At 37.3% G+C, this 72089-nt stretch overlaps 1 long non-coding RNA gene across 1 annotated transcript; it reads left to right on the top strand.

Annotated features, from left to right (window-relative positions):
* Positions 1 to 12241: 12241 nt before the first annotated feature.
* On the top strand, positions 12242 to 28367 carry LOC134527265 (uncharacterized). Its single transcript, XR_010074138.1, has 3 exons — positions 12242 to 12719; positions 13832 to 13937; positions 27880 to 28367. It is a non-coding gene; the product is annotated as an uncharacterized LOC134527265 (long non-coding RNA).
* The last annotated feature ends 43722 nt before the right edge of the window (positions 28368 to 72089 follow it).

The raw sequence follows: 72089 nt of genomic DNA, 5'->3' as shown, positions 1-72089 counted from the left end.
GTAACAATCGGTGCACGGCAGACAATCCACTATGTCCTGATCATTTTTCAGGTTGGCAGGTAAGTATTCGAATACCCACTTTATTTAATTGGCTGCATACACCAGCAAAAATTCTTTAGGTATGTAGGGCAGTTATTCTGTCTTATCAAGTTCAGTAAGCATACCACACCTTCCAAATGCTCAAATGGCGCACATTGTTTTTTCATGACTTATTTTTTGCATTAGATTAGTCCGACACATCCATGGAACTGCAGGAACTTGTGCTGTCCTCGTCGTCCTCATCACTGGAGACACCCCAGCTCGGCTTATCGACAGCTACGAACATTCATCCCAAGGAATAACATTCATCAGTGAGCATAACTTTACAAGTCTTGCAATGTCTTTTTAAGCTCTCTCTTAGAGCAAAATACCCGTCACACCGATCAAAACTTAACATTTTATATAGTTGGTTTTTTACATGATCATTCTTTCTCAAAGTAAAACCCCTGTCACAATAACTACACCAGTGACCTTTTCATGACGTCAATAGCACCGATCCAGAATCCATATTAGTTTCTACGACAAATGTCAGAAGCAACCTGAAAGTTCAAACGCAAATACTAAACTTAAATAGAACATTTGAATAAACTATCAGTTAATTCCGAAATTTAAATAATACATGGTTAAGTAGTTCCGCTTCTCACCAACATATTTTGCAACATTCTGATTTAAAGTACTAAATCATTAATTTCTAATGAAGTAAACCTTATACAAAGTACATAATATTAGTTAAGCAAATATAAATGTTACCCACAAATGACTACAAATGTAGTCAATTCGGCAGCAAATATAACCAATTTTCTCCATCTGTCTACAAATGTAACCCTGTAGCCTATGTATTACGATCTGCAACCCACTTCGTTTCAGAGTATGATGGGTGTATTCATACTATTTATAAAGCTATGTTATTATGTAGCATGCATTATGTATACCTGGTGTTCGCAAGAGAAGTAAGGATTCGATAGGTCTCAAGGGAAAGAAAATCAAATTTGTGTTGTCCACGTAACCAGCTACCATTTCTTATACGTAACAAAATAGTGAATTTTAATCAAGTGTCATCGTTATTATCATTTTTTTAAACTAACCGATATTCTCAGCACATAACCAGTCACATGTAGAAATAATCTGACTATGGTGGATTATTACCTTATAATTCACTGAAAAATGCTATGTGAGAATCAATTTTATTTCTAAATAAGGTCACATTGGCCAGTTCTAAGAGTAAACATTATGGAGGATGTATACTTGGTGTTTACAAGAGAAGTAAGGATTCGATAGGTCTCAAGAGAAAATCATCAAATTCTTGTCAGGTAAAAAAGCAGAAGCACACGAAAAAAATTTCTGACAGTAAAGTTGAAGCAAACGTAGAAATTCATCGAAATTTTAAGTGAAAAAATAGGTGCACTCAGAGAAAACCATCAGGCAGAAGATGTCGTTTATAAACTTCATAAATTATCAATTTTTTAAAAAAAAAATTCCTATTAAATCCTGAGAGTTCTAGCACAAGTCAGATTGTGAACTCTTTGCTTAATCAAGGGAACCACACATAACTTAGAAAGTCACAACTTAGAACTGTCATAACTTAGAAAACTTAGAAAAATTCACGTAACTTAGAAACACACAACTTAGAACGATCATAACTTAGAAACACACAACTTAGAAACACGCAATGCAGAACCACACAACTTAGAAACGTCGTAACGTAGAAAGTCACAACTTAGAACTATCACAAGTTAGAAACACACAACTTAGAACTGTCATAACTTAGAAACACGTAGTTTAGAAACACGCAACGCAGAACCACACAACTTAGAAACGTCGTAACGTAGAAAGTCACAACTTATAACTATCACAATTTAGAAACACACATCTTAGAACTGTCATAACTTAGAAACATGCAACGCAGAACCACACAACTTAGAAACGTCGTAACGTAGAAAGTCATAACTTAGAACTATCACAAGTTAGAAACACACAACTTAGAACTGTCATAACTTAGAAACACGTAACGTAGAAACATGCAATGCAGAACCACACAATTTATAAACGTCATAATGTAGAAAGTCACAACTTAGAACTATCACAAGTTAGAAACACACAACTTAGAACTGCCATAACTTAGAAACACGTAACTTAGAAACATGCAACGCAGAACCACACAACTTAGAAACGTCATGAGCAGAAACATTAATGTTCAGACGTAGGGTAGTTATTAAAATCTTTTTAACACATTTTGAGATAAAAAGCTTTAAAAAATTTTTATATGAGGAACATAAATATTTAATTTTTCCATTTCATAAAATTTATATCAAGGTACTATTTTCCTGTTGATTTACGGGGCAATACTGCACAAGCAATGTTTACTGGGGATGCAGAAAACTTTTGGCCAGACAGCTGGTTCCAACATGACGGCAAGGTTATAGGAGAGATGGTAAAAAAATAAAGATTCATGAAATGATTTCGAACCTGAGCTTTCGCGTTTTCGCTTCCTCGTTGTATTATACGTAGTGCATTTCCGAGTAACACTCATTACTTGATGTGAGATAATGAGGTATTTTTACGGGAATTAGGTTTTAAATTTAAAAGTATATATTTTTTTACAATTTTTTTTCTTTGTTACTTTAATTTATTGTTTGCCTAACCTATTTTCATAGTTGTAAAATAAAATTCGATAACTATTTTCCTTTAATATACCTATTCATATTTTTGAATGAGTTACCCTTAGTTATTTATAACTATTTTTGACTAATATTATAAAAAAATTTCAAGGGTATTTTCCGTTTATATATTTATCATTACTTTGAATTAGTAACAGTTTAGGAAAAAAAGCTGTTTCTTTTCTTCGGCTCGTAGAAGTTTCAATCGAGTTCATATTTCAGCGTGACTCAACCAGATAACTATTTACTGTACTCGACTTTGAATTAACACTTTCACTAATTCATTGCCAAATGCGAGTAGGTTGAGTGGAGAGGCATTATTCACAAATGAGTTAACTAATTGTTTTCTTGAGAAAAATGCTGTGACACAATTATTTAATTGAATGTCTGTGGTTGGTTATGTTATGTGTAGACCTACATTACATTAGTCTGTGGCTTTTTGCCTCATAGTGCTACACTCCATTAACTAGTAATTTTAGCATATTCACTTGTGTTGTTTTGTCATATTTTGACTCATTTTTTTGCAGCTGAAATTAACAGCAGGGACTTTCCCTTGAAACACACAAAACTCCTTTTGATATATTTTTAAAGAATTCTTAACAAAAAAAGTATTTATAATTATTAAGAAGTTCACGCCAGTATGCATTCAAAATAAACTTTTTTTTTCTAGCATTCCGTATGAGAAGTGTATAAATGTATGTCCGGAAACTGAAGTCGGTGCGTGATGTGTTTGGAGTCCGCCATCATGGATTGTGACATCTTGGCGGCTATCTTGAATGACCTGGACTATGATCTCGCCGCCATATTGGAATCCACCATTTTGTTTCTGAAACTTTCCACCATCTTAAAATTGAATGCCCCAATTCGTTACGGCCGCAATCTGGGTTTTTCCATCATCTTGTTTTTATCTGCCGGAAGTTGTCATCTTGCTTTTCTTTCTTCTACTGGAGGTCGCCATCTTGGATTATGTAATGTCTACCATTTTTGTTACTGCTATTTTTTCCTAGTGTTTGTCAGCTACTCTCTGTCTCATGCACATAAGTTCGATGTTCCATTACCTACTAATGAGGTTATGACCCTTATCGACATATTAAATTTAATTTTTTATACTGTATACATTGGCAGTTAGGTTATTCGAACCATGGCAGTTCGGAACTCTGGATTAGAAACATACGCCTTTTACCACATGACCATCGAGACATTTAACAGACTGAGATCATATAAGGTATATATAAAAAATGTCGCAAATTCAGACGTAATTTTTTTCAATATGATGAAATAAAAATATCAGAATTTGTTAGAGGGAACTGCCGCCATACTTGTTTTCAATTCACAATAATAGGAGCGTGAGTGTCACGTAGTACACCAACCATATGCTAGAGGGCGCTGCCAACATCTTTGTTTTCAATTCTAGCTACCAGGCACGTTAGTATCCAGCCGTATGCTATAGAGCGCTACCGCTATGTTGGCAAGAGTGCAGGAGTATTTATTGCAAGAATGTTGTCTCTTCCGCCATATTTTCGGACATCATAGCCGTCATATTGTAATTCTGAAATTATTAACCTATATATCCGGAAATGATTCCAAAAATTATAAAAGAAAATCTTTCATAATGTAATGATTGACCCGATTGATTTAAGTCTTTGGTTCAATCCTTGAGCAATACAAATAAAGTTTTATGTTTAAAATTTAATTAAATTCATTTAAAAATACAAAAAAAATATATTTACTTTCCTAATCTATCGGCTCCTAGTGAGCCGCAGATGTAGGTTTGATCGCCATATTGAAATTCTGTACTTATTAAATTAATAATCGAGAAAAAATCAACAAAATATTAGGAAATTAGCCAAATAATATAGCGATTGAATCAATTAATTTCAGTCCTCGGTTCAATCCTTGGTCGATGCAAAAAAGGGGATTTTAGACTAAAAAATTATATATTTTTTATTTCTCTCTTTACCTTCTGACAATTGGATAGTTGGCCTTACAACGAAACGTCACTCTAGACAGGCCGTATGACAAGCGTCTCCACACCAAGAGGTTTGGAAACCCCTTCAGCTTACTCATGTACCATTTCAGGTATAGACAAAGTATCCCGAACCATAAGATCTAATTCATCGGTTCTCAGAATACTGTTCGAACAGATCATTTACAATGTCAGCCTTGTAGGCCAAGCATATCCGAACCACGATGTATTCGTTTTCGATACTTATGTTTTTACTGCTGATAAAGACACTGCACCCGTTAAAGTCTTCTCTAGTATGTAAACGACGATGGTAGACCTTCCACAATGATCTCTACTGACGATAGTCAGCATTACTGTTGTTATAGGTGATAGGTCAGACTGAACTGAAGAACCTTCAATTGCTGATGGTACATACGTCATCAAGGTCTTCGTCATTGTTGCGACTGCTACTGTCCAGTCCGAGTAAAGATTAAAATCAACAACTCAAAATTACTCTGGCTTCCACAGCTCCAACTGGCTACGACGGCTACAATCGCTACATCAGCTCCAACTGGCTACAACGGCTACAATGTCTCCAACTCTCTACAACAGCTACAACTGAATTTAGCTCTTATTGGTTTCAGTCATATTTAGCCCGAAATTGTCTCGATTGCTGAGAAGGCTTTTTTGTTACTTATTGTTTGTTTGGTGACGATTTTTGCATATTTTAGTTAGAAATTGTAGTGTGAGAAAACAATCTTAGGCGATAAATTAAAATACAAGAAATAAAACATTTTTTCCAAAATACAAAATATAATTTATTTTTCAATAAAATACAGTTGCAGGTAAAACAAGGCATTATTGTACTATCCCGTAGATCTTAGTGCATGAAGTATAGTACCTTTTTCTTTAGTAATGGATATATTTTTAACATTTTGGGAATCAAGTATAAGTCTAAACCTATCGACCAATATTTTAGGATCTTCTCATGTTGTGTAATCAATCTCTTCTGCTGCTGCCTCCGTCTTCTTTACGCTTTTACTGCCAATTTTCTGAGAAACTCGATAGTCTTCTGTTTTAAAACCAGCCTCATAGTTATTATAATCATAATCGTCCCATTGATCATCACGGAAATGATCAGAATTGATAATTTGAACATGTCGCTTCCATCGTTTAGATCTCAGTGCTTCGTCACAATTTTCGATCTTGTAAGATTCAGGTGCTACAGCTTGGTCTTCGATCTTGAAAGGTTCAAGTGCGTCATCACGTTATTCGAACTTGTCAACTTCAGATGCGTTTATATTGTTTTCAGTTATGCAAAGATGACTTCAATTTGCTATTGATAATTCTTTTTTTTTCATTTCCATTAAAGATGGTACTTTCTTCGTTAGCATTTAATTTCAAATCATTAACGAAATCTGGGATAGTGTTGTCTTTATTTCACTTTCTGGATGTTGAAGCACCGTTCTTTTTATCATCAGTTAGCTTGGTTGTACAGATCTTGTGATGTTTATTCAAGTTATTTCGTCAACTAAATGATGATGAGTGCAACTAAATAATTTTTGGTAATGACCCAAAATACACTCGCTTCTCTCATGACGTTTAACAATTATTGCAAGGTAAATTTCTTGCTGCAATAACTACACTTGTGTCCGTTCGATAACGGCTACAGACATCGCTACGGAATCCATACTAGCTTCTGTGAATGTGGTCAGAAGCATACTGAGTGTTCCAAACTAAAACAGACATTCAAGTAGGAATTTCAGTAAACCATCAGCTAGAGTTAATTTTACATTTGTTGAAAAATTCATCTACAAGTAGATCTGCTTTTCACCTACAGATGTCTCCTCATGTAATTGCTCACAGTGTTCTTGCTTTAAACAATATATCTGAATCCATCTAGTACAATTTACCTTGTATAATAATGCAAGTATAAAACATTCGTTATTTGTTATGTTGTAAAAGAGGCCACTGTTTAAGGCGAGATGCAGGATGCTCACTCACGATCGGAATAGAAGGAGAGCTTTGCTAGACCTCAAGCAGAAGGAGAATAGTCTTGCATGCTGTGGTTCTCAGCTGTTTCAATACATAGAAATCGACTCAGTGATAAATCTAATTTATGTGTGAGTTTCACCTGATTTAATTTGTAGTTGTAATTTGGTAACAGGAATTCACTAACTAAATGTAAAACTGAATACAATTGCATTTCTCATATCGAAAGTAATTTGGTAACAGGAATTCACTAAATAAACGCAAAACTGAATACAATTGCATGTCTCATATCGAAAAAATGCTTGAAATGATTACCTACTTTCTAATGATTAACTAGAAGCACACTAAGAAATTCAACAAAAGTTTTGACAGGAATAACCAGGAGCACAGGGAGAACACCAACAAAATGTTGTCAGGAATATCAAGCGGCCGAGGTCAAAGTCAAGGTCATGCAAAATGGCCGCCGTGAATTCACAATCCAAGATGATGGACCTCAACCACACACGATGGACCTCAACCACACACAATGTACTGGCACCAGATGCCGGACATACATTTATATATTACTCGTATGCCACATCGGAATGTTTTAGGGGAAAATTACAAAGTAGCGGCTCCTGGAAAACAAGTTGAATAGTAACTACAGTTAAAGGTTAGTTAGGTTGCCTTTATTAATTGCGTATAAAGTTTTACTTTCGTACCAAATGAATATTACTACTTCTGAATTTACGCAACGAATCTTACACTTCACGGTTTTGTATTAGCCTTATTTACAAGAAGCTGCTATTTTATAAAATTACCATATTACGAACCTATCCTAATTTTTTGTGTTACAATATAGATTTTATACTCCTTATATACGAATTCTAACCAAATGAATAGTGCCCTCAGCGTCATCTAAGAATAATTAGTTCTTGAGTTTGGCTAGGTTAATTTTAGTTCTTAGTATATGTTCTTTAGTACAAAGTGGGTTGAGTGTTGGAAAAACAAGTATGTTTTAACTGTGCGTAGCCTTGCATTTGTGAATAACAGATTGTTTTGCAAACAGCCTTTCCATTTTATTTATACAATACATTTATTTTAAGATATTTTCGAATGTAAGCTTTCACTTGATTCGTTGTGAGGATGATTTTGACTTTATACCAAAATCTATAGAATTGGTTGTAGGGAAAGTGGAAAATATGTACATTTCATCGTAAACAATTTTAGTAATTTGGTTGCTCTTGTATTATGTACTAACTTGGCCCCGATTTCAGGAGCCAGCGCTCTGGGAAGATAATTTTTAGCTACCCCCTTTCTTTCCAGTTCCTCGCAAAAATAAAACTTTTCAATGGCAAGCTTATTTAAATAAGTTTTAAAACAGCATATTATGCAACTAAATACAAAGGTTTTTCAAAGACAAAGGCTGTGTGTATTTTTTTAAATTTAATAAATGCTTGTAGCATTTTTATACGGTTGTTATACGTACCGTAATAAAATATGAGTTACAGTATACTATTCAACAAATTTTAAATCTTTTTCTAAATTATTTTACTTAGTAATTTATATTTTTAGGCATTATTTCTCGTCCCTCAAACCTTTTTGTCCAATTTTTTTCGTACCACGAATTCTTTCGCCGCTCAAAAACTGGAAATCTGGGCGAATGCCCGGTTGACCCATATGTAAATTGGGGTCTAGTACAAGTACATTTTGTGGATCTACAATGACGAAATTACTAGGATATGAAGCGTAATACGAAGTTAGGTCATGAGATGTAAACATATCATTGCCTGATTATTAACTATTAATGTATACTTGGTTTATAAACACTTATCATTTTTTCCGATTATCATCGAGTTCTAAGGTAAAGCTGCCATGAAGTGAACGATTTTGATAAGAAATTGTAATTTCTTTTTTTTATTTTCAGTATCACTGATGGAATAATATCTTTGAAAATATGATTTTTTTTACATCCGGTCATTCGTATATGCTAATCCTGTATGTTGTTGTTTTTACACTGATTTTTTTGCAAGTTCTCGTAAAGCAAATGCAGTTATGAATCATGGTAGGTAGTTGAAAGTGTAGACGTCCAATAGCGCTGGATTTCAGTAATTAATAAACAGAGTATGCTGCTGTTTTCATTTTATTTGAGAACTTTTAATATGTAGTTCGCTATTATGAGACATTATTTTCAATTTGCCTCCAGAATCATTACTTTGTTTTTAATTATATTTAATTATATAATTATGTTTATATACATGTGTGTGTGCGTGTAGGCGTGTGTGTGTAAATCATGACCGTGGTTATTTTATCGTAACTCAACCAATTTTCAGTTAATTTATTTTTTTCGTAACCGTGAAATTCAATCACTTCATTACCATTTGTTAAGTTTTCACACACTGTGGAAGCAGCGAACGCATATTGAAACCTAAATTTCTTGAAGTTCCATTACACATTGTGGAGCGGGCTTGAGCGGCACGCCAGACGCTAACATCGCCGACCCTGCAACTTGAAACAATACAAATGTCGAAACAATTTACAGTTGGCTTATTTCTATAAGTAATGTTAATTTTTATGTCAAAGTAAGCAATTCTTTATAATTTCATTAAAAATTTTCATGTGCTTTCACTGTTTGGTAGTTTCATAAGTGAAAACGTGAAACGTGTAATAAAAATAAAGTCGTTGGCTTCCATACAAATAACTTCAGTGTTCTCGGAATACGTTACATTAAATATGGAGGACAGAATTACAAGATGTCTTGTGTGATTTTTAAAGGTTATTTGAAAACATTGTTATTTACCTTTTCTTGAGTTTCTTGTCTGAAACTGATAAGACTCGGTCTCATTGGGGGCCATCCCGGATTCCTGCCCTAGCATTTGGAGCGAGCGGACCTGTCCCTCTGTTACCATGCCTCGACGAACAAGTTTTCAAGATCGCTACGAGAGCGGAATCTCCTCCGACTTCAAGGGCCCGATTTTCGCCGCGGAACTACACGCACCAAGCGGATTCCCGGCAGACCTAGGCGCGCAGCTCTCGCGGCATCCATCACTGTGCAAGGCCCAGTTCTCGCCCTACCTGGAGGACAGCAATAGGGCGAGAATCTACATGTGGAACTCACAGCAAATGTACAGTCTGCAGATTCTTGTGACGCTCTCGCAACCTCCGCTGCAAATCGACATCGAGGAGCAGGCGGTGCGCGTGTGCTCAGGTCCCACCAAATATGTCTCGTGGCTCACATACCAGAGCATGCTGGCGGTCGAGCTGGACACGGCGCCGCGCGGCCAATACAGCCCCCTAGTAGCAACACCGAAGCCGAAGATTGAAGTCTGGACGCAGTGCTCGCTAGCCCAGCCTGCCCCAGAGCTGCGCCACAGCAGCTGCCAGACGGACCCAGCTGTGCGGAGTCGGCACCAGTGGTGCCAGACGCCCGCCCCAGTCAAATGCCAGGAAACTGGCACTCAAGCAGCTGTTGTAACAGCACAGAAGAGCACCACTGCAGCTCTTCACGTGGCACCAGAGTTCTCTCCACTGCTGCCGCCGCCGGTAGTTTCTGCGGCCACACAGACTGCCCCCAAGGCGGCCTCGGCTGCGGGGAAATCGGCGCGGCAGCCAGCACAGGAGCAGCCCAGTCAGCGCCCACAAGATCACCGCGCGCCCTGGCACTTTGTCGTCCTCAGGGGCGGTAGGGGGGCCGGGGCACCTGCCGAAGAAGTCGACGCAGCCTTGCGCTCGGCCGGCCACAAGCCGACCAGGTGCTGGCGCGTCTGCAGCAGGGCAACAGGGCGCCTCACTGGCCTCTACAGAGTGGCCTTCGCCACTGTTCAGGAGGCCACTCGCCTGCTGGAGGCCGGCCTCACCATCAGAGGCGCCCACTGCGCAGCTGAACCAGCCCACACCAGACAGCAGCTCCCCAGGGCCTGGGGCCCCACCGAGCTGCAGTCTACTCCGCGCGGCGCAGTGCTGCAGTTGGCAGAAATGTTAACTGCGGTTCTGAGCCGCGCTAGGTACACACCGAGCCAGCCGTGGGCAGAGGGGACTCGTCCCCTCCGCCGGCCTAGCCCCTCTTCCCGTTAAAGGGAGGGGGTCAGCAGCCCACGGTTTAGGAACCTCGCCACACACACAACACACTAGCTAACACAGTAAATCAGTCCAGCCTTTGCCCACACGCAAATAAATAAATCAACACGTTTTTTCAAACTAAATAAAATCAAAACAAGCTGAGCAGCCAAGGCCAACTGCTCAGCTTAAATTAATATTCACCCCCCTTCCCCCCCCCCCTTTGAATTTAAAATTTTTAAACTAAAAGGGAGGGCTGGACAACACAAGAGTTTAAAGTAGAATCACCACACGAAATTAAATTAGATTATTACAGGCCATTTGCAATATAACACAGCTTCGCAGCTTAGTCAAAAAGTCAATAACAAAAGTCAAAACTGAAATCACATAGGTCAAAACAGGAGGTTAGGGGTCGGCAGGACGCCACCTGGTACTCCTAAAGGGTCGCGGAGTTCGATGCCAAGTTGCGGCATTCGGGCCCCGCGGCCCTCACTGGCGATGATGTTATCCCCTGATCAGTCAGACGAGAGTCTGCGGGGGGGGGGGGGGGGGGGGTGCTTCATTAAGCACTGATACTGAGCCGGGGGGGGGGGGGGGGCATCCCTAAATAACGCCACGCTTTAAGGGTCCTTTGGATCAAATCCGCCATCGATTTTTCAGGCCTTCGGGAGAAAACATTTTATGACGAAACCTGAGGTTTGAAAAATATTCTAAAGATATATTTGAAGAACTTATACTATTACCTGTGTTCATTAGAAAGTGATTTTGCATTTTAATTTTTTTCAACCGAGTTATTCAGTGTTTAATTAAACAAAAAAAAGTTTTTGCTGTGAAATGTTTAGAGGAAATTAATGTCATACAAACATGCGCATTGCGATTACGAACATTTTGATGTATATAAAACTTATAGTCGTCACTGAAACTTTTGAGGAAAAGCGTTTCTTCTATATGAATTGAAGCCCTGGAAAGAGTCGCGCGCGGCGGCAAGCCGTGGCAGCGAGAGTTAGCGGGAAGAAGGCATGACCTTGGGGGCGCGTGGGGGTGAGCTAGCGGTCGAGGGGTGGGGAGCTGGTGCGGTAGGGGAGGCAGCGACCACGCTCAGACCACGGGGTCTAGCTCAGCTGTCTCCTCGACTGCACAGCCTTCTTCCCGCGCTTCTGTGGATTGCGTTACTATTCAAGAATCTTCGTCAGGAGAATACGCATAATTGAAGAGATTTCGTTATGAATGCAGACTACAGAAAAGGGAATAAGAAAAGACTGCACCTTTTTGCACGTCGCAAGAAAAGGAAAGGAACTCAGTTTTTGGAGTCCCGAGCAAAATAAGTATTTTATATTTGTAATTGGTTAATTCTTTTAAATTAGGAAAACTTAGCAATTGAGAATATATAATAATATTATTTTTTTAGATTTCAATGGCTGTCAGTAGTTTTATATTTTACGTAAATATATTACTTCAATGCTGATTAACAACATGTGAAAACTAGGCTTGAATGATACTGAGCCATCTTTATATAATGTGAAAATTTTAACGTTGCCATTTTTTCACAGAAATGTAAAATTACCATAGTTGAAACTGATGATGCCATTTTTTATTTGCTGAATCGCTAGAGAAATGTATTTTATTGGCATTTAATTTCAATATTTTTATCACAACTTCCTTTATTTTATTCAGCAAACGGCAAAGTTTACTGGAAACAACGGAAAGCAACTTCGAGGTACCTCAAGTTCCTGATACCAGCTGCGAACTGATTGACAGCGCCGATCCCACCGATCCCAACCATAGTGAACCGTGACTACTCAAGCAAAAATGCTACTTCATTTCTTTGTAGGCCTACTCAATGACGTGGGAACCGGGGAGAGGGGTTACACCCCTCTCCTGAAAACCGAGTGGGGAAGCGAAATGGTAACATGCTGGACGCGCATTCGGGAGGACACGGGTTCTATTCCCGGTCGAGTGATTACGGCTTCGGGCACGGATCTCCGTGTCATGACACTACCGCTGCCAGATGAATAGGTCAGCGACGACTCCAAAGAGAAATATATATAGAGGTTGGTACTAAATTTACAGGAAAGACGCCTTATTTCTTGAAGTAAAGATATATCTTTATATATCTATATATATATATAATGTGAATTTAATCGGGAAACTACATTGTAGCCAATGGTATTATATTAATCTGGCAATATGTAATTCGTATGTTTCACAGGCGTCAGGATGATATATAAGTTGAAGCATTTCATAAAAATAAAGCCGTATAAATTTCACAAAATTTGGTCTCACAGTAATCTTCATATTTAATGTTTGTAACTTGATGCCTTTCAAAGCTCAACCAAAAAGAAATCATATTTATATATTTTGTTTGAGAAGCTTTACATAGCATCCGCCATTTTTTGGGAACAAATGCGTATCTTTTATGTTAGTAATATACTGTAAACCTTACCTACCTATGCAATTTTAAGACTATTAATTATTAGACTTTATAAATTTGCGATTAATACTGGTCAGCTATAGTATACATTTATGTGGCAATACTAGTTTTAGGTCGACTGTGACCGTATATCTCGTTCACTGAAATGAAATTTTTTAATGTTATCCTATTTTAACGCTGAGGCAGTTTGGAATTCAGAAATATGTGTAACACTAACTTATTGCCCAGTGTACTACTTGAAATAACTCAGATATAAAGCGTGGCGTTAGTTTTTTTCATGAATCTGACGGGGAAAAAAGAAAAAGAAAAGATAAAGAACTCTTTGAAACATTTCTTGAAATACAGATATCTCGAGCTGCATACATTAACAGGTTTTGGACTTAGGCTGATGACAGAACATTCAAAGTTTGGTATTCACCTTGAAATGTGGATTTTCGCTCAAAATTTGCTTATTTCCTTTTAAATGACCATTGCCATCAAACCTTTTCTAATTTTTCCCCATTTTTCTTATTTTCCTTTAACACCCCTTCCCCCCAAAAATAGCGTTGGGCTTATAGAGGCTGCAGATTAAAATATCACCTCATTTTACTAGCTACTTCCTACTACATAAGTATTTAAAAAATAATTTACTTTTTTTATATTTAGGTCGTCACAGGTCGTAACATAGGTACACTGTTCTACAGCCTGTGCCACCACATGAACTACCTATTTTTTCCATTTCTTCTTTTGTAGAAGACGGTGGAAGTTCATCTGTGCTGAAGAAACGATTGTGTTGCCAAACAAAATAGATTTTCATGTGACACTGTTTGCAGAAACCTCAGAAAACACAAGGAAAGAGGTATGTCTAATTAACACTAAATGTACTGATGTTTGGTGTGAACACAATGCATATAACGTAAAAGAATATTAATATGTGGCGTAAATTAATTCTTCAGTTAACTTTTTTTTTGGTTGGCATAACAGCTATGTTATAGGTTAAGCATTATTTGGTTAAACATATTACAGATGTAAAATGCTCTATGCCCTGATGATGCTCTAATATAATAGGCCTACAACAATTAAAGTGGACATAGCAAATTCTTCAATTAAATGATATTTTCGTTTTGTTGGTATACATATTTTGTTATATCTTGTATTACTTTGTTAAAGAGAATGTCTTTAATGTTCACACTCTTACTATTTTCGGTGGAAATTAAAACATCATTTGTTTTAATCGCCTTAAAATTCAATTAATTTAGCTTTCAATATATTTTTTTTCGGAATCTTACTTTTGTTTGCATAAGTTTAATGTAAGTGTTTTTCATTTTTTACTACTATTTAATATTTTTCAAAAGCATAATGTTTTTTCTTCTGTTTTCTCGAATGTTCCTTTTTGGCACTTAGCCCCTAACTAAAATGTTAAGTTTTCAATTATCTACGAAAATTGACAAATAATTCCTTCAATTGTACGGCCTAGTCATCTTGGAATGACCTACTGGTGAGTTTGAGACTGTTTTATACCATAATGTAATTTTAACTCCATGAACAGTTGAAATGGTTTGTGCAAACGTATGTATGTGCAAAAATGAAAACCTTTTATACCTATCATATTAAAAACCTAGGAATAAGGCCCATTCAGTGTTTGCGCTAATTTATTGTTTGCGTCAAACGTAACATTTAGTAACCTTGGACGTTGTTGTTTGTATTACAAATTGTGTTACCAACATGGTTACAAACTATAATTCAAAATACAACACTCAGCTCTTGTTATTTTCAGAATGGTTACTCGTCTAAGGTCAATGAACCCATGATGTCCCATGTCTTTAAAGTTAAATAATTGCTCAAAATAAATTAGATACAAATTAGGCCTACTTGAAATTCCATTTAATAAAACATAAAACATTAAAGATTTATAGTTTCGGCGTTCAGTTCAGTTTTCTAGGTTCAGTGTAAGGCTGAATATGAATAGCAGAACGTGTTAACCATTGGCTGTAGGGAGTTTCTTTCTAAGTTTTTCATAATGTATATGTTTATAAAGAGAATAATAGCATATACAGATAATTCCAGCTCCACCTCCTCAAATAAATACAAGGCATCAGCAGGTGAATTTCAAATTTGTTTTGTGAAGTTCTTTGTGAAAATTGAACCACATATCGTGCCGTACAAATTTTTTTTTGAAAACCACCATTCAAAAGGTAAAAGGATCTGGCTCCTAAATTAACGATACATAGGCTATTTGTCCCTAATATTTCTGAAGATGCTAATTTAGGTCTTATCGGCAGTAAGAACACTCAGAATTGTAATATAAGTAAAATTATTCTCTTTCTATTATTTGAGGAAAAAAGAAGTCCCTAAACTAACTTTGGCTATAAACAATGTGGAAAACTGAGGTGCCTCATAATTTTGGGTCGGGTCGGTAATGGACAAGAACTTAACTTCATGCAATATTTTCGTAACAGTATTATTATATGTCATGGAATTTGCTTTCAAAGGTATGGTTAGAATTTTTTTCGCAAAGCGATTATATATCAGAGATAGATTTCTGGATATTTTCTGAAGTAATTTTGTGTGAGACGAGACAAACACCTGTTGAGTTCTATATTCAGATCATATGTATTTTACTGATTGAATTATACGATAATACAATAAAAACTATTTTAGTAGATACTTAAATAAATAGAAGCACAATGTGTCCTTCAAACAGCGAAATATGATGTGTATGATGCGACAACGAATAAAAGAGCGTTCACAGATTTTCCTCTGCGCATCCACAGACTTCCCCTACCACGGTGGGAAAAAAGGGGTGGCAAACCAACCCGTCACGCCTGAGCCCGTCTTACACGAACACCAACGGCGTACTTATGCATTTCATTTCATCATTTGACCACAGTGGCAACTAAATTGCGCCTCACAGTTTTTAAATTAGTTTTCCAGATCAAAGTCTATTTCCCTCATGGCATAGCATTATTGTTATTGTTTTCCCCATTTTGATGTTTAATTTCTTGATGGTGTTTTGATTGAAGATTCATGTATCGACTCGTCGTTTAAATCACAAACATTTAACACTTTTAATATATATATATATATATATATATATATATATATATATATATATATATATAAAGGCTCATTCAAATGCATGGCTAAAAAAATTTAGATTCACCGAGTCTAATTTATTATGTAGGAAGTTAAAAATTATATTTGCGCAAAGATTATACCGAAGTGGTTTAGAATCCATTTTAAATGTAAGTACTGCTTCAAAACATTGAAACAGGCATAGAAAATAACCACTTCGTAAACAAGGAATAAAGATAGCCCACAATTAACATACTCACCTATTCCGAATCACAAAGACTGCTTTCCTCACTGTCTGTATCGCTTGCAGTGTCCGTGTCTCTTGAACATCCGACATTTATTATTATTTTATCAATTTCAATGTCAATTCTCCTGTCACTGCTAACATAGTCCAATATTTTTCACATGCTTGCAACACTCTTTCCATTTGTCCACAGAATAGATACTGAACAATTCCTCACACAATTTTCTTTTATCATCTAGCGATGAAGAGATTCCTTCCCGAATTTTGTTTTTGATGTCTGCCCATACCAGATCAGTCGGATTCAAATCAGCATGGTATGGAGGCAGGCGAATGACATCATAGCCACACTCCATGATTAACGCAACTATTTTTAATTGTTTCTTTACTGGCGCACTTTTTACTAAAAGCAGAAGACTCTCTTTGGTCATTGTTAAAGAGAATGGAATATTGTTTTTTGCTAGCCAGTTTTGTATGTCTTGTTTTAAGGATGATGCTGTAGGTTTTTTGTTTAGCTGTGCATTATGATAACTGGCGTTGTCCAGAACTACAACACATTTTTCAGGTAAATTTGGCAGTAATTTACTTTACACCCACATTGAAAAATTTTCAAAATTCATATCATCGTGGTAGTCTCCAGATTTTTGTTTTGACTTAAAAATAAGTAAATCATTCGGAACAAAGCCTTCTTCTCCACCCGCATGAACAATAATTAATCTTGGACCTTTCCCAATGGATTCTGTGACGCCTATTTCCGTATCTGACTGCCAACAAGAACTTACGCTGTGTGTAGCATGAACATAAGTTTCGTCAACATAAACTACGGTTCTGCCAGCCTCACGTAACTCACGCATTTGTTCAAGATAGCGCCCTCTCCAAGCAGCTATTTCTGGCTTTTCAATCAAAATCTTTCTCTTCGATTGACACTTTTCCAGCGAAACACTAACCTATTCAACAACTTTCGCAAGTATTCCCTGCTACAGTTCAAAACATTGTCTTCTTGCAAAGCCTTAGTCAACTTATTTAATGTCCTTACTGTATAAAACTCTTGAATTTTTCTCCGCACGGCACCACATGTAAAATCGTCTACTTCGATTATTTTCCTATGCTCTGTTTTCTTACGCGTCGGTGTCGAAAAAGCTAAACTGGTTTTGCTCGTTAATTTCGCCTTACCTTCTGCTAGAATTCGTCTATCTGTTGATACTGAGACACCTGTTGCAGCACTTGTTTTTTCAGAGACATTGTACGTCAATTTATACAACTGTTTTTGTCTACTGAGATGTGTTGCAACATTGTAAACAATCTCACGAGCTTTTCCCCGCACTGGCGTGCTAGATTTAACACGTGATTTAAATCCCGAAGTAGAAGCCATTACGTAGATCGGTTCGTGTAATACGGACTGCGAGACAGCCGAGCGCGAAGGTGTTTTCAGCCAGACAGCGGCTCCATTACTAACCCCCTCCACTTCCTGACGCGCTCATCATGTGACTGTCTGCTGGCAGTGAGATCTGCCCAGGTTCTTTTCCTTGTTGTCGCACTATAGCTTGCATGGTAAATATTTTTTCTTTGTGAAGATCAATCTCCAAGTTTTGTCCTTCGTAATGGTGTAATAAATTTCCTTCCATTCTGATGGTATATTCGGAATTTTGCAGTCTTCACAAATATTAGTATTCATTGATAAAGGTTTCTCCCATTCTTTATGTAATACTAAATGCAGAATAAACATAATGGTAATGATGTTATCTTATTCAGGACTTTATTTTACTTTAAGATGCTATAATCGTATTGCAATCTACAGAACGAGATACCTGAGGTCGAATTTCTCAAAATTAATAATGACTTCGGGAACATAATGAAAAACATATTCTTATTGAGATGCTTGAAATAGACAATGCAAAATACATTTTTTTACAAATGTGATGAATAACCTCTTGTAATAGAAAATGAATGCTCTTTTACATCAGGAACAGATACAGTAACAATTCCTCTTCATGGAGTTAGAATGGTAGAAATAGAATACTTCCTGAAAAGAATCACTGAAATCTCAAATCACAATCCACACTGTGGATGTTCTTTGCTCAATATGAATGTTTATAAGGAACTTTTGTAATGTATTGTAATATGTGTAATCAAAAATTCACTTACGTACAGAGGATCCAGTTAAAGACAAGACACATTTAGATGTAAATTCAAGAGCCGTTGCTGGGATGATGAGTATAGGCGGAGGTCATTCGCATATCGAAGAGTTTTGCTCATCTATAGGTATTCCTGTCATGTCATCCAAAACTTATACCAAGGTTCGCAAAAAAATATGTAATGCATGGGAGAAAGCTGCCCTACAAGAAATGGAGAAGGCAATAAGAGAAGAAGCAGCTTTAGCAGTAGAGAGAGATGTGAGTGCAGATGGTACTCCTATTTTAACTGTTGTAGCAAATGGTTGCTGGTCAAAACGTTCATATAGATGTCAATACAATGCTCTTTATGGTGTTACAGCAATAGTGGGGTATTCTACAAAAAAAAAGTTCTGTTTATGGGAGTTAGAAAAAAGTTTTGCTTTGTCTGTAGTCGAAGTCTTGATGTAGAGATTCCTGCCCACACCAGCTACAAAAACTGGACTGGCAGCTCAGCAAGTATGGAAGCAAGTATTATCGTAGAGGGATTTAAACAAAGTGAAACTGTACATGGTGTTATATTTGGTAAGCTTATAGCCGATGGAGACAGCAGTTGCTACACAAAAATTCTGGAAGCTAGACCCTATGCAAAGATAACAGTAGAAAAAATTGATTGCCGTAATCACCTCCTGAGGAATTACTGCAATAAATTGAAAGTACTGTGCGAGCAGGCAAAAATTGCAAAACCAACACTCAGAAAAAATGTACGAAGTAAGATTTTGAAACTGCGAGGGGCCATCACCGAAGCTATTAAAAATTATGTGTAAGTAATGGGTAAATTTACACTTACTTTGTTGGATGCAATTTAATAACAAAAGAGAGTTCTTTACACATACAAATGTGGATTATAATACACTCGATCATGTGAGGGTAGAAATACGCATACATTGGTGAAGATACAGCTGCCACCTACATTGGTGTAAAATTATATATTTGTTATATTTTGTACAAATGACTGGTGAAAGTACTATTTTTTTTGGTAAAAAGGCTTTCATTAAGCTGAATAGTGTTACGTGAAATCCGCCAAATTTCTATGACCCTATAATCGTTTCATTATGTAAAGGTTTTTAAAAAGCGCACGGGCTTAGCAAAACCAGTACAATTATTACATAAAATTTTTTTGTAAGGAATACTTTATAATGACAATTATCTCAGTGTTTATAAATTGACAGTAAAAACCTATGTAAATACAATATTTCATTAAAAAGATCCTGTGTTTGTACTCACTCTAGAACTGCTGCTGTTGTAGCTATCAGCACACATTTTTTATAAATGTAACTTAATGGAATTAGTTTATTGGTTTAAAATTTGCCAATTCTAATAGGTCTTTAGAAAAGTAGAATTTTGGTTTGTTGTATCATGTAAACATATATGTTGTCTGAAATATTAGTGTTGTATTTATTTTTGTTAACTCCTTAATACGAAATTTTAGGAAAAAATTAAAACATGGAAGGTAAAATTAAGGAGAGAAAAAGGGGTGACATGTGTTTTCAAACAATCTTATATATCTCAATAATCTGGAGACTATCGCTTTTTTTTTGGTTGCATAATATTGCCTAAATAAACGCACGTTCCCTTACCTAACTTTTCGAATTTTCTAAATTTAACAATAATTAGAGATGTGAAAAGAAGAAAAAAATTACAGAACTCCCGAAAGTGAACGTGGTAATGGAGAAACGATTCAAAAGTTGTTAATTTTTTGCTAATCTATCAATAAATATACCTCATTGGGGAGCGTTCAAGTATTACGTAACGAATTTGGGGGGAGGGGGGTCTTGTAAAACGTTACGATGCGTTACAGGGGTGGGAGGGGGGGGGTTTGACCTACGCGTTACGTCACATTGTTTTTTTTTTTTTTAAACCCTTCAGAACGGTCGCGTAGAGACAGATTCTTTCAAGCATTTTTTAAACCTTTTTTTTTTCTCAAAATTTCAAATGGCATGATAACTTATTTTTTTTTTACCTACACAAAATTGCTTCTGCTTGCTTTACAGGATTACAGAGTGTTTTTTTTAACTCCAAACGTAAAGCAAAAATATATATTTATCAACAGCTGTGATAGTTTTTCTCGTCACTCCAGTAAAGTAGTTAAAACAAAAAATACCGCTATTCGTATGGTTTCGTTATACTTCGGTTGTCAACGTAGACTCCAATCGCCATATTAGAAATTATGTAGGTATTGATATTCACAATACACGGTTTTCTATGTGTGAGATTTTCTCTCATCACAACAGTAATGTTGTGGTACGAAAGACGATTGGTCTGAAGGGTTAATAAAACTACTAGTGAATTAAAATCTCCCAAGTTTGCAACCCTTTTCGTTTATTTTTTACGGGGGATTCCCGATTGAATTGTTCGTATTTTGTTCTCCCAAGATGGCAACCCTTTTCGTTTATGTGCTCCAAGCACTTGGCCGACTGTATGAAAATTGACAACTACGATGTTTCGGCGGAATATAGAAACCCTGAAGATAGCTTGCAGGATCCAGCAGAACCTAATATGGCGTGGTATAGCGCTCACGTCCGTGAATCGGAATATTTCTTGCAAGTTATTAAATGCGCGAATGAATCCTGCTGTTCCCGCTTGAGGAGTGAATTAAAATCTGTCTTTCCAGAAACTTTCCTGCCGCCACCCTGCCCAATCCTTCAAACCACAAACAAGCTCGTGGTACCTAGTCAGATAGACAAAATATCATGCAAGTTTTCGCCACTTCTTGTGAGGTTGTCTGTTGATCTGTCGCCTCCTCTAGAAGGGTTTAGCAGATGCCTTACGATTTATTTTGTCCATCGGTACAATCCGACCTAAAGAACCGAGTATGTTCAACCTGTGGGATTTATTTTACATCCCACAAGAGTGTGCAAATGCACAATCGTTTCATGCATGGCAAGACTGCCCAACACCTTCATGAAAGTCGAGTACGGCCACAGCGACTTGCTGCAAGAAGGGCAAATGAGCTTCTCTGCATTGTGCGTCGCTGTGAAACATCGTCTGAGGATGCCGATTGGCTTGACGAAGACGAAGTTGATGCAAGCGGGTTAACAATTCCGGAACCCTCTTCGTCTGCTCTCCGGATGCCAGTAATGAAAGAATCTGAGTGGCTGGCAAGCCCATGGACAGAGGAGCAGTAAAACTCCAATTGAATTGTTTTTTTTTTTTACAATCTACTTATTTTTATTATGGCTAATTTTATTTTAAATGTTCTTCGTTTTCGTTCGATCGTATTCTTAAATACGATTATATTTTGACAAATATGTTTTATTTCAGTTTTTTTATGTTTGTAATTGCATTGCCAAAGGTAAAAATAATTATTATAAATAAAATTTGTTATTTGATTTTAATAGCTTTATTAGTAAAACGCTAAAATAGGAGAATGCGTGAGAAGAAAAATGGCGGATAAAGCAAAAAGTGTGTAAGGCAGGGCTAAGTCAGGAAAACGACGTAATTAAATGTATGATTGCTAAATGTATGATTGAAAAGTAAAAATTTATTAGGACAAAAAAAACATTAGAAAGCTCTTGCTTTTAAAAACAAGACATTTCAAATGTTAATAAATAACATTAAAGCGATTAAAACAATAACAAAGGTATTTTAGTGACTTATTCCGGTACGTTACGCCACATAATTGTAACTTTAGGTAAAAATGGTCACGTAACGTTTTACTAGGGGGGGAGGGTACAGAAAAACGTTACGGCGCGTTACATTGGGGGGAGGGGGGGTCAAAAATATCAAAAAATTGCGTTACGTAATACTTGAACGCTCCCTTGGGACTGGGCCAGTTTAGAGACAATAAATCTGACAACCACGTTGATCCATTGGTTTCCACGAGCGTTAAAAAAAAAAAAAAAAATTACCATACGGTCGTTACTGGGATAGCGAGCGAGAGGCGCTGTACCTGCCGCCGCGACAGTCCGCCAGACCCTCGCTCTCGGGTGCCTAGCGGACAATGACGGAGGGGAAGGGACAAGCCGGGCGGCTCGCACCCCCACCACTGCAACATTCTTTAGGTGCGTCACTAGGGTAGACCACGCCCCCGACCCTACACCACGCCTCCCGGACTGCTCGAACACGTGGCATGGAGAGCTCTTCTCGCGGAGACCATACGCCCAAAGGACCCTTAAGGGGAGGGGAGGTGGTCGACGAAGTGTGACATTGTGTGACAAGGGGTAGGAGGCGTCATAAGCTTCGTGATGTCACATGTCCAAATATAAAATATTGAAATGCGAAACTTTAAATGTAAGCGAAAAATGTTTGATTTAATGTTATTTTGTTTAAAACATATTTTTAATGAGAGTAAAAATAATTTTAAAACTGCTGTTTTAATTAAATTAGTTCAATATATAAAATTGGAAAATTTGTGACGTCACACCATCTGTGACAAGTCCCGGGTGGGGGTGGGGGGCAAAAAAATCATGATTCGAGTGACAATTTATGGATGGCCCCTTTTAAGTGTACACATGCGTCTCTCAAAGCTCGTTGTTTTACCATCTGAGCGGGTGAAAAAATTTTATGTGTTAGAATACGATTGTAAAAAGTGAAAAACTGTAGATTTTTATAACATTATTTAATGTGAAGGTTTAATTTTGGAAGTAACTTGGAACACTTAAACTAAACAAAAATTTATTTCCCCATAGAACTCAAGGAGACTGTATTGCGTTTTTATAATATTTTGTGTTTGTGAATACTCGAATTATATTTCATACAAACCAGCACGAATATCTGCGTAAGTTTCATTCTGTCCTTTGTCTTGAGAATCCGTTTGCCCGTAAATTGTTCCCCCCCAACTTGGCAACTTATCTCCCCTTCCCCAGTGACGCACGGGTTTCCTGCCCCACCCCACCCCAGCACATTTCAGGTACTGTCCGCGCCAGGAATGGTGGCACTTGAGCTCCCTAGTCCTCGGGCTAATGGGAGGGCACGACCACCCGCAGCGACGGACGACAACAGTAACGGCGTGGCCGTATATTCTCTTACATGAAAACATTTGTCCGCGCCAGGAATGGTGGCACTCGGTCACATTAGTCCTCGGATCAGAGGGTACGATCATCTGTAGCGAGGACGATAGTAGTAACGGCCTGGTCATATATTCCGTTACATGAATATATTTATAAATGTTTCACAGTAAATGTTGATATACACCTGTACCATGTGACCATAATCATTGACTTTACAACAGCTTTCAAGACAAGGTACTAATTTGTTCCAGTAAAAAAAAAAAAAAACATCGAATATTAAACATAATTTAAAATACTAAACATTTATGTCACATCGAAATGTAAACAAAACATTCATCACGGTACTGCATTACTGCGCAGCTGAAATGTCCCTACAGTCTTTGTATTGCTATGCAATACAAAGTGTCTTAGGCATTGCTGTCTCTTGTGCAATCAAATATCCTAATAACACATATCTTACAATGCATTAACATTTTGTCAATACTATATAATAATCTTCTTAAAACACAATTTAATTGATATCGAAAATATGGTAGTGCAATTAAAAATGTGATAACATGAATGGTAAAATAATAATAATAAGGCTGAAAGTGTAGCATTACAAATGCTATAAATAAAAAATACCAACGAATTAAATACGATTCAGAAATGTATGAGTGAAATACCAAGCTACGCTGATAGAGATATATTTCAAATATAATGTTGTTTCAAACGTACAAAATGTGTTGCACGTGTCAGGAAACTCACAATGGACTTGCCAAAACACTGTCGTTACTTTCACAGGATGTAGAACAGTAACCATCACTGTTTTCGGCACTGTTTTCACTACCCTCACCGGTATCACTATCTTCACTGTCGTTCCCAATGATGATGAAATATTCGTCTTGAATATCGTCCATTAATGGGTCTTTCTTGCAATAATTGTCTTCCGTGTTCTGTACGTGTTGGCAGTAGCCCTCCCAGTCACTGCAGCTAATATAATCTTTGAATATATATACTGTATAGAAGTCGCAAGTGGATAGGATTTACTCTACGTTTTTCAGGAGCGTATGATGAGCAGCTTGGGAACTTCACCGCTGCAATTCGCTGCCATAACGCCCTGTATCGTCTTAGTTGTTATTTACACGTTAGAGCGCAGCACTGTCGCCCGCTGTCATTCCCCGCACCCCCCACCTATCATTCACTGCAGCTCAAGGTCGTTCAACGGGAGGGGGAAGGGGTGTTTGAAGAGTTCGACACTTGTCCGCTAGGGACCACCACAAGTCGATGCCCTAGAGATGGTGGCGATTGCGGCGGTGAATTAACCAACTACCTCAAACCGTATTAGAAATTTTAACCTGGGCTGGCGACTTCTATACAGTAGGTATATATATTCAAAGATATAATTCATAGCTTGTGTGGTTTGAATTTGCAATGATTGGAGAGAGAGAGACAATTCACCAGTGGTGTTATTTTCTCGCACTAGACGTTTAAGTTTTGCCCAAGCGAGCTCTATAGCATTCAATTCACACATGTAGGGTGGTAATCTGATAGCCCGATGACCATGAGTTGCTAATAGGTGATCAACTCTAAACCTTTTTGTTTGTGGTCGATGTCTGTCCAGCAGATCTAGTAGCTCTGTTTTACTCATAGTCACATTACATTCGACCCCATTTCTATTAAGCTATCCCACTATTTCTCGTTTAACATCGTATTTTGATGGTGGCTTGTCCACTTGTTTGGAAAGCCTACATTTCACAAAGGGTTGAGGACCAACCCGAACATGCCCGAAGACTTCACCTTCGGCCAACTTCGTGACTTTGTTTTTATTTTCATAACAGCACGACCATGTTGGTGGATATCAAAAACACTTATTAATAATAATTGTGAGGTTAAGTGTTTAATTCATAGAAAGAAAGTGCATATTTTGTAATAATCTTAAGATTATTATTCACTGTTATATTACAAGTATTCGTTATGTTCAGGATCTTTCAACGCACTAAATTAAAACAGCAAGCATCATGTACCTCGGGATCAAGTGAAAAACTTGGATATGAGATACTGAACTTTAACTAACTTTCAGATTTGCGTGTAAATTAAGAGATATGTATCATCATTTAGTTCATATTTTCTCTCTACACGTTTTAAAGTTTAGCCTAGGTTGACGTAATTTTTTTCGTATCACGTGTCCAAATTGATCCCTTGGTTTTGTGGTACAAGATGCTTGCTGTTTTAATTTGTTACGTCGAAAGAGTATGGACATAACAAATACTAGAACATCACAAGACAAACAAATTATCTCAGGTGTTGTGAAATAATTTCTTTTGTAACTGTTTTACATTCATATATAAATTGTAATAACACAAGTTAGTATGCCCATGTTCTTTCAATGTACCAAATCAAAACATCAAGCAAAATGTACCACAGGAACAATGTATACAAATCATGCCTTCTGGATCAAGGGATGAATTTGAATATGTTATACGGAACTTTTACCAATTTCACTTTCGGGACAAGTATGTATCACAATATCATTATCACATTAATGATGACATTAACATGGCACATTTATGTCATTACCATTTCTGCATTATTATGTGACTAGCATGATTATATGGGGGTTTTAGTTTGGGAGTATTCTAATGCTTGTTTTGCACAAAATATGTTTGTGTATTAAACTAGCTTTCTGGTAACGTATTTTATGCTATGGCCATGCTTATTCTAGATTTAGAACATACCTACTACAGTATATATTTTACCTGTGGTATCATATTCTATACTTAAGAACAAGCCCTACCTGTACTAGTATAATAGAACACCATACTGAAGATATATTACATTTCATTATTATTTCTCAAGATATATATCTGATGTAACAGAAGCTTATGAATGTCCTCCGTCCAAAAGTTTTTTTCCCAGTGTTTGTACTTTAAGAACGTACAGGTATGTGTGAATGCACAGGTATTATAATGTAAGCTTTAAACTTTGATTACTTGCTAACCTGTAGAAATTTAAAGTCTGTTTTCAGGATAAATTCAGGGCTATGACTAGTGTCAAAAAAAGTTTTTGTCTAATTTTTTTTTTTAGTTTGTGGAATAGGCACAACGTAAGATTATTACCCACCTCTCTTCTAACAGCAAATAAAATGCACAGAGTAATTGTATTGTTTTGCGGCTTTTAAATGAATAAAGAAAAAATTCTGAAAAACTTTTTCTCACATCCTGACATGTATCGAAATATTTCCCAAGAGAATTTTGAGGTACTTTTAAGTTGTTTATCGTATTTAAAACTGCACAAGATTTTATTAAGTTTGTTTTAATCAACAAAAGTAAGAAGAGTAAAAATTATAACTTTTTTTTTACTTCCTGATATGTTTTTCAGTCATTACCCAAGAGAGCAATACTTGCAGCAAGAAACACACAACTCCATATGTGACAAAATCTGATTATGAGGCCCTTGTTTTTATTGAAGCAAGCTTTTTGCAAGCACAGCAGGGACTCGCACATGGCGGCACTTGCAATATCGCAATCATGAATGTTAAAACTATAAAACTATTGGTAGACTGCTTGATGTAACACAGTGCTGTCTTACAAAATGATTCCAAAGCATTTCAGGAAGCAAAAGGTATTTTGTAATTTTTATTTTCTTGTTTGCAAAAAATCTGATAAACTGTAAAATTACAATGAACACAAAACACTACTACTTAATTACTATAACATTTTATAAAATCATAAACATAAACCACCTACTTTTCTGGCTGCTTGTCTTAAGTTTACACAAAAAATATTTACTGTTCTGCCATTAATCTCACTTAGTGTTGCAGCATACAGTATCGCCAAATGCAGTCACTACTACAATCACCACACGTTTATATTCTATACATCTACCTGAGAAACATTAAGAGCTAAGTGCTGTTAACTTTTGTTACCATTTGTATTTATAAGTAGTAGTAGTTTTTTTTTTAATTAATGTGTGTAGGTGCTAATTTTGCCATTGCATTAAATCACCCAAACACTCTTTGTGATGTAGGTATACGATATTTCCAATTTTTTATGTAACTGAATGTTTGACAAATATTAAAAACAAAAAAAAAATATTGAAAGCTGTGAATACATGAAGAACAGTATACATTTAAATAAGATAGGCCTACCAAAACTATTGAGCTTATCAAATTATACATATACTTACCAAATGAAATATGTTGACCATCTGGTGTGTATCATGTTGCCATGAATATTATTTTTCTGCTATATAGTTTCTGTTAAATACTACGTATTACTTTATTGCTCTACAGTTTCTGTTATGGACTTTGTCTCCAGATTGCCATTTATATGACTTATTCTCTACATTCTCAGTACTTGTAATTGTTTCTGTTTGTTGCAGGTATGTAAGGAAATTAGAAAATGAGCTGAAACATTAAACTCTTTTGACACTCCATAGAAAGGAAGAATTATTTTCTGTTTAATGCTGGCATGTGAAGACATTAGAACATTTTCTTGTCGATTAAATTCTTTGGACATTCAATGAAAATGAATTATTTTGTGAATTTTTGTTATAATAGTGCTTTTTTTATTTCACTTAGAATTTTATTTCATTGCCGGTTAATTGATAGTAACTAAGAAAGTGAAATAAATTTTTTTTTTGGAGAAATAAAGAGTATTTTTTACAACCTTATATTTCATGATTGTCTATCTTCAAAACTTACCAAACTTGGGTGATTCATATGGAAAAAATAATGCTGTCATTTAAAGGAAAGAAAAGTGTAAAGATTTTTGCTGAACGTTCATAATAAATAATTTTACCTTTTGACATGTCAGTTATCTTTAAAACACATTGTAGTTATTAGTATGTACAAGAAAGAAAGTGCAAGATTTTATGCCTTTAAAATATTAGTGTTTAAATATTCAATGTGTCTTCGTTTTTTTTCATTCCACAGCACATAAATGAATTTTTTTTATAAAGTGAACATATAAATTTAAATGTAACATGTAACCTTTTATGTGGTATCGCTTTCAAGGTACATTCACCCACTGTGTTGGTACATATCAAGTAAACCAACGAACAATTAGGAAAGCTACAATGATAGGGTTTTTTATACAGGAATGTTACGGATAAAATAATACAATGGAAAGAGATTACTGTGGACACAAAAAAAATTTAATATTTATGTTGTTTTTTTTTCATAAAAAAATATTCTTTAGTGACAATCTAGGCTGCAAATGTCTCATACATTACTTAATTTCTATACTGAACATTACCAACACAGAGCTTACACAGTAATATTTCCTCTTTACATTATACCATCAGGTGACACTACAAAGTCTCATAACATGCTATTGTTTTAAACAACCTCAGTATGTACCTTTATGGACAATTACTTTTATGGTGAGAAACATAATGTAGTAATTTGTGCATAAAATAATTGTTTATATAATTTACTTAATAGTCATGCAGTATAGCTGCACAGTATGAACCTCACAAATATAATGAAACCAGTTTTTAGTGAATGACCACAATATTAACTCTCAGCATTTTCACACACATGTCTTGAAATATTGTGGTAAATGTTTTATAGACTTTCTCACCTCTAAATCTTTTTTCTCTCGTTACCCACACATCCCTGGGTCATCTTTGCGGAGCCGGGCTTATCCCAACCGCCTTAGATTTAACCCTGCCACGTGACCACGCCGCAGGGTCGACAATTATGGAACTCGCTGACTCCAGAGGTAAGCGTTTTAATTTAATGTAGCCGTGCATATGTCTGCTGGCCCAAACAAAGACATTAAAGCACTTGTAGATTCACGGCTCGTAGAGCCTGTTCGAGTCGTAATTCAAAAACTTACGGGTATGGCCGACTCCATGCAAATCCCCAATAAGACTGTTGTTAAATGTAACATAAGCACATAATGAAGCAATCAGAAACTTTTGTCAGGGTAAAGTATAAGGTTTAACGCATAGTGTAACACCGCAATGCATAGCATGCCAATAAATGCGAGAACAAATTGACAGTGATTCCCAGTGCCCCCTTACCTAAGTTAGGCATCAGCCAACCATGCTGCCTGAGGATTGTGATACTACTTCTCTAGTTAGTAATTCAACCACTGCCACGATCCTAATGAACAAAGCTGGGGCCGACGACTCACCAAACAGCTGCATAAGTTAGCCTGGCACCCTCCCGGAAAGAAAAGAAAATTTTTAAGCTGTAAATATATAAAGGTGATTTTGAATTTTCCATGAAAAACAATTGAAACATGCTATAGATACAACACTAAATATAATTATCCTGAAACATGTTGAATTCAGTTAAGTTCTGTTACATAGTTGAACAGTGCCGAGATTCTGCAAGATAGGAATAGCCTCTGTCCTTAAGTATGGGCGGTGGGCCTTCACTAATCAAAATTCCCGCGCGTCTTGTTAAAAGAAAAACAAAGTCCCGAAGTTGGCCGAAGGTGAAGTCTTCGGGCATGTTCGGGTTGGTCCTCAACCCTTTGTGAAATGTAGGCTACCCGTTTGGAGTGGTATGGTGCGTTGTCCATAACTACGATCGATGCAGGTGGTAGATTTGGCAGTACCTTTTCTGAAAGCCATTTTTCGAAATTTACAGAGTTCATTTTTCCGTGGTAATCCCTCACTGTAGCACTAGCTTTGTAAACAACACATGCTCCTGGAAGGAAACCATTTCTCGAACCAATATTCAAAACTATTAGTCTGTGAGCTGCGTTTCCTGTACTCATAACACCGTTTATATCGTCCTTTTTCTTCCAACGTTTCTTGAATGTTAAATTTGTGTCAACCCAAGTTTCATCAAGGAAAAATATTTCTTTTCCATCTTTTCTAATTTGCTTCATTTCAGTAAGGTATTTTGACCGCCAACAAATGATATCAGCTCGTTCAAGGAGTACTACACGTTTGTCTTGGGTTTTCCTCCACACGAAACCCATTTCCTGCAGAAGTCGGCGCAATGACGATTTGCTCCAAATCCAGCCGATCTTTTCTTTAAGAATTGGTAATAGCTTGTTGACTGTTGGCACAACCTTTTTCACAATATAGAATTCGTGAATTGTATCTCGAATAACTCTTCTATCAAAACTGTCGTCAATTTTGACAGTCTTTCTTTGCCTGCAAAAACATGTTAATTTAAATTAGAATCAACAAGTTAGCTTTAAGGGGGTAGTTTCCTTACTTTCATGAATTGGTTGAGATTTCGCCATTACTATATTTTTATATCCGATATTTTCAAACTAGGTTAAGTATGACATACATCACGTTTTAACAGTAATTTTAAGTACTATTTTGTTAATATTAAAACATTTTATGACCTGCATGATCCTAATTAGGTATATTCTAATAAGACAATAATTTCAGTCCCTCAACAAATAATATGGATGACAGGCAACTCATTTCAAATTCAAAAGGTCTGATAAGTACTTTACTGTGTCATGATTACCACCAAATTTCAAGATTAAGCCATAAATATTAATTGCTGAGTAATAATTATAAAATTATTAAATCTAGGAAACTACTCCCTTAATAAAACAAACATACTTAAATAGAAACTGGACAGTTTTCACGAAATTTCGATGGATTTCTACGTTTGCTTCAACTTTACTGTGTCAGAATTTTTTTTCGTGTGCTTCTGCTTTTTTACCTGACAAGAATTTGATGATTTTCTCTTGAGACCTATCGAATCCTTACTTCTCTTGTGAACACCAAGTATACATCCTCTATAATGTTTACTCTTAGAACTGGCCAATGTGACCTTATTTAGAAATAAAATTGATTCTCACATAGCATTTTTCAGTGAATTCTAAGGTAATAATCCACCATAGTCAGATTATTTCTACATGTGACTGGTTATGTGCTGAGAATATCGGTTAGTTTAAAAAAATGATAATAACGATGACACTTGATTAAAATTCACTATTTTGTTACGTATAAGAAATGGTAGCTGGTTACGTGGACAACACAAATTTGATTTTCTTTCCCTTGAGACCTATCGAATCCTTACTTCTCTTGCGAACACCAGGTATACATAATGCATGCTACATAATAACATAGCTTTATAAATAGTATGAATACACCCATCATACTCTGAAACGAAGTGGGTTGCAGATCGTAATACATAGGCTACAGGGTTACATTTGTAGACAGATGGAGAAAATTGGTTATATTTGCTGCCGAATTGACTACATTTGTAGTCATTTGTGGGTAACATTTATATTTGCTTAACTAATATTATGTACTTTGTTTAAGGTTTACTTCATTAGAAATTAATGATTTAGTACTTTAAATCAGAATGTTGCAAAATATGTTGGTGAGAAGCGGAACTACTTAACCATGTATAATTTAAATTTCGGAATTAACTGATAGTTTATTTAAATGTTCTATTTAAGTTTAGTATTTGCGTTTGAACTTTCAGGTTGCTTCTGACATTTGTCGTATAAACTAATATGGATTCTGGATCGGTGCTATTAACGTCATGAAAAGGTCACTGGTGTAGTTATTGTGACAGGGGTTTTACTTTGAGAAAGAATGATCATGTAAAAAACCAACTATATAAAATGTTAAGTTTTGATCGGTGTGACGGGTATTTTGCTCTAAGAGAGAGCTTAAAAAGACATTGCAATACTTGTAAAGTTATGCTCACTGATGATTGTTATTCCTTGGGATGAATGTTCGTAGCTGTCGATAAGCCGAGCTGGGGTGTCTCCAGTGATGAGGACGACGAGGACAGCACAAGTTCCTGCAGTTCCATGGATGTGTCGGACTAATCTAATGCAAAAAATAAGTCATGAAAAAACAATGTGCGCCATTTGAGCATTTGGAAGGTGTGGTATGCTTACTGAACTTGATAAGACAGAATAACTGCCCTACATACCTAAAGAATTTTTGCTGGTGTATGCAGCCAATTAAATAAAGTGGGTATTCGAATACTTACCTGCCAACCTGAAAAATGATCAGGACATAGTGGATTGTCTGCCGTGCACCGATTGTTACGCGAATATCGGACAAAATGAAGACATGCCTTCAACACCACACAGTTGCGGCTGGTGCAAGAAACTTCACGGACATGATTAAATAATGTGTGTTAACAAACAATGTCTCAGTCTGTAAAATGTTACGCTACAGTGAGGACGCAAACAATGATACTTTATTAAAGGGATATAAAACTGTTACTTATAGTTCGGACGGATATTTTGTGTTGTCCGAACAGTGTAATGATAGCCGTCATGTTGGTTAAATATAATAAAAATATTTGAATCTAAAATGTGTGATTCTTCAAAATGCTCTGTTTTTAATATTAATTCTTCATGTAATGTACCTAATACAGAAAAAAGTTCTACAGAAATTAATTGAGATTGTAACTGTCATCACCACTATCATGGTTTCTGCGAATGTATTAGACGACTGTTTGCATTAATTTTTAAACGATGAGTCATACAGACAGGATTTAGCCTGTTATATGTTAAAACTGATCAGTAGTATATGTAAAAAACTGATCAGCACGAGTTTGGAAGCCTCAGCATGCAGACGTTTCATCCTGTTAATCCGTACGTCAGTGTGAAACAAGCTTTATCCCAGGTAAGCTATTCTTACTGGAATGGCAGTGATTAAAAAAGCTATACGGAAACATGTGACGGACTATTTCATACTATAGTTTCCGATGACTTGAATTCATACGAACATTGTCAAAATATTGTTAGCTGTCAAATTTATGTACAGTGCCCTGTTTATTACATGAGGGAAAAAATTGTACTACCGAGTTCTATCGATCAAGTAAGTTCGCTAAGAATCAAGAAAGACTACCTCTTCATTCGCCCGAGTATGCTTCTATACAATTCTACAATTCTGCAACAAACTGTATTACTACGAGCGAAGTGGGTATGCAAACCATGAAAAATCTAATTTCCAATGTGCGAAAAGTGTACCAGAAAGAAAAAAACCCTCGCAAGCCTGCTAAAAACAATTTGAAAACTACAAGTACTTTCTTCGAACCACCGATCTTGCATACTGCTGATGTTCAACGGATTGTACGCAATGAAATGCAAAAGATTTTAAATAGTATGTCGGAGATAATAAATGTAGAATTAATTTTTAATGTTTTAGTTCTGTAATGTGTTCTTACTTTCAATAAATGTATTAAACATACCCGATTTATTAATTTTCTTCCATATCTATAATGAGTATTTAGCTGTATGTTACTCGAACGCAGCTTGACGCCACGAAGTCGCAGACCTTTTGTAGCATGCGCGTCATGACTGCAGCTCGAGTGCTTCGTGATGACACTTTGACGAGCTGTTTGTGGCATGCTAAGACATTCCTGAGCGCCTCATGGCACCACAAAGTCGGACGACTTATGTACCTGTTGTGACATGCGTGGCCAAGTCTATTGTTCGGGCTCCTCAGCACTGCGAGACGACATTTCTGAGTGATGAGTCACGATGCGGGGCAGTGCCTCGCGACCTAATCTCTAATCACCTAGGTTATTAGGGTCCGAGAGTGGTTTCCCATGTTATTACCTACATTTCTACTCCCTCACAGACCTGCCACGACATGCACATGAGTCATACTGGGTTTTTCCGATGACAATGGTACTTCCCCTCCACATACTACATTCATATTGGTAGGTTCGATAAAAATACTCTGTTCCCAATGGTTTATCCAAGAACAGGCAGGTCCGAGGCTATAAAAGGCCGAGATTAGCTGTCGGAGGTTCAGTGTGTTTTTAGAGTTTGAGTGAGTTAGTTCGTGTGTGAGTTTCGCTGTTACCACGATTCCTACCACCAACACTACATCATCTTCTGCAGATCCACTTCATCGTTTTCTGAGGTATGCTACATGTTTCGTTAACATTGAATGTTTCTCAGCTTTTTCGTAGGTTATATGCTAGCTGTTTCTCTGTACTTAAACTTTTGTGTAGGTTATCAGCTTAAACTTCTTGTAGGCTATCAGCTAACTACTTCTCTGTACTTGAACTTTAGTGTATGTCAGCAGGACTTGGACTTAAACTTATGTGTGGGTAACCAGGAATTGTTTAGCTTAAACTTTTAACAGTACTTTAAATATTCTAGCATTTTTGGGTTGTGCATTAGACTAGTTTTAAACATGTTTAGTTAACATAGAATACATTTTCAGCTTTAACTTTTATCAGTACTTTAAATATTCTACAATTTTTAGGATTGTACATGAAGGGTAGCTTTGAGGTTATGTTTGTAACTTTTTTATTTAGTAACATTGCTAACAGTTTAGGTTAGTAAGCATGAGGACTAGAGTTTTGAGGGTATGTTTGCAACTTTCTTTATTTAGTAACATCGCTACTAGTTTAGGTTAGTAAGCTTAAGGACTAGAGTTTTGAGGTTATGTTTGCAACTTTTTTATTTAGTAACATTGCTATAATTTTAGGGTAGTAAGCTTGAGGGCTATAGTTTTGAGGTTATGTTTGTTTTCATGTAATATCTAGCTGAATTGTATTCTTAATTCTTTTGTTATAGTTCTCCGTACGTCGAGCTAACTTCGTGTGTTCCGTACGTTGAGACCGGACTACCGATTGTCAAGATGTCGTCTACCGTTCAGAAATGCGGTTTCTGCTCTGCCTCCTTCACGGCATCTAAGAATTGCTACCGGCACGAGCGACAGTGTGTCGAGAACCAGCATCGTGACTACCAGCAGTGCCACGTATGTGGCAAGATGGTCGCACGCATCGACAAGATGCAGCAACACCTTGCATCATGTACCGGTGCTATCGCCATGACATCAGGCATGCGGTGCAGTTTCTGCTACAAGGCCTTCGCCCGTGCTGATTTTGCCAGACGGCATGAGAAGTCGGCTTGCGGTCTTAACCCTAACCACATAGCACATTCCTGCGCGAACTGTGCTAAAGAGTTCGCCAGAGCATATAATTTGAAATCTCACATCAAGGTATGCAAGGGACCTGCTCCGCCTCCTACAAAGAAGCAGAGGATGGCAGCAGTTATGCCAGCAGTACTGCCTAAACCATCGACCAGCCGAACAAAGGTGGTGACCGGCGCGGGTTTGGCCAATACCCATGGTTTCATCACCGCTGAAGTAGGATTCAAGGGCAACTTGAAGACTTACATTGCTGTAAATACATCAAGTACTACCAAGGATATCTGTACGTACCTGGACTCCATCAAGAACAAAATAATAAACCAGCTCATGGAGGAGATTGAAGAGAACGGTCCTCTCAAATTCAATATCGTGCTCGAGTGCGACTACGAAAAACCAGTAGATGCCAGTGAAGACAAGAGGGCCTTCAAAACCATAAATGTTCCCCTCTACGCAGTTCATGAGGTGGAAGAGGCAGTTACCGAGTCCATCTCTAAGATCTTCAAGGAGGAGGAAGATTACATGTGTAAGGGGTCCGGATGGAGTTTGTCAGCCGTTAAGCGACTACAGTTGAGAATCAATAAGCTCGATCCACTCCGTGCCAGCTCCTACATCGAATTACCTACTTCCATCAAAGACGAATACGCAGTGATCAATCCGCAAAACCTCGAAGACCACATGTGCTTTAAGTGGGCGATTCTTGTGAAGTACTTCGTAGGATGGTATCCTGAACGTGTCAATTAGCGCTACCATGACTTGGAGGGGAAGTTCAACTTCAACAACATTGACTTCCCTACTCCAATCAAGCAAATACCACTGTTTGAAAAGCAGAATACCGGAGTCTTCATCAACATTTACAATATCGACGAGAATCTGAATGTTGTTCCTGCACGAGTCACTCCTGAAGAAAAAGAACATCATTTCGATCTGCTGCTCTTGGTCAATGACAATTCGTCCCATTTCACATTTATTAAAAAATGTTCTGCTCTGGTTTGGTCCCAACTCACTACACACACTGAGGCTATTCATGTTTGCAAAATATGCTTCAAGCATTACGATGATCGGGATAGGGTTAGCGGGCTCACTGGTCTTCAGTGTTTAGAAAAACACAGTGAGCTCTGCAAAAAGCATGCTGCTGTTAGGATGAAGATACCATCGCCCGATCAAAATGGCTTGCCTCCTGTTCTGAAGTTCAATAACTTCCATCACAGTGACAAGATGCCCATCGTGGTATATTGTGACTTTGAAGCTATTCTGGAGAAAATCCATACATGTCACCCGAATCCTGATGAGTCATACACGCTGCAGTACCAAAAGCATAAAGCATACAGCTACTGCATTTGTGTGAAAGCAGATAACTCCGTCATTCCAGCACAATTCACTTCTTTACTTCCTTCACAGCCTTAAGTGTATCGCGGTTGTGACGCAGAAGATAAATTCATATCCCGCATTGTGGAGATTGGACATGACGTACAGAAAATATTTTCTACGTTTGTTCCTATGACTCTGCTCACACATGCACAGAACACTGCTTTTCTGCAAGCAAGGTGTTGTTGCTACCGTGGAGGAAAATTTGAAGGGGTCGTAAAGAAAGTTCGTGATCATAATCACTTCACCGGCGAATTTATTGGACCTGCATGTAATGACTGCAACCTTCTCAGGTGCAGACCAAAAAAGATGATTGTGTTCTTCCACAACCTGGCATACGATCAGAACATCATTATCAGGAAGTTGGGGTATGACACTAGAGATATTTTCATAATTCCTAATTCGGAAGAGAAGCTGATAACTTTTTCCAAGAAGTTGCATGATAAGTTCAGCATTCAGTTTGTTGATACATTCCGTTTCATGAGTCGGGGTCTTGCTTCGCTCGCTGATTTCTTGCCTGCAGACAAGTTTGTCAGTACTGCTGAGTTTTTCGCTCCTGATGAGTTGGAGTTGGTTACTCGTATGGAGTCTTCCCCTACGACTTTGTTGATTCTTTTGCTCGACTAGACGATACTAGTCTTCCACCTATCGATGATTTCTTTAATATTCTAGTAGGTGTATTTGGTATGTCCTGGTGCATCGGCTGATGGCTGGGGATCCGGGGATCCGCGGCCGCCATCTTGGATTACGTCAGTTCCGGCCGCCATCTTGGATTACGTCACTTCCGGCCGCCATCTTGGATTACGTCACTTCCGGCCGCCATCTTGTATTACGTCACTTCCGGCCGCCATCTTGGATTTGACTTTAACCTTTGACCCCGATGACCATTTTGTTTTCTAGAACATTCCACCTTATTATGACGTCATGTCCGCCATCTTGAAAATCCTTATTTATTATCCGATTTTAATTTAAAAAAATAAAAATTAATAATTTAATTTTAATTAAATGTTACAATTATCTAGCACCACACTCCTATACATTACGTTTACATCATCGAGCACCCCACTCTTCTACATTACGATTACATCATCGAACACCCCACTCATCCCTGTCGCAATTTTTCGTAACACCACCATCTTTAAAATAAATTTATTATAAACCAATAATCTAAACCATTATCGTCTGCTGGAGGCAGCCATCCTGGATTCCGCCATATTGATTTCATCCGATGATGTCATCACCATCCTAAAGCACCTTAGTGTATGTAAGGCCGACTTTCTATCCCGTACCAATGTTGTTATGATCCTTATAGACCATAAAATCCTCAGTCATTTTGTTGTTGTGACAACCATTTATTCTTAAAGGCATAATCATTTACAGGTTTTAACTAACATATATGTTATTATTTCATTGCTGTGGATGCGATAGTTAAAGTAATTATAATTTTAAAAAATATAACTTTTTCTTCCATCAAATTTAATTACTTACTACTTCATAGCCATCACAGGAACCAGAAATTTTTCAGAGTCCTAACCCACAAGTAGATAAGTATCTCTTCTAAGTAGGTACATGTTTGCGTACACATGTTTAAAGAGCTGCACGGAAGCAGATATTTTAAATGTTTAGGTATATATCCATCCCCCTCCCCTAAAATTTTTAATGACAGAAAAAACACAAGCAGCTTTAATCCTTCACGAGAATATTATGCTACAAATAAAAATACCGAATCACATTTTTTCAGTATTAGATGTTCCCCTATCTTCACGAGGGAGACCACATCCGACACATAACATTTTACGTTTCAACTTAATGTCTGATCGCTATAGTGTATATGATGCAGTTACAACACTCACCTCAGCCATTACCTACTGTCGCTACGAACAAAGCCATTACCTACTGCCACTACGAGATGCACTTCATATCAAATGAAAATAGTATTTTTTTAAGTTGTGGCAAGAAGTCGAAGTAAATAAAATATAAAAAAAATATTTAACACTATTTAATAAAAAACACACACACTCCTTCACACCATCTTCTCCCCCCTTGTTAACACAATACCATTCAGAAGGCGTTACCGACCCCCTTCACAACACCCCGCTCCGCAGTAGGTACTTTCCATACTAGCCATCATTTACTCTGCCCACACAAGTATACAAGCATCACGCAGCTCCAAAGTCGATATCCCCCCTTCCCTTCACAGCAGCAATATCCTCCACAGTCAGAGTGGAGGTGTTCACAGTACATCTGCGATGTCTTCCCTGGACTCTTCGTCTTCATCCATCGCAAGAGCTTCTTCCTGGCCGCTAGCCTCCTGACAGCACGCATAGAACTCATCCTCAACAAACTTCTCATAGGTGGCCCGACACATCTTACTAGCTCTGTTGATAACTACGAATGATACATCCTGAGGCTGCAATTGTTCAACTGTCCCCACCCCTCTACCCATTCTATTGTAGTCCTGTTCGTGCGTGCCAAGCACACACGTCACTGACGCACGGCCTTTGAGTCAGCAGACCTCCCCCCTCCCCCCCCCCCCACTGAACCATCCACACCCCAAATAGCTGCGTCATTTAGACCTGTCGCCACGCGTCCCCAGCCTCTTAATACCATTTTAAGCACCTTCGACGAACATCCCGACCTCTGGTAACTAGTGAAAAGTTTTAAACAGCACATTAATAAATACATTTTTTTATTTATTTTAGACTTGCATTTATTAATATAAAAATTTACAACATTTCAAAACATTAAAATTTATATGGCATCAGTCGATTTTATTCAACTGATTTTCACATTTATCGAATCCTAGCCACTTCACAAACAAGACATCATCTTTATAATCTATCAATTTTTCTACTTAATAATCGCTTGGGTACTTGGTAGGCTGAATTTCTTCCCCATAGAATCCGCCACATATCACCGAACCTCGTAAATCTTCCAAGTAGTAACATCTCGGATCGTAATTACGTATTTTAACAACACGGAATATTTATGTCAACCATTATAAATACATACAAAATATTCAATTTTAGCTCTAAGTTTTATTACGCCTAGTTTATTTGCATCAGAATAAACAGTTTCCAGGAGTGAGTTATCTTTTACATCGACAGGCACCATGCCAGTTTTTCTGTATTTTCTGTAACATATAAATCCACATATAACTCCCTTTTGCTGCGAACTCCCTTCACATGACTTCCTTCAGAGCAGGAATAAATCATTCATCCACCCATCCTTTATCTCGGTGAACATAGTTGAATTATTTATTTTGAACAAGGCTACAAGACTTCTTGGCTACAAAGCTACAAGCTACAAGGTTCCAATCGGCTACGTGTCTACAATACTACCAGGCTACAAGACCACGAGGCTACAAGGATACATCAAACACATAGAAAAAAATCTGGGTATAAAAATACCAACTCAGCAAATTTAAATCTTACTGTAGAGCCGAAACATCCCTGAAATATGTATTTTATGCCTCCTACAAGACCAAGGCGTTTTGAACCATTAAATATTCAGCCCTGGCTACAGACTTGACAACAAGCATTCAATGAAACGGGCACACATTTGGATAAAACATTCAACTTTGTAGGATACATTAGTTAAAATACTAAAGGAAACGATAGAATTCAGCTCAAGCTGGCTACAATGCCACCATCCACAGTTGGCTCCAAATGATTTTAGTTACAATGTAGCACGTACCCGCTACAATTGCCGGAAAGAAGTTATTATGACTCTTCATTTTGTTAGTCATTTATTACGAATTTTACATCTTTAAGTTTGAAGTTGTACTACGAGAATCCAACCTTAGCTAGAAATTAGATTACAATAAATAAAACAAACTTTTTTATCCAAAGTATAATTTGGGTTTTCACTTTTATACACATGCAGACAAAACAAGTTATTATTGGATGTAGCATACATTTCTTATTTCACGAAGTATACACCATATTTGATTGGTATTGGGTAAATTTTCTTCATTTTTGCGAGGCAAGTAGAAGTCTTAACCTATCTAACAATAGGTTAAAATATTTCCATGCGGCATAATAAATATCTTCGGCTTCTAACATCTTACGTAAATTTTCATTACTAATACTTTTAAGACCTCTAAAGTTCCGTTTTTAATACCAGCCTCAAAGCCATTAAAATTGTATCACCCCACTGACCATCATAATCCTAATCTGAATAATTTAGTTTAATAAGTCGTTTCCATCATTTTGGTCTCAACACTTTATCACAGTATTCGTTCTTGTGAGCTTCAAGTTCTTAATCATAGTCATAGTTCTTGTAAGCTTCAGATGAATCATAGCAGTCTTCGACCTTTTCAGCTTTAGGCTGTTCTAAAGTGCTCTCAATTTCATGGAGGCGACTAGAACTTGGTGTAAATTTTTTTATTTACCCATGAAAATGCTACTTTCTTCGTTAACTTTTAGTTCCAAATAATTAACAAGACCTGGGATAGTACTATTAGAATCATCATCTTCACATTTCTCGTGATCATTATAGTCGTCTAATATTTTGCTAACATTTCACTTTCTTGCTTTTATAGACACACAATTCTTAACATTAACCAGCCTTGTTTAACCAGACCTCAAGGAGGGAAAGAATCATGTTACAAACGAGTGTTTCTCGGCTGTACTTAGCTTATTTAACGAATGAGTAATGGATATTTTTATTCAAGTACCACCTGATTAAAATGCGGAAATTTCTTATTTGGTGTCAGGAATTCGCAATACAAACGGAGATCTCTCAATATATTCCAAGATCCACACAATTCACAAAAACCGCATATTTCAAGACCAAGAACAGAAGTTTTAAAGATGTTCTTTTCTCTTCTAGAGCAACTCGTGATGTTACAATCATCTGGTTTTCGTCGATGCTATAGATGTTTATGCAGGCGCGAGGATTCTGTTTCTCGAACAGAGGTATCTGGCGAAGTGGATTGGGAAACTCGTAGTTAGTGAAGTTGAACTTCCCCTCCAAGTCATTGTAGCACTGATTAACATGCTCAGATGCTCACCTGCATCTAACTTAACCAGAATTGCACACTTAAAACATATGTGCTCATCTAAGTATTTACAGATTGACCACCGCATATTTTTCTTTGATGCATGTAGGTATTTCGATGTAGGAGCTAGCTCGAAGTGGATCAAGCCTTTTAATGTGTAGTTGTAGTCGCTTAACACCAGACAAAGACCATCCGGACCCCTTTCATAATTAATATTCTTCCTCTTTACATATCTTAAAGATGTATTCAGTAATGACATCCTCCACTTCACGAACTGCAAAGAGTGGAACATTCGTGGTTTTGAAGGCCCTCTTGTCTTCACACGTACCCATTGGCTTTTCACAATTGCTCTCAAGCACGATGTAATACATCCTCTTCAATTTCCTCTAGAAGTTGGCTTATTAGTTTAACCTTGATAGAGTCCAAGTATGTACATGTTTCCTTGACAGAACTGGTATTATTTTCTACCACACAAGTCTTCAAGTTACCCCAGATTCCCACTTCTGCAATGATGAAGTCGTGGATGTTGGTCAAAACCCGCCTCTGTCACCAGCAATGTTCGGCTGGTGCTTGGCTTAGGTATGACTACAGGCTTAAGCGCGGCCATTCTCTGCTTCTTAGTTGATAGTGGATCAGTACCCTTGCACGCTTTGGTATGTGCTTTCAACTTACCAGCCCTGGTGAACACTTTAGCATAGTTCCCACACGAATACATTTTATGGCTAGGGTTGAGACCGCAAGCCGTCTTCTCATAATGTGTGACATGGCTGGAGTTTTCGAAGGTTTTGAAGCAGAAGCTACACCAGGTGACTGAAGTCGTGAGGGCAGCACCAGTACATGTTGTAAGATATTACCGCAATTTATCACTGCGAGCAACCATCTTTCCACACAGATGACACTGCTTGAGGTCATGTTGCTGGTTGTCAGCACACTGACGTTCATAACGGTAGCAGTTATTAGCTGCCGTATAGGTAGCAGGGCAGAAACGTCATTTCTGCATGGTTGATGTCATCACAACAATCGGTAGTCTGTGCTCAATGCACGGAACACACGAAGGAAGCCCGACGTACAGAGAACTATAACAGAAGTCTTAATAAAACAATGTAGCTACCCTTTACATGAAAATGTTTGCATACATAACTTCAAACCTACAAAATACAGCTTCAACAAACCAATCCTTAAGTTAGCACTACCTTCCCCCGAAAAAAATCTAAAAAATCACTAAAATGTTAAAGTACTGTAACTGACAAGTTACACAGAAGAAGTCAAAAAATATTCAAAGTCCCGGTAACTGGTAACTTTTACAAATTTTTAAGTACAGAGAAGCATTTAGCTGAAAAATATTCAAAGTCCACACAACAAATGTTTAAGTACAGAGAAGCATTTAGCTGAAAATATTCAAAGCCCTATACAGTTACATTTTCAAACAAAATATTAAGTACACAGAAGCATTTAGCTCAAAAATATTCAAAGTCCACACAACTCCCTCTCCACACAAATGTTTAAGTACAGAGAAACATTAAACTGAAAAATATTCAAAAGCCCGCACAGCTACATTTTCACACAATAGTTTTAAGTACACAGAAGAAGCTTGCAGAAAAAAATGTTCAAAGTTCTAATAGCTAACAAAATTATTTAAAAGATCATATAGATATCTATCTACAAAAGGGAAAAAAAATGAACACAGCCTCAAATCCACTCATTTACACGAAATCCAAAAAATTAACCCACAAACTACAACTAATCATACTACCCCTCAACAAAGAAGCCCCTTGCTTGAAACCAACCAAACCTAAAAATCGTTACAATTTTAGCACAAAACGTAGCTCATGTGCAGGTTTTCATAACTCCTGAGTTTCGGTAGGTCTGTGATGTGTGAAGGGGTATGGGGTAAAAACATGTAGCAACCATGCAACAAGTATGATTAACCTCTATAGCTTGGACCAAGTACAACCACTATTGGCTTTGCCAATTAGAGATGGAGTCGCGAGGTACTTTCACAATCATGACTCATCTCTCAAAAATGTCTGAGAGCCTGAGCTATCCACAAAAGTCTCAAGCAATTCACGGCATCGTGGACCCACGAGTCCGTCAGCACACAACCATTATCTACACACACATTTAAACTTCTACATGACAATACTTGACATGGTAAATGTTATAGTTGTGAAAGGAAATAGTTAGAAAAATTGAAATTCAATACTTTTTTGGATTCAGAACATACACATACATGTGTGAAACTAAGCACGGGACTTGAGCGAAAACATTAGTTGCTCACGAAACATTTTGTGTAAATAACTTCATACCTACAAACCCACATTAAATCCATGATTCATAGTGATAAATTATCAAACCAACCCACAACACCATCAAATTAATCCGCACATTAGCATATTGCAGCTACCCCCACCACCCCTTGAATTCAATCTAACATAAAAATCACTCAAATACCACCAATGTAAAAATTACAAGTCGAAAAATTATGCATGAGTTCAAGTATGGAGGTGATCTCATCCATATCAGTATAGGCTCCTACACAAAAAGAAACAATTAAATGTATCACCCCGGCCACCAAATCATTTAGACCATCCCAAGACACATATAATATCTCTTATGCTGCCATTATTCTGAAAATCACAAGATTCTTTGTTTTTAACACCAGATACATAGTCATTATCCTCATCATCTTCTCAGATATCATCGACACAGCCATCATCATGATCAACATACTCATCCAGATTACTGTCATATTTCGTAATATTAGGTGTCGAAGCTTCTTCTTTGTCTTGAAGCATCCTTTATAAGTGTCCATCCATTCTCAATGTTCGCAGGCTCTGGAGAAATGGGCTGAAACATATTCTCACTATTCACAATAATGAAACTTCCACCATCTTCGGTCTTCCTTAAACTTTCAACATCCTTAATTTCTAGTGCTTTGTCGAGATCAGAAGAGCTACGAACATTCATCCAAAGGAATAACATTCATCAGTGAGCATAACTTTACAAGTCTTGCAATGTCTTTTTAAGCTCTCTCTTAGAACAAAATACCTGTCACAACGATCAAAACTTAACATTTTATATAGTTGCTTTTTGACATAATTCCTTCTCAATGTAAAACCCCTGTCACAATAACTACACCAGTGACCTTTTCATGACGTTAATAGCACCGATCCAGAATCCATATTAGCTTCTACGACAAACGTCAGAAGCAACCTGAAAGTTAAACGCAAACACTGAACTTAAATAGAACATTAAAATAAACTATCAGCGAGAGATAATTCCGAATTTTAAATAATACATGGTTAAGTAGTTCCGCTTCTCACCAACATTTTTTGCAACATGCTGATTTAAAGAACTTAATTATTTATTTCTAATGAAGTAAACCTTATACAAAGTACATAATATTAGTTAAGTAAACATAAATGTTACCCACATATGACTACAAATGTAGTCAATTCGGCAGAAAATGTAACCAATTTTCTCCATCTGTCTACAAATGTAACCCTGTAGCCTATGTATTCCGATCTTCAACCCACTTCGTTTCAGAGTATGATGGGTGTATTCATACTGTTTATAAAGCTATGTTATTATGTAGCATGCAGGATGTATACTTGGTGTTCGCAAGAGAAGTAAGGATTCGATAGGTATCAAGGGAAAGAAAATCAAATTTGTGTTGTCCTCGTAACAAGCTACCTTTTGCTTATATTATGTAACAAAATAGTGAATTTTAATCAAGTGTCATCGTTATTTTCATTTGTTTAAACTAACCGAAATTCTCAGCACATAACCAGTCTCATGTATAAATAATCTGACTATGGTGGATTATTACCACAGAATTCACTGAAAAATGCTATGTGAGAATCAATTTTATTTCTTAATAAGTTCACATTCTCCAGTTCTAAGAGTGAACATTATGGAGAATGTATACTTGGTGTTCGCAAGAGAAGTAAGGATTCGATAGGTATCAAGAGAAAATCATCAAATTCTTGTCAAGTAAAAAAGCATAAGCACACGAAAAAAAATTCTGACACAGTAAAGTTGAAGCAAACGTAGAAATCCATCGAAATTTCAGGTGAAAAAATAGGAGCACTCAGAGAAAACCATCAGGGAGAAGAAGTCGTTTATAAACATCATATATTAACAATTTTTTTTAAAAAGTTCAAATTTAATTCTGCTTAAGCAACATGAGAGTTCTGGCACAAGTCAGCTTGTGAACTCTTTTGCTTAAGCAACGAGTTCTGGTACAAGTCAGCTTGTGAACTCTTTGTTTAAGCAACATGAGAGTTCTAGCACAAGTCAGCTTGTGAACTCTTTGCTTAAGCAACATGAGAGTTCTGGCACAAGTCAGCTTGTGAACTCTTTGTTTAAGCAACATGAGAGTTCTGGCACAAGTCAGCTTGTGAACTCTTTTGCTTAAGCAACGAGTTCTGGCACAAGTCAGCTTGTGAACTCTTTGTTTAAGCAACATGAGAGTTCTAGCACAAGTCAGCTTGTGAACTCTTTGCTTAAGCAACATGAGAGTTCTGGCACAAGTCAGCTTGTAAACTCTTTGTTTAAGCAACATGAGAGTTCTAGCACAAGTCAGCTTGTGAACTGTTTGCTTAAGCAGGATTAAATTTGAACTTTTTAAAAAAAATTGTTAATATATGATGTTTATAAACGACTTTTTCTCCCTGATGGTTTTCTCTGAGTGCTCCTATTTTTTCACCTGAAATTTCGATGGATTTCTACGTTTGCTTCAACTTTACTGTGTCAGAATTTTTTTTCATGTGCTTATGCTTTTTTACTTGACAAGAATTTGATGATTTTCTTTTGATACCTATCGAATCCTTACTTCTCTTGCGAAAACCAAGTATACATCCTCCATAATGTTCACTCTTAGAACTGGAGAATGTGACCTTATTAAGAAATAAAATTGATTCTCACATAGCATTTTTCAGTGAATTCTGTGGTAATAATCCACCATAGTCAGATTATTTCTACATGAGACTGGTTATGTGCTGAGAATTTCGGTTAGTTTAAACAAATGAAAATAACGATGACACTTGATTAAAATTCACTATTTTGTTAAATAATATAAGCAAAAGGTAGCTTGTTACGAGGACAACACAAATTTGATTTTCTTTCTCTTGAGACCTATCGAATCCTTACTTATCTTGCGAATACCAAGTATACATCCTGCATGCTACATAATAACATAGCTTTATAAACAGTATGAATACACCCATCATACTCTGAAACGAAGTGGGTTGAAGATCGGAATACATAGGCTACAGGGTTACATTTGTAGACAGATGGAGAAAATTGGTTACATTTGCTGCCGAATTGACTACATTTGTAGTCATATGTGGGTAACATTTATGTTTACTTAACTAATATTATGTACTTTGTATAAGGTTTACTTCATTAGAAATAAATAATTAAGTTCTTTAAATCAGCATGTTGCAAAATATGTTGGTGAGAAGCGGAACTACTTAACCATGTATTATTTAAAATTCGGAATTATCTCTCGCTGATAGTTTATTTTAATGTTCTATTTAAGTTTAGTGTTTGCGTTTAACTTTCAGGTTGTTTCTGACGTTTTTCGTAGAAACTAATATGGATTCTGGATCGGTGCTATTAACGTCATGAAAAGGTCACTGGTGTAGTTATTGTGACAGGGGTTTTACATTGAGAAGGAATTATGTCAAAAAGCAACTATATAAAATGTTAAGTTTTGATCGGTGTGACAGGTATTTTGTTCTAAGAGAGAGCTTAAAAAGACATTGCAAGACTTGTAAAGTTATGCTCACTGATGAATGTTATTCCTTGGGATGAATGTTCGTAGCTCTTCTGATCTCGACAAAGCACTTGAAATTAAGGATGTTGAAGGTTTAAGGAAGACCGAAGATGGTGGAAGTATCATTATTGTGAATAGTGAGAATATGTTTCAGCCCATTTCTCCAGAGCCTGCGAACATTGAGAATGGATGGACACTTATAAAGGATGCTTCAAGACAAAGAAGAAGCTTAGACACCTAATATTACGAAATATGACAGTAATCGGGATGAGTATGTTGATCATGATGATGGCTGTGTCGATGATATCTGAGAAGATGATGAGGATAATGACTATGTATCTGGTGTTAAAAACAAAGAATCTTGTGATTTTCAGAATAATGGCAGCATAAGAGATATTATATGTGTCTTGGGATGGTCTAAATGATTTGGTGGCCGGGGTGATACATTTAATTGTTTCTTTTTGTGTAGGAGCCTATACTGATATGGATGAGATCACCTCCATACTTGAACTCATGCATAATTTTTCGACTTGTAATTTTTACATTGGTGGTATTTGAGTGATTTTTATGTTAGATTGAATTCAAGGGGTGGTGGGGGTAGCTGCAATATGCTAATGTGCGGATTAATTTGATGGTGTTGTGGGTTGGTTTGATAATTTATCACTATGAATCATGGATTTAATGTGGGTTTGTAGGTATAAAGTTATTTACACAAAATGTTTCGTGAGTAGTATAGGTTGGCCGGTCCGAGATCAGGATGCAGGTAGTGGTGCGTGGTGCCGAGCCACATCTCTGATGTCACGTCCATCTCTGGCATCACGGCGACCATCTTGGACGAGCGTAACGGGACACCGCGCAACGGGACATAACGTAACGGGACAAGTAGATCACGGTGGCCATTTTGGATCCGCCATCTTGGATCCGCCATTTTGGATGACATCATTGTGTGTGTTCTCGAACATTCCGACGTTGTGTTTTCCGACATATTGGATCCTATTAATGTTGCAATTTTTGTTACGGTCGCCATCTTGAAAATCTTTAATTATTATTCGATTTTAATAAAAAAAATTCCAAAATTCATCAAAAAATTAATTTATTCGAATTCTGATTGATTATATCGATCACCGTCCTCGGTTCGAACCCGGTGAGTGCAAAAAAAACTAAAAATGGCGACAGGCTCCTTCCTCATGGTGGATGCAGGCAGACTGACTCCTACCACTTTTTTTTCAAAGCATATATATCGTCAGCTGGTATGACGACATGTCCGCCATCTTGTCTTCGTCGGCTGGAGATCACCATCTTGTTTTCGTCCGCTAGAGTGTGCTGATACCATGTTAGTATAATTATCTGGTCACCACACCTTTGACCTTGACCTTGAACTTTGACCTTGACCTTGAACTTTGACCTTGACCTTGGAATTTAACCTTGACCTAAAATTTGACCTTGACCTTGAAATTTGACCTTGAACTTGAACTTTGACTGTGACCTTGAACTTTGACCTTGACCTTGAAATTTGACCTTGACTTGAAATTTGACCTTGACCTTGAACTTTGACCTTGATCTTGAACTTTGACCTTGATCTTGAAATTTGACCTTGACCTTGAACTTTGACCTTGACCTTGACTTTGACTTTGTCCTTGTCGAACATCATGGATCCGACATTTTATGTTCAGTACATGCTACCAGGAGCGACCACCTGCTGGAGTACGCCATCTAGTGCGTGTACTTGTATTATAGAGTACATTTCCATCTGGTTAATTTTATTCTAACCCGCTACAGTGCAGTAATCATTTATTACCGAGGTGCCCCCGCCATCTTGAAATTCGGACGCCATCTTGAAATCATTTAATAATGTAGCTAGAAAAGCTGAAAAAAATCCAAAATTCATCAAAAAAAATCACTCATTAACTTACATATCGATTTGATCCGCTCCAGTCCTTGGTTCGACCCTCGATCGTTACAATAATGTTTAATTTTATGAAAAAAATAAAAACTTCAATAAACCATGTTCAACATTCTTAAAGAGACTTTAAATCATCTACTACCATCATCCTATAAGCCATCAAGACCACCATATTGAAAATTCGTAATTATAATGCTAGAGATTCGGGAAAAAGTTCAAAATTCATTAAATAAATTTGTAATCTATATACTGATTGATAAGATCGACTAAGGTCCTTGGTTCGATCCCTGGCCGATACAAAACAACTTTAATTAAAAAAAAAATACTAAAAAAGTGTTAGGTTTGAGAAAATAAAAACACCACAAGTTCTTTTAAAAAAAATTTATTACATAAATTCAATACACTACTGAAGTACAAAAAAACACTGACAAATTACTAAAGCCTTTTGGATCGCTCGATTCAAACAGTCTTCTTATTGAACGGACTAAGCCTTTTACATGACTTTAAATGTCTATCCGATCCGGTCATCACCGCAGCCAGAGACGGACTGAAGTTTATATCACTTATATAGTCTCATTAGCCGGTACAACACATGAGTCAAATCAATAACCATGTTCATTATAGGTCTCGGAGCATTTTTTATAATGCCGATGTAAGCTATCGAGACGTGAAATTAGTTTATTGCACTTATTGCACTGAAATTGTATTCTTTGAACATTATTAGAACAACCGCTTATTTCATGTCTGCGAGCATTTGAGGTGATAGTAAATGATGCACCAGAGTATTTGCACTGATGCGAAGTACGCTCTTCATTAATTGAAGTATTCAATGCTGATGAAACTTCAGCTGATGGTGGAACAGCACATATCGAAGTCTCCTCCAGTGTTGTCAGAGGCGTTGCCAACGGGATCTGCTCCAACATCGTCGGCGCTGACGCCATGGTTCCCGTAGTCGATGGTACATCCCCCATCGAGTTCGACGTTAAAGTCGGTAAAGATGCCATCGAAGTTTCAAGAACAGGCAATTACACGACTTATGCACCAGAAGAAACAAACTAGGTGATCCGTACACCGTCGACGGCAGTAACAAACTGAGCGTCCTGCTGTCTAGGACTCGTTTATATACATTAACCGGTTTGAATAATATGCTAGTCAAATCAAGGAAATTTACTACAATACTAGAGTCAAAACAACATTAAAAAAATAGAAGCACCATCAACAAAAAAGGAAGCACATTTGGAAGCACCATCAAAAAAGGTAGCACATTTGGAAGCATCATTAAAAAAGGAAAAACAATAAGAAGCACTGTCAACGAAAAGACAGCACATTTGGAAGCACCGTCATCGAAAAGGCATCACATTTGGAAGCACCGACTACGAAAAGCAGCACATTTGGAAGCACCGACAACGAAAAGGCAGCACATTTGACCGCATCAATAACTAAAAGGCAGCACATTTGGAAGCACCGACTACGAAAAGGCAGCACATTTGGCAGCACCGACAACGAAAAGGCAGCACATTTGGCAGCACCGACAACGAAAAGGCAGCACATTTGGCAGCACCGACAACGAAAAAGCAGCACATTTGGAAGCACCGACAACGAAAAGGCAGCACATTTGGAAGCACCGACAACGAAATGGCAGCACATTTGGAAGCACCGACTACGAAAAGGCAGCACATTTGGAAGCACCGTCATCGAAAAGGCAGCACATTTGGAAGCACCGTCATCGAAAAGGCAGCACATTTGGAAGCACCGTCATCGAAAAGGCAGCACATTTGGAAGCACCGACTACGAAAAGGCAGCACATTTGGCAGCACCGACAACGAAAAGGCAGCACATTTGGAAGCACCGACTACGAAAAGGCAGCACATTTGGCAGCACCGACAACGAAAAGGCAGCACATTTGGAAGCACCGACTACGAAAAGGCAGCACATTTGGAAGCACCGACAACGAAAAGGCAGCACATTTGGAAGCACCGGAAACGAAAAAGGCAGCACATTTGGAAGCACCGACAACGAAAAGGCAGCACATTTGGCAGCACCGACAACGAAAAGGCAGCACATTTGGCAGCACCGACAACGAAAAAGCAGCACATTTGGAAGCACCGACAACGAAAAGGCAGTACATTTGGAAGCACCGACAACGAAATGGCAGCACATTTGGAAGCACCGACTACGAAAAGGCAGCACATTTGGAAGCACCGTCATCGAAAAGGCAGCACATTTGGAAGCACCATCATCGAAAAGGCAGCACATTTGGAAGCTCCATTAACAAAAAAAAAAGGCAAAAAGGAAGCACAAGTTACGAGATCTAAGTCTTAGTTAGAAATCAGAATACAAGAAATAAAAACATTAAATTCTTATAATTTAAATTATTTATTTTATTGCTTTACATTATACAAATGCAAGTAAAACAAGCCATTATTGTATGTAGCCAGCATTCCTCAGTTCCTTGAGAATGAAGGATATTTCTTTGATGCACGAATAGTTTCCTGCACAAAGCGAAACATGTAGAAGTCTTAGCCGGTCAACCAATATGTTTGGATCTTTCCATGATGTGTAATCATTCTCTTCTACCATCATCTTCCTTGCACCTTTATAATAAATATTATGATCTCTGGTGTCTTCCGTTTTACCACCAACCTCAGGGTAACTTTCATGTTTGAGACGGTGATCATCACAAGCTTGATCAGATTTATTTAATATATCACGTCGTTTCCACCGTTTCGGTCTCAGGACACCACTACATTCTTCGATCTTTGCAGTTTTAGGTGCTTCATCATAATCTATGTCTTTGTCAACAGCCTCAGAGTCACTGTAACAATCACCGTAGAAGGAATCGTCTTCACCCAATTTACCGTAATAATTCGATGTTGATGATGTTGAAGTGTCTTCATCGTCTTCATGCTTCCTTTTTAGGAGTCCATCATTTTTACAAAGTAGGAAAGATCTACTTGAATTCGGCTGGAATATATTCTCACTTTTCACGTTAAGGATTGTTCCATTGTCTTCATTCTTCCGTAAATCATCAACCTCCTTCAATTTAAGTTCTTTGTCGAGATCGAAAGAGCCAAGAACATTATTGTCGTAATGCAGATCACTCTTCCTTAGGCTAGTAGATTCATCGTTGTCCTCTAGCTTGTACGCAGGCTTGGCGCTACAATTTCTGCCATGTCTTTTTAGGCTCTCTCTCCGCGTAAACGACTTGCTACATCGAACACAACTTATCATATTGCGCAGTGGATTTTTAACACAGTCATTCTTCTCGTGTTGTCTTTTATTCTTTCTCAAGATAAACTCTTTACTGCAAAACTTACACCTATGTTCTTTCGATACAGCGTCAGATCCCAAATCGGAATTCATATTAGTTACTGAGACTAATGCCAGATACCAATTGAGTGTTTTAAATTAGATGCAATACTAAAATAGAAATTTTTTCATATTTCATCAGCGAGAATTAATATATCTCATGCAAATGTACTTTATGCATGTAGTTCTGCTTTTCAACAACAGATGTCGCCACATGTTGCTTGCAGGTAAATAATATTTAGTTCTTTTATGCGGGATGCGGGATGCTCACTAACGATCGCAAAAGAAGGATGGCTTCGCTAGACTCCAAGGAAAAGGAAGTTCGTCTTGCATGTTGGTGCTCCACAGATGTCACATAGCGTAATATTAATTTGACTGAGTAATGATATTTTTTAATTCCACCTGATAAAAATATTGCAAGTTTTGATTTAGTAGCAGAAATTATCGAATTAAATGTAACTCCAAATAAAATGACATGTCTCATCAGACAAAAAAAAAATCCATGCAGAGAGTGGTTTCTCAGAATAGTCAGAAACACTTGAAGAAACCACAGGAATGATTACAAGAACACGGGAAAAACCATCAAAATATTGACAAGAATAATCAGGAGCACACGGAGAAAACCATCATAATATTGGCAAGAATAATCAGGAGCACACGGAGAAAACCATCATAATATTGACCAGATTAATCAGAAGTACTCGGAGAAAACCACAAAATGTTTTCTTTGATATCATGAAATTACAGGAAAAAATATTTAAAAATAAAAATAAATTAATAAAAAAAATAAAAAATAAAATAAAAAAATGCATGAACAGTTTCTGCTAGCTTGTAAAATTATCATTGTTGAGCAAAGATAGAGTTCTTGTACAAGTCAGAAATTTATGCATTTTTTTATTTATTTTTTATTTTTTTTATTAATTTATTTTTATTTTTAAATATTTTTTCCTGTAATTTCATGATATCAAAGAAAACATTTGGTGGTTTTCTCCGAGTACTTCTGATTAATCTGGTCAATATTATGATGGTTTTCTCCGTGTGCTCCTGATTATTCTTGCCAATATTATGATGGTTTTCTCCGTGTGCTCCTGATTATTCTTGTCAATATTTTGATGGTTTTTCCCGTGTTCTTGTAATCATTCCTGTGGTTTCTTCAAGTGTTTCTGACTATTCTGAGAAACCACTCTCTGCATGGATTTTTTTTTGTCTGATGAGACATGTGTTTTTATTTGGAGTTACATTTAATTCGATAATTTCTGCTACTAAATCAAAACTTGCAATATTTTTATCAGGTGGAATTAAAAAATATCATTACTCAGTCAAATTAATATTACGCTATGTGACATCTGTGGAGCACCAACATGCAAGACGAACTTCCTTTTCCTTGGAGTCTAGCGAAGCCATCCTTCTTTTGCGATCGTTAGTGAGCATCCCGCATCCCGCATAAAAGAACTAAATATTATTCACCTGCAAGCAACATGTGGCGACATCTGTTGTTGAAAAGCAGAACTACATGCATAAAGTACATTTGCATGAGATATATTAATTCTCGCTGATGAAATATGAAAAAATTTCTATTTTAGTATTGCATCTAATTTAAAACACTCAATTGGTATCTGGCATTAGTCTCAGTAACTAATATGAATTCCGATTTGGGATCTGACGCTGTATCGAAAGAACATAGGTGTAAGTTTTGCAGTAAAGAGTTTATCTTGAGAAAGAATAAAAGACAACACGAGAAGAATGACTGTGTTAAAAATCCACTGCGCAATATGATAAGTTGTATTCGATGTAGCAAGTCGTTTACGCGGAGAGAGAGCCTAAAAAGACATGGCAGAAATTGTAGCGCCAAGCCTGCGTACAAGCTAGAGGACAACGATGAATCTACTAGCCTAAGGAAGAGTGATCTGCATTACGACAATAATGTTCTTGGCTCTTTCGATCTCGACAAAGAACTTAAATTGAAGGAGGTTGATGATTTACGGAAGAATGAAGACAATGGAACAATCCTTAACATGAAAAGTGAGAATATATTCCAGCCGAATTCAAGTAGATCTTTCCTACTTTGTAAAAATGATGGACTCCTAAAAAGGAAGCATGAAGACGATGAAGACACTTCAACATCATCAACATCGAATTATTACGGTAAATTGGGTGAAGACGATTCCTTCTACGGTGATTGTTACAGTGACTCTGAGGCTGTTGACAAAGACATAGATTATGATGAAGCACCTAAAACTGCAAAGATCGAAGAATGTGGTGGTGTCCTGAGACCGAAACGGTGGAAAAGACGTGATATATTAAATAAATCTGATCAAGCTTGTGATGATCACCGTCTCAAACATGAAAGTTACCCTGAGGTTGGTGGTAAAACGGAAGACACCAGAGATCATAATATTTATTATAAAGGTGCAAGGAAGATGATGGTAGAAGAGAATGATTACACATCATGGAAAGATCCAAACATATTGGTTGACCGGCTAAGACTTCTACATGTTTCGCTTTGTGCAGGAAACTATTCGTGCATCAAAGAAATATCCTTCATTCTCAAGGAACTGAGGAATGCTGGCTACATACAATAATGGCTTGTTTTACTTGCATTTGTATAATGTAAAGCAATAAAATAAATAATTTAAATTATAAGAATTTAATGTTTTTATTTCTTGTATTCTGATTTCTAACTAAGACTTAGATCTCGTAACTTGTGCTTCCTTTTTGCCTTTTTTTTTTGTTAATGGAGCTTCCAAATGTGCTGCCTTTTCGATGATGGTGCTTCAAAATGTGCTGCCTTTTCGTTGTCGGTGCTTCCAAATGTGCTGCCTTTTTCGTTTCCGGTGCTTCCAAATGTGCTGCCTTTTCGTTGTCGGTGCTTCCAAATGTGCTGCCTTTTCGTAGTCGGTGCTTCCAAATGTGCTGCCTTTTCGTTGTCGGTGCTGCCAAATGTGCTGCCTTTTCGTAGTCGGTGCTTCCAAATGTGCTGCCTTTTCGTTGTCGGTGCTGCCAAATGTGCTGCCTTTTCGTAGTCGGTGCTTCCAAATGTGCTGCCTTTTCGATGACGGTGCTTCCAAATGTGCTTCCTTTTTTGTTGATGGTGCTTCTATTTTTTTAATGTTGTTTTGACTCTAGTATTGTAGTAAATTTCCTTGATTTGACTAGCGTATTATTCAAACCGGTTAATGTATATAAACGAGTCCTAGACAGCGGGACGCTCAGTTTGTTACTGCCGTCGACGGTGTACGGATCACCTAGTTTGTTTCTTCTGGTGCATAAGTCGTGTAATTGCCTGTTCTTGAAACTTCGATGGCATCTTTACCGACTTTAACGTCGAACTCGATGGGGGATGTACCATCGACTACGGGAACCATGGCGTCAGCGCCGACGATGTTGGAGCAGATCCCGTTGGCAACGCCTCTGACAACACTGGAGGAGACTTCGATATGTGCTGTTCCACCATCAGCTGAAGTTTCATCAGCATTGAATACTTCAATTAATGAAGAGCGTACTTCGCATCAGTGCAAATACTCTGGTGCATCATTTACTATCACCTCAAATGCTCGCAGACATGAAATAAGCGGTTGTTCTAATAATGTTCAAAGAATACAATTTCAGTGCAATAAGTGCAATAAACTAATTTCACGTCTCGATAGCTTACATCGGCATTATAAAAAATGCTCCGAGACCTATAATGAACATGGTTATTGATTTGACTAATGTGTTGTACCGGCTAATGAGACTATATAAGTGATATAAACTTCAGTCCGTCTCTGGCTGCGGTGATGACCGGATCGGATAGACATTTAAAGTCATGTAAAAGGCTTAGTCCGTACAATAAGAAGACTGTTTGAATCGAGCAATCCAAAAGGCTTTAGTAATTTGTCAGTGTTTTTTTGTACTTCAGTAGTGTATTAAATTTATGTAATAAATTTTTTTTAAAAGAACTTGTGGTGTTATTATTTTCTCAAACCTAACACTTTTTTAGTATTTTTTTTTAAATTAAAGTTGTTTTGTATCGGCCAGGGATCGAACCAAGGACCTTAGTCGATCTTATCAATCAGTATATAGATTACAAATTTATTTAATGAATTTTGAACTTTTTCCCGAATCTCTAGCATTACAATTACGAATTTTCAATATGGTGGTCTTGATGGCTTATAGGATGATGGTAGTAGATGATTTAAAGTCTCTTTAAGAATGTTGAACATGGTTTATTGAAGTTATTATTTTTTTCATAAAATTAAACATTATTGTAACGATCGAGGGTCGAACCAAGGACTGGAGCGGATCAAATCGATATGTAAGTTAATGAGTGATTTTTTTTGATGAATTTTGGATTTTTTTCAGCTTTTCTAGCTACATTTTTAAATGATTTCAAGATGGCGTCCGAATTTCAAGATGGCGGGGGCACCTCGGTAATAAATGATTACTGCACTGTAGCGGGTTAGAATAAAATTAACCAGATGGAAATGTACTCTATAATACAAGTACACGCACTAGATGGCGTACTCCAGCAGGTGGTCGCTCCTGGTAGCATGTACTGAACATAAAATGTCGGATCCATGATGTTCGACAAGGACAAAGTCAAAGTCAAGGTCAAGGTCAAAGTTCAAGGTCAAGGTCAAATTTCAAGATCAAGGTCAAAGTTCAAGGTCAAGGTAAAATTTCAAGTCAAGGTCAAATTTCAAGGTCAAGGTCAAAGTTCAAGGTCACAGTCAAAGTTCAAGTTTAAGGTCTAATTTCAAGGTCAAGGTCAAATTTTAGGTCAAGGTTAAATTCCAAGGTCAAGGTCAAAGTTCAAGGTCAAGGTCAAAGTTCAAGGTCAAGGTCAAAGGTGTGGTTACCAGATAATTATACTAACATGGTATCAGCACACTCTAGCGGACGAAAACAAGATGGTGATCTCCAGCGGACGAAGACAAGATGGCGGACATGTCGTCATACCAGCTGACGATATATATGCTTTGAAAAAAAAGTGGTAGGAGTCAGTCTGCCTGCATCCACCATTGAGGAAGGAGCCTGTCGCCATTTTTAGTTTTTTTTTGCACTCACCGGGTTCGAACCGAGGATGGTGATCGATATTTAATTAATCAGAATTCGAATAAATTAATTTTTTGATGAATTTTGGAATTTTTTTTATTAAAATCGAATAATAATTAAAGATTTTCAAGATGGCGACCGTAACAAAAATTGCAACATTAATAGGATCCAATATGTCGGAAAACACAACGTCGGAATGTTCGAGAACACACACAATGATGTCATCCAAAATGGCGGATCCAAGATGGCGGATCCAAAATGGCCACTGTGATCTACTTGTCCCGTTACATTATGTCCCGTTGCGCGGTGTCCCGTTACGCTCGTCCAAGATGGTCGCCGTGACGCCAGAGATGGACGTGACATCAGAGATGTGGCTCGGCACCACGCACCACTACCTGCATCCTGATCTCGGACCGGCCAACCTATACTACTTTCGTGAGCAACTAATGTTTTCGCTCAAGTCCCGTGCTTAGTTTCACACATGTATGTGTATGTTCTGAATCCAAAAAAGTATTGAATTTCAATTTTTCTAACTATTTCCTTTCACAACTATAACATTTACCATGTCAAGTATTGTCATGTAGAAGTTTAAATGTGTGTGTAGATAATGGTTGTGTGCTGACGGACTCGTGGGTCCACGATGCCGTGAATTGCTTGAGACTTTTGTGGATAGCTCAGGCTCTCAGACATTTTTGAGAGATGAGTCATGATTGTGAAAGTACCTCGCGACTCCATCTCTAATTGGCAAAGCCAATAGTGGTTGTACTTGGTCCAAGCTATAGAGGTTAATCATACTTGTTGCATGGTTGCTACATGTTTTTACCCCATACCCCTTCACACATCACAGACCTACCGAAACTCAGGAGTTATGAAAACCTGCACATGAGCTACGTTTTGTGCTAAAATTGTAACGATTTTTAGGTTTGGTTGGTTTCAAGCAAGGGGCTTCTTTGTTGAGGGGTAGTATGATTAGTTGTAGTTTGTGGGTTAATTTTTTGGATTTCGTGTAAATGAGTGGATTTGAGGCTGTGTTCATTTTTTTTCCCTTTTGTAGATAGATATCTATATGATCTTTTAAATAATTTTGTTAGCTATTAGAACTTTGAACATTTTTTTCTGCAAGCTTCATCTGTGTACTTAAAACTATTGTGTGAAAATGTAGCTGTGCGGGCTTTTGAATATTTTTCAGTTTAATGTTTCTCTGTACTTAAACATTTGTGTGGAGAGGGAGTTGTGTGGACTTTGAATATTTTTGAGCTAAATGCTTCTGTGTACTTAATATTTTGTTTGAAAATGTAACTGTATAGGGCTTTGAATATTTTCAGCTAAATGCTTCTCTGTACTTAAACATTTGTTGTGTGGACTTTGAATATTTTTCAGCTAAATGCTTCTCTGTACTTAAAAATTTGTAAAAGTTACCAGTTACCGGGACTTTGAATATTTTTTGACTTCTTCTGTGTAACTTGTCAGTTACAGTACTTTAACATTTTAGTGATTTTTTAGATTTTTTTCGGGGGAAGGTAGTGCTAACTTAAGGATTGGTTTGTTGAAGCTGTATTTTGTAGGTTTGAAGTTATGTATGCAAACATTTTCATGTAAAGGGTAGCTACATTGTTTTATTAAGACTTCTGTTATAGTTCTCTGTACGTCGGGCTTCCTTCGTGTGTTCCGTGCATTGAGCACAGACTACCGATTGTTGTGATGACATCAACCATGCAGAAATGACGTTTCTGCCCTGCTACCTATACGGCAGCTAATAACTGCTACCGTTATGAACGTCAGTGTGCTGACAACCAGCAACATGACCTCAAGCAGTGTCATCTGTGTGGAAAGATGGTTGCTCGCAGTGATAAATTGCGGTAATATCTTACAACATGTACTGGTGCTGCCCTCACGACTTCAGTCACCTGGTGTAGCTTCTGCTTCAAAACCTTCGAAAACTCCAGCCATGTCACACATCATGAGAAGACGGCTTGCGGTCTCAACCCTAGCCATAAAATGTATTCGTGTGGGAACTATGCTAAAGTGTTCGCCAGGGCTGGTAAGTTGAAAGCACATACCAAAGCGTGCAAGGGTACTGATCCACTATCAACTAAGAAGCAGAGAATGGCCGCGCTTAAGCCTGTAGTCATACCTAAGCCAAGCACCAGCCGAACATTGCTGGTGACAGAGGCGGGTTTTGACCAACATCCACGACTTCATCATTGCAGAAGTGGGAATCTGGGGTAACTTGAAGACTTGTGTGGTAGAAAATAATACCAGTTCTGTCAAGGAAACATGTACATACTTGGACTCTATCAAGGTTAAACTAATAAGCCAACTTCTAGAGGAAATTGAAGAGGATGTATTACATCGTGCTTGAGAGCAATTGTGAAAAGCCAATGGGTACGTGTGAAGACAAGAGGGCCTTCAAAACCACGAATGTTCCACTCTTTGCAGTTCGTGAAGTGGAGGATGTCATTACTGAATACATCTTTAAGATATGTAAAGAGGAAGAATATTAATTATGAAAGGGGTCCGGATGGTCTTTGTCTGGTGTTAAGCGACTACAACTACACATTAAAAGGCTTGATCCACTTCGAGCTAGCTCCTACATCGAAATACCTACATGCATCAAAGTTAAATATGCGGTGGTCAATCTGTAAATACTTAGATGAGCACATATGTTTTAAGTGTGCAATTCTGGTCAAGTTAGATGTGGGTGAGCATCTGAGCATGTTAATCAGTGCTACAAGGACTTGGAGGGGAAGTTCAACTTCACTAACTACGAGTTTCCCAATCCACTTCGCCAGATACCTCTGTTCGAGAAACAGAATCCTCGCGCCTGCATAAACATCTATAGCATCGACGAAAACCAGATGATTGTAACATCACGAGTTGCTCTAGAAGAGAAAAGAACATCTTTAAAACTTCTGTTCTTGGTCTTGAAATATGCGGTTTTTGTGAATTGTGTGGATCTTGGAATATATTGAGAGATCTCCGTTTGTATTGCGAATTCCTGACACCAAATAAGAAATTTCCGCATTTTAATCAGGTGGTACTTGAATAAAAATATCCATTACTCATTCGTTAAATAGGCTAAGTACAGCCGAGAAACACTCGTTTGTAACATGATTCTTTCCCTCCTTGAGGTCTGGTTAAACAAGGCTGGTTAATGTTAAGAATTGTGTGTCTATAAAAGCAAGAAAGTGAAATGTTAGCAAAATATTAGACGACTATAATGATCACGAGAAATGTGAAGATGATGATTCTAATAGTACTATCCCAGGTCTTGTTAATTATTTGGAACTAAAAGTTAACGAAGAAAGTAGCATTTTCATGGGTAAATAAAAAAATTTACACCAAGTTCTAGTCGCCTCCATGAAATTGAGAGCACTTTAGAACAGCCTAAAGCTGAAAAGGTCGAAGACTGCTATGATTCATCTGAAGCTTACAAGAACTATGACTATGATTAAGAACTTGAAGCTCACAAGATCGAATACTGTGATAAAGTGTTGAGACCAAAATGATGGAAACGACTTATTAAACTAAATTATTCAGATTAGGATTATGATGGTCAGTGGGGTGATACAATTTTAATGGCTTTGAGGCTGGTATTAAAAACGGAACTTTAGAGGTCTTAAAAGTATTAGTAATGAAAATTTACGTAAGATGTTAGAAGCCGAAGATATTTATTATGCCGCATGGAAATATTTTAACCTATTGTTAGATAGGTTAAGACTTCTACTTGCCTCGCAAAAATGAAGAAAATTTACCCAATACCAATCAAATATGGTGTATACTTCGTGAAATAAGAAATGTATGCTACATCCAATAATAACTTGTTTTGTCTGCATGTGTATAAAAGTGAAAACCCAAATTATACTTTGGATAAAAAAGTTTGTTTTATTTATTGTAATCTAATTTCTAGCTAAGGTTGGATTCTCGTAGTACAACTTCAAACTTAAAGATGTAAAATTCGTAATAAATGACTAACAAAATGAAGTCATAATAACTTCTTTCAGGCAATTGTGGCGGGTACGTGCTACATTGTAACTAAAATCATTTGGAGCCAACTGTGGATGGTGGCATTGTAGCCAGCTTGAGCTGAATTCTATCGTTTCCTTTAGTATTTTAACTAATGTATCCTACTAAGTTGAATGTTTTATCCAAATGTGTGCCCGTTTCATTGAATGCTTGTTGTCAAGTCTGTAGCCAGGGCTGAATATTTAATGGTTCAAAACGCCTTGGTCTTGTAGGAGGCATAAAATACATATTTCAGGGATGTTTCGGCTCTACAGTAAGATTTAAATTTGCTGAGTTGGTATTTTTATACCCAGATTTTTTTCTATGTGTTTGATGTATCCTTGTAGCCTCGTGGTCTTGTAGCCTGGTAGTATTGTAGACACGTAGCCGATTGGAACCTTGTAGCTTGTAGCTTTGTAGCCAAGAAGTCTTGTAGCCTTGTTCGAAATAAATAATTCAACTATGTTCACCGAGATAAAGGATGGGTGGATGAATGATTTATTCCTGCTCTGAAGGAAGTCATGTGAAGGGAGTTCGCAGCAAAAGGGAGTTATATGTGGATTTATATGTTACAGAAAATACAGAAAAACTGGCATGGTGCCTGTCAATGTAAAAGATAACTCACTCCTGGAAACTGTTTATTTTGATGCAAATAAACTAGGCGTAATAAAACTTAGAGCTAAAATTGAATATTTTGTATGTGTTTATAATGGTTGACATAAATATTCCGTGTTGTTAAAATACGTAATTACGATCCGAGAAGTTACTACTTGGAAGATTTACGAGGTTCGGTGATATGTGGCGGATTCTATGGGGAAGAAATTCAGCCTACCAAGTACCCAAGCGATTATTAAGTAGAAAAATTGATAGATTATAAAGATGATGTCTTGTTTGTGAAGTGGCTAGGATTCGATAAATGTGAAAATCAGTTGAATAAAATCGACTGATGCCATATAAATTTTAATGTTTTGAAATGTTGTAAATTTTTATATTAATAAATGCAAGTCTAAAATAAATAAAAAAATGTATTTATTAATGTGCTGTTTAAAACTTTTCACTAGTTACCAGAGGTCGGGATGTTCGTCGAAGGTGCTTAAAATGGTATTAAGAGGCTGGGGACGCGTGGCGACAGGTCTAAATGACGCAGCTATTTGGGGTGTGGATGGTTCAGGGGGAGGGGGGAGGGGGGAGGTCTGCTGACTCAAAGGCCGTGCGTCAGTGACGTGTGTGCTTGGCACGCACGAACAGGACTACAATAGAATGGGTAGAGGGGTGGGGACAGTTGAACAATTGCAGCCTCAGGATGTATCATTCGTAGTTATCAACAGAGCTAGTAAGATGTGTCGGGCCACCTATGAGAAGTTTGTTGAGGATGAGTTCTATGCGTGCTGTCAGGAGGCTAGCGGCCAGGAAGAAGCTCTTGCGATGGATGAAGACGAAGAGTCCAAGGAAGACATCGCAGATGTACTGTGAACACCTCCACTCTGACTGTGGAGGATATTGCTGCTGTGAAGGGAAGGGGGGATATCGACTTTGGAGCTGCGTGATGCTTGTATACTTGTGTGGGCAGAGTAAATGATGGCTAGTATGGAAAGTACCTACTGCGGAGCGGGGTGTTGTGAAGGGGGTCGGTAACGCCTTCTGAATGGTATTGTGTTAACAAGGGGGGAGAAGATGGTGTGAAGGAGTGTGTGTGTTTTTTATTAAATAGTGTTAAATATTTTTTTTATATTTTATTTACTTCGACTTCTTGCCACGACTTAAAAAAATACTATTTTCATTTGATATGAAGTGCATCTCGTAGTGGCAGTAGGTAATGGCTTTGCTCGTAGCGACAGTAGGTAATGGCTGAGGTGAGTGTTGTAACTGCATCATATACACTATAGCGATCAGACATTAAGTTGAAACGTAAAATGTTATGTGTCGGATGTGGTCTCTCTCGTGAAGATAGGGGAACATCTAATACTGAAAAAATGTGATTCGGTATTTTTATTTGTAGCATAATATTCTCGTGAAGGATTAAAGCTGCTTGTGTTTTTTCTGTCATTAAAAATTTTAGGGGAGGGGGATGGATATATACCTAAACATTTAAAATATCTGCTTCCGTGCAGCTCTTTAAACATGTGTACGCAAACATGTACCTACTTAGAAGAGATACTTATCTACTTGTGGGTTAGGACTCTGAAAAATTTCTGGTTCCTGTGATGGCTATGAAGTAGTAAGTAATTAAATTTGATGGAAGAAAAAGTTATATTTTTTAAAATTATAATTACTTTAACTATCGCATCCGCAGCAATGAAATAATAACATATATGTTAGTTAAAACCTGTAAATGATTATGCCTTTAAGAATAAATGGTTGTCACAACAACAAAATGACTGAGGATTTTATGGTCTATAAGGATCATAACAACATTGGTACGGGATAGAAAGTCGGCCTTACATACACTAAGGTGCTTTAGGATGGTGATGACATCATCGGATGAAATCAATATGGCGGAATCCAGGATGGCTGCCTCCAGCAGACGATAATGGTTTAGATTATTGGTTTATAATAAATTTATTTTAAAGATGGTGGTGTTACGAAAAATTGCGACAGGGATGAGTGGGGTGTTCGATGATGTAATCGTAATGTAGAAGAGTGGGGCGCTCGATGATGTAAACGTAATGTATAGGAGTGTGGTGCTAGATAATTGTAACATTTAATTAAAATTAAATTATTAATTTTTATTTTTTTAAATTAAAATCGGATAATAAATAAGGATTTTCAAGATGGCGGACATGACGTCATAATAAGGTGGAATGTTCTAGAAAACAAAATGGTCGTCGGGGTCAAAGGTTAAAGTCAAATCCAAGATGGCGGCCGGAAGTGACGTAATACAAGATGGTGGCCGGAAGTGATGTAATCCAAGATGGTGGCCGGAAGTGACGTAATCCAAGATGGCGGCCTGAAGTGACGTAATCCAAGATGGCCGCCAGAAGTGACGTAATCCAAGATGGCGGCCGGAAGTGACGTAATCCAAGATGGCGGCCGTGGATCCCCGGATCCCCAGCCATCAGCCGATGCACCAGGACATACCAAATACACCTACTTATTCTGACTGATTCTGGTATTTCCGAGGCGGATTACGCTCACGCACAAAATGTCTGGGACAAGTTTCATTGTGCTACCTTAGGGGAGTATGCTGACTTGTACCTAAAGACGGATGTTCTGATTTTGGCAGACGTATTCGAGAATTTTCGCAGTCTTTGCTTGGAAACATAATATAGTTTAGATCCATCTAACTACATTTCTTGTCCTGGGTTCGCTTTCGATGCGATGCTTCGAACCACAGGTGTACAGCTAGAGCTACTCACAGATTACGACATGTATATGTTTGTGGAAGCAGGTATTCGCGGAGGAGTAGCGCAAAGCATCAAACGTCATTGTGTAGCCAATAACGCCTATGTGCCTGAGACATATGATGCTTCCAAACCATCCATATTCCTAGAGTATATTGATGCAAATAATTTTTACGGGTGGGCGATGTCTCTGCCGCTTCCAATTCGTCATTTTAAATGGTCGGATACAACCGTTGATGTTATGTCTATTCCGGAAAATTCACCTACTGGCTACATAATTTAGTGTGTCGTGGAGTACCCTCCCGAGCTCCACGAAAGTCACAAAGACTTGCCATTTCTTCCCGTAAATCAGTGTCTGCCTGGCTCAAAGCAATCCAAGCTGATGACAACGCTGGAAAATAAAGAGCACTACATCGTTCACTACAAAAACCTACAGCAAGCGGTATCTCATGGACTAAAAATCATAAGAATACATAAAGTTATTCAGTTTGAGCAGTCGGCATGGTTGGAGCCCTATATTCGTCTGAACACCAACAAGTGCAAAGCAGCAGCCAACGAGTTCGAGAAGGAGTTCTTCAAGCACGCTGTGAACTCGACATTTGGCAAACTGATGGAAAACAAGAGGCGGAGGCTCAAAATGGAGTTGGTATGCTCTGAGAAGAGGTTCAAGAAGTTGGTGTGTCGTCCGTCCTTCAAGGATCGCACAATTTACGAACCGAATTTGACGCTTGTCCACCTTAATCATGAAACAATAATATTTGACAAGCCGATCTATGCCGGACTAGCAGAACTTGACCTATCAAAGACTCTCATGTACGACTTCCACTACAATACCATGAAGCCTAAATATTCTGAAAACATTCATCTGGCGTACATGGATACAGACAGTTTTGTATATGAGATCCAGACAGCTAACTTTTACCATGACCTCAAAGCCGACCCTATACTGATGGAGAATTTCGACACCAGCTGCTACCCTCCTGACCACCCTTGCTTCTCTCCCACCAACAAGAATGTTGTTGGCAAATTCAAAGATGAATGTGGGGGAGAAGTGATGGAGGAGTTTGTAAGCTTACGAGCCAAACTCTACGCCTACATGTGCGGTGGTAAGGTCGAGAAGAAGGCTAAGGGTATCCAGCGATGTGTGGTCAAAAACCGCATCACATTCAGCGACTACCTGGATGCCCTGCAAGACCACCGCACAAGGAGGGCTTGTGTAAGAGCTATTCGCTCCCGGCAGCACATACTATAAAGCGAATATAGCAATAAGCTGGCCATCACGTGGGAGGACGACAAACGGCTGATCTGCGAAGATGGTATCCGCACGGTCCCCCACGGATATGTTGGAGGCGCCGAATAATTTTTTTTCTGTACATAGTTTTTCTGCTGTATTTATTTACTGTTTTGTCGTTTCCATTTTTTGTATAGTTTTTCTGTTTTTGTTGTATAGTTTCCGTTTTTGGTGTATAGTTTCCGTTTTTGTTGTATAGTTTCAATTTTTTGTTTTATAGTTTCCATTTCTTGTTTTATAGTTTCCATTTTTGTTGTAAAGTTTCAGTTTTTTATGTATAGTTTCTGTTTTTGCTCCATTTTTGTTCTGTAAAATATGTTCTTAATTTAATAAATACAATTTTACCTACATATTGTTTATTTTTTTTAAATATAGAACCTACATCCCACGAGTTACTGACACTTATAAATGTCTTACAGAATGGTGAAATGTAATTATACACAAACATTAAAATATCTGCTTCCATGCAGATTTTTAAATACGAGTACGCAAACATGAGAAGAGAACATTACTGGTGAGTTAGGACTCTGAAAAATTTCTGGTCCGCTAAGATGGGTTAATAAATGTTTTTTTTTTAATTATCAATACTTTAACTATCGCATCCACAACGATAGTATTGATAACATATATTTTAGTTAAAACCTATAAATGATAAGACTTTAAGAAAATTTGGTGGTTACAACAGTAAAATGACTGTGGATTTTGTGGTTTTTGTGGATTTTGACTATAAGGGTCATAATAATGCTGGTACGGGATAGAAACTCGGCCTTACATACACTGGCGTACTTTAAAAACCTACACTTGATGATACCATCAGATGAAATCAAGATGGTGGTCTCCACTAAATAAGATGGCTGCCTCCGGCAGACGACAATGGTATATATTTTTATTTTAATAATCAACTATTTTAAAGAATACGGTGTAACGAAAAATTGTACCAGGTATGAGTGGGGTGTTCGATTACGATGTCATTGTAACAGAGGAGTGGGGTGCTAGATGGTGTATTCATAATGTAGAGGAGTGGGGTGTTCGATGCGCAGGTTTTTTAATTATAATTTTATTAAATAATATATTTTTTAAATTTTATATTAAAATTTTGATGATTTAATTTTTTATAAATTTTTTTTCCATTAAAATCGGATAATAAATAAAGATTTTCAAGATGGTGGACGAAACTCAAAATGGCGGAATGATCTAGAAAACTAAATGGCGGATAAAAACAAAATGGCCACCGGTGTCTAAGGTCCAGGTCAAATCCAATATGGCCGCAGGAAGAGATGTAATCCATGATGGCCGCCGGAAGTGACGTAATCCAAGATGGCCGCCGTGGTTCCCCGGCTCCCCCTCCGCCCTCCAGTGCCCCCAAACATACCAAATACACCTACTTCCGAAGCACGCAGGTGTAGGTTTTGGCTCCCGGGAGTTCCCACTGCCTGTGCTGTTAGGGCTGACTCCCTATGTCTGAAGGACGAGACCCGCCTGGCAGGCTTCACCTCCAATGCCGGCCGCGTTTCGGAAGGCATGGGATTTTGAATAAACTAAGCTAGTTCCGTAAACTTATCATCACCTAATAAATATCTTTCCTTTCCCCGGGGTACGTAAAATTTTACAGCCGCACCACTACAACACGCGCGACAATCCACACAAACGTCGTAGCACCTTGTCAAGGCATAATCATGCAGGCGAACTGGTAGAGGGAGCTGCCCCAGTTCTCGCTGGGGATCCGGGCCGAGAGGCATGCATGCCTGTCAGGGCAGGGCTCTGGGGGCTTGTATAGTAGTTTTTAATTTAGATTTAATTACAAAAAGAAATAAAATAATAAAAAATATAAAATAACAATAATAAAAATAATAATAATAAATAAAAAAATTCAATAATTTATATTTTAAAAAAAACCTGGACGAGGGCATCTCTCTGCTCGAACAATAATAGAATAGGACGACCTTCATTTATTGATTTCACTTTCTATTTTTCAGGTGTAGAAGATGGGGACGCGTCAGTAGTCCGAAAATCACTAGACCGAAAGGCACAAGACCGAAAGGCACAAGACCGAAAAATGGAATATTTCTCTAGCTAGGAATATATCTTAACTCTGGCGTCAGGCACTAAACCGAAAGGCACTAGACCGAAAGGCACAACACCGAAAGGCACAAGACCGAAAGGCACAAGACCGAAAAGCACAAGACCGAAAGGCACTAGACCGAAAAAAATATCTCGAATGGAATATCTCCTCACTCTGGAAATAGGCAGTCGACTGAAAAATCGATATTGAGAATTGTTAATTTTATTTACCGAGAGATGGCAGCCGTGTTTTCTCGAGCTACTATAAGCAAGTCAATAAAATTGTGCTGTTTATTTCTTGTTCTAAGTGATGAATGATTTCTCGAGGTTCAGTCTGACACCGCAATTTTTATAAAACATATTTGAAAATATTGGTATCTCTTTAGAAAACGTTTATGCATTTATGTCACTATGATAAAAAAAAATGTATACTTACACTTTTAAGTTACAAAATTTTGTGTAAATTTTGCATGTTTTATTTATTAACTTTTAGAGAATGATCAATTGAAAATGATGGGGAGAAAGTCATAAATATAAGGGTATTTCCCTAATTGAGTCCACCTTCCTAAAAAAAATGCTTTCTTTTAGCGCTTCCTCTATACAACCAAATTTCTGGAGATAAAAAATTCCAACTCATTTAGGAGAAATATCTGTTTATAAATTAAGTGACCTAATCTGTCTCTAGTTAACCACTCTTCCTTAAAAAATTGAATTAATTAATAAATAAACAGACGATAATACTTTTATTTTGTGCTTCAAACATTCCCATTTTTTACGCAGTTTCCGGAAGTACGAAATTCCTTTCCGGAGACACGAAATTCCTTTCCGGTTATACGAAATGCTGACTCGTTTAGGAGAAATAGCCCTAATGTAGAACTCCGTAGTACGTGTTTCTTAAGGTGGTGAAGAACATTGATTACTATATTGTGTAAGTAAATGAGTATGATTTGTACTAGTTCTTTTAAAACATGTGACGTTCCTTTTTTATAATAAAAATAGATTTTTTCAATTGCAACATGTTTTTAGATAAATTTATTACTTTGCTTTAACGCTAACGCTTGTGTAGTATCATTATTGAAGCCATATATTTTAATTACCTTATCTGTAGCCGTCATTTGTTATGTATTGGTGTCAATTGGTTTTTGTATTGGAGAGTTTGTATTGGAGAATATAAAGTACGCACTATTTTTCCACTTGGGACTTGGGAGGCAAATTTCCTAGTGGTATTTCATACGCAGTTTTTAATGAGCACGTATTCTGAGACGAATTTATAATGTGCGTCATGATCGGTATTAATATTACAAATTTATGACTTCGTAATAATAATCATCTATTAGGTTGGGTTAGATACATTAATACACTTTAAAATATTGTGGACGGGTAGTTAGGTTAGTATAGCCATTGAATATAAATAATACTTATATAAGTCGCCAAACCATAAGAAAATTTTTCTGCACTTTTAGAACTAGTAGTACTTACTGCCCGACAAGAGATGGCATTGTAATCGCCTCCTCTACACGGTGGCGCCTTTATACGGTGAGCAGCGGAATTACCTCAAACTATCGCTTTTTCTCTGTCTAAACGACAGGCAAGTATAAAAATAAAATAACTGTTTTTTTTTTACGCCAAGGAGAACAATACTCACTATTTTAACCAAACTTTCTCTTTTGTGTGCAGAACTATTGTACGAACGAATAAAAGGTATATTATCTAATATCGGGGCTAGAGAAAGTTTCAAAACGGTAAAACTTGAATGAACCCACAAAATCTGCTTTACATATAGATTTTTATGGTGAAGTAACATAACAATACATATGATTTACGCGGAAATGTGTGTGCTGCGGTCTGCGCTTGTGTTTCTACGCGTGATTTAGACTAAGTTCTGCATGGCCGTGCTCACCAGGAAAAACCTGTATTTTTGGTTGTGTAGCAGTTTCGGTCAGAACGCCCGAGGCCCAACATGGGGGCTGAGTCGGATTTAAGGAATCAAAAACTATGTTTAATTTTTTACAACGCCTCTCCAATATGAAGTCGACTGAAGGGTACCACAATGAAGAGAAGCGACGACGCAATGAATCTGAGGGGAAGACAAAATTTAAAGTTTACCAAGAAAACACAAAGTTAGAAAACAACTTATGCACGTTAACCAAATGCGAAAAAACATATGTTCCTCTTGTGGAACTCAATTTCAGAATGCCAGAAGCGAAAATACCCTGTTCATTGCGAGTTCCGGCTCCCCACTCCAAGAAAACAGCCGAGATGGATAGAAATACGGCTATCACAATTCGCCTAACATTACCCAAGAATTAACAGCTAATTTACAACCGGCCACGCTATGCTGTTGTATTTTTCTTACTCTTTCCCTTATTTGACTGACGGAATAATCAACTTTATAATTTATTTCTGAATTATTACTTCTCTGGAATAAAAATTACACATAATAGGTATAATAGGCAAGTAACCTTAAAAAAAAAAAAAAAAAAAAACCAAATGAAACAGCATTTGTTTTCATAATGGCTTCTAGCTGATGTCTTTCGTTCATCAGTGAACATAATAAAGGGTGAATGTTCTAAACTTGATTAAATCAGCCAAAAATGGGAAAACGAAAAATTCGAATCTATTGTGCAGTAACAGTCTCACGCAGAAATATATATATATAATAATAATGATAGCTAATTTCTATTGAGAAGTATAGAAATATAAATTTTTTATTCTGATTATTACTATTAAATGTGAAATTGAGACAGAAAATGTATATTGGGGAAACACAACCTTCTAATTTATTAATAAAAGAACATAACATAAACCCTTCAAAATGGGGAATTATACACAAGAACACTTTTCACCTAACACATAAAAACCCTCGTAAAATAACATTCACAAATCAATACTTTTAGTTTTATGTTTAGAATAAATAATATTTCGATACTAAACAAATATAATGCCTGTAGTGCTTGTGAATAAAAATCGTGGAAACAAACTCTGGATTTATGGTGCGTACAGATTATACAACAGTTTAAAGTTTGCACATAAAAGTTTTAAATCAACTGTCTCACAGGAAAACATATCAGATTTATATACTGGACTTATGTACAATAGTATTGCTATCATACTAGCACGATCCCGGTAACCATAATTTAAATATTGTACTTTTTACATTCGGAAAACAAAGTGGTATTCTATAATACCCGAAGTTCCTCTAATATTCTCAACAATATAAGTGTGAATATTATCTTTGCCGAGGTAGCTATATAGCAGTCGTAGGGCTTAAAAACTATCTCAAACAAGACCTCTGAGTAGAAGTTTTAGGTCAAAAAATATTAATTTCACTTTTCAAAATTATTGTTCAGATTTTTAAATAGCTTTCTCAAACAATATTAACTGTAATTATACTGATAGTTTAAGTTTGATACGAATGTTTCAAGTCTTTAATATTAACACGAAATGGCGTCAATATAGGTGACTATGGCGTGAAAATATGCTCAAATTACCTTCGAAGAAATAATACATAAATTCAGTACACTTTTTATTGCATTTGCTCACATAGCCGCAAAAGTCACTGGAGCTGCAGATTACTACACTTTTTATACCCTTAGCGGTATAACAACAATATTTGACATTTTCCACAAAGGCCACGCCTTATTACATTATTT

Source organism: Bacillus rossius, chromosome 1 (genome assembly GCF_032445375.1).
Source record: "Bacillus rossius redtenbacheri isolate Brsri chromosome 1, Brsri_v3, whole genome shotgun sequence".
In the NCBI taxonomy this organism is placed as follows: Eukaryota; Metazoa; Arthropoda; class Insecta; order Phasmatodea; family Bacillidae; genus Bacillus; species Bacillus rossius.
The sequence above is the reverse complement of the archived record's forward strand: the minus strand, read 5'-3'. Positions and strand labels throughout refer to the sequence as shown.